Source organism: Zea mays, unplaced genomic scaffold (genome assembly GCF_902167145.1).
Source record: "Zea mays cultivar B73 unplaced genomic scaffold, Zm-B73-REFERENCE-NAM-5.0 scaffold_173, whole genome shotgun sequence".
Lineage (NCBI taxonomy): Eukaryota > Viridiplantae > Streptophyta > Magnoliopsida > Poales > Poaceae > Zea > Zea mays.
Genome location: NW_023366790.1, coordinates 25,001 through 89,242, shown reverse-complemented (window position 1 = coordinate 89,242; position 64,242 = coordinate 25,001). Strand labels below are relative to the sequence as shown.

The 64,242-nt window shown below is 43.6% G+C and overlaps 5 protein-coding genes and 1 non-coding gene across 6 annotated transcripts in view; 3 read left to right on the top strand and 3 right to left on the bottom strand.

The window, feature by feature from the left end:
- The first annotated feature begins 7 nt into the window (after positions 1-7).
- Positions 8-19,186, top strand: LOC118473883 (uncharacterized). The gene is made up of 2 exons (XM_035963652.1): positions 8-16,478; positions 17,273-19,186. Exons 1-2 carry the CDS (start codon positions 15,014-15,016, stop codon positions 17,665-17,667), a joined length of 1,860 nt encoding a protein of 619 aa, XP_035819545.1. The 5' UTR covers positions 8-15,013; the 3' UTR covers positions 17,668-19,186.
- Positions 19,187-24,657: 5,471 nt separating this feature from the next.
- Positions 24,658-46,585, top strand: LOC118473884 (ATP synthase subunit a-like). The gene has a single exon (XM_035963653.1). It carries the CDS (start codon positions 36,854-36,856, stop codon positions 38,084-38,086), a length of 1,233 nt encoding a protein of 410 aa, XP_035819546.1. The 5' UTR covers positions 24,658-36,853; the 3' UTR covers positions 38,087-46,585.
- Positions 39,103-46,595, top strand: LOC118473885 (NADH-ubiquinone oxidoreductase chain 6). Its single transcript, XM_035963654.1, has one exon. It carries the CDS (start codon positions 39,131-39,133, stop codon positions 39,791-39,793), a length of 663 nt encoding a protein of 220 aa, XP_035819547.1. The 5' UTR covers positions 39,103-39,130; the 3' UTR covers positions 39,794-46,595.
- Positions 46,596-59,531: 12,936 nt separating this feature from the next.
- TRNAC-GCA (transfer RNA cysteine (anticodon GCA)) lies at positions 59,532-59,602 on the bottom strand. Its single transcript has one exon. It is a non-coding gene; the product is annotated as a tRNA-Cys (tRNA).
- A 3,014-nt stretch (positions 59,603-62,616) lies between these two features.
- Positions 62,617-64,242, bottom strand: part of LOC118473881 (uncharacterized) — a 7,392-nt gene continuing 5,766 nt past the window's right edge. The window contains exon 1 of the mRNA XM_035963650.1: positions 62,617-64,242. This exon is cut by the window's right edge and continues 5,766 nt beyond it. The gene's annotated coding sequence lies outside the window, so the exon portion shown is untranslated.
- The window catches only part of LOC118473882 (probable cytochrome c biosynthesis protein), a 13,502-nt gene continuing 11,881 nt past the window's right edge, over positions 62,622-64,242 (bottom strand). The window contains exon 1 of the mRNA XM_035963651.1: positions 62,622-64,242. This exon is cut by the window's right edge and continues 11,881 nt beyond it. The gene's annotated coding sequence lies outside the window, so the exon portion shown is untranslated.

The window sequence follows — 64,242 nt, the reverse complement described above, 5'->3', positions numbered from 1 at the left end:
TAGGAAGACCACACTGCTATCGAGTAAAAAGGACGAGGGTAATTTTCATATCTACATGGTAAATGATAGTGAGACTGAAGTAGTACTCTCTAGTCTGAACAAGCTGCAGAGCGTACAAAATAAAATAAATGCTAAGTTTTTCAGTATTCTTAGGGATCATTGGGATGATTTAGTGAATATAGGACTGGTCATGCCTAGCATTCTGTCTTCTATTAATAGGAAGGAAGGGGAAGATAGACTCAGAAGGCTCTGGTTGAAGAACAAAAAGATTATGGATTATTTCTCTGTTCAAGACTTGATCAACATATGGGAGAAGAACATTCAAGCGGCGCATTACGAACAATATCTCTTGCAACTAGCCGATGCTTTGGTGGGATATAAGATCTACTTCCACCAATACGGGAGGGATGCGTATTTCAAATCAATCATGAGCTACAGCTTTCAATCATGAAATCCTATCTGGAGGAAGAATCGCTATTCCCAGTTTCCTCTATCCCTGCCAATCCTGCAACAACGGCTAGGCTACATCCTCAGCATCAACAGAAGCAGAAGGCTTGTCTTTCCTCGCTAATAAACTGCTTCCCGAGCTAGAAGAAGGAACAAGGGTTTTCGCCTATTCCATGCAAAAGACGGCTCTACTTCTTTGCCTATTTATTTTCTAACAACCCTGGCCGCATCCTTGACTTCGAAACAACCAACAGGAGTTCCTCCCATCAGCTCAATGGAATGAATTCTCTTGCAGTGCAGCCCTGGTGATAATACCATTAGGAGGTGATTGCGAGTCCACTATGAGATCGGGTACTTCCACTAGTCCTATTCCTTTGCCGGGCATGATTTGTCTATCAACGATTCTCAAGTCGAGTAGACTCTCTCTTACCGCGATGCTCATTATCTTCCGGTTCAGGGAATCAGGACCTACATCTCGTGTGGGCTAGAACCAGCCAATAGCTTGACTCCGTTCACCGCTGCTTCCTTCATCCGATATTGCTAGTCCAACGGAAAGCTTTGCTTAGCTTACTGGACTTAAGAGCTTTCTGACTTGTCTCGAAAAGGCCGTCTCACTGTGTACGGAAGGCTCAGTTTACTCGCGGTCCATTCCACCACGAAAGGGAGAAAGGTACTGCTATCATGGGGAACACCTATCTTTGAAATCCTATCTTTCAGCTAACGCTAGTCTAGTCTCCATTGGAATAAATAGGGCCAGCCTGGCTCAACCAGATGAATAGTTTATCTATCAGCAGGGTCGGGGCATAGCGTAGAAGTTCGGTCAGTCTCCGTTGGCACGGTACACTTTGTTCACTTTGTTTTTAATACGTTACTTTTCGGCTTAATAATAACAAGCATTATTCCTGGGCACCGGCAACCCTACTACTGACCAGGGAAGAGATCATGAATAGGGCGTGGTGCAAATCTAGTAAATGGTGCCGTCTCGTATCAGTGAACGTTGTTTGCTTGATGGATTGACGGAAGTCCGCTATTGATTCGGGAACCACAAGTCGAATAGGAATACGTAGATCAATCTCTGAAAGCTGCCAGTCCAGAGTAGCTTATTGGAAATGTCCTCTGGATTGAGTCCCTCGATATAGCAATATTATTTGCCGAGTCAAGTATAGTTCAAGTACTACTGCCAACAGGCGCAGGCTATTAGTCTGATTCCCTAGTAGCAAAAGTGGATTCCCTCATTCAGAAGTAGATTACATACAGACAGACAGGCCCGCATTGCTTCGATCCAGAGGTTCTTCTGCGAATCCCTACCATTACTGGACAAGAGTGGTGGACTCCCATCCCTGAAACCAGCAGACGGATCCAATACACATAAGACTTTTTTTCTCGGGAAATTCCGAATGTCATGCCCCACAAGTTAGTTGCCCAAGCGCTCCCTAGGAGGGCAGTCTACCACAAGATAGAGTTTGGGCCTGGAGCCAAAGCCCCAACCCCTCCATTTTTTGTTGAGCTCAGGAAAGAATTTAAGGAAGTCACATCGGCCCTCATCAAGAGGAATCTGATCTCGCTTTGATTCATCCGTTGCGCGGCGGGACCCACCACTCTCTGTAATTTCCCAGTTCCCCATCGTATCATATCAGGTTTAGGGGCTACCTGGGATAGATGAGTTTATTTGTGGTGCTACTACTTTACTTTTTCTGAGTGAATAACGTGAGTGAGTAAGCAAGAAGTGTTAGCCTTCCCCATTGCAAAGAATTCCTCGCAACAAGACGGATTTCTTCTTTCCAGAGCAGTAGTGGAAGTGTTCGTATTTCTTTCAAAGTGCCAGAATCCAAGTGGCAAGGAAAAGCTTTATTTGCATAATGAATCGTGATATAAAGAGGATTGGAAGTGCCGTGGTTCAGGTTGCGGAGCGGTGATACGACTTTTCCATATCAAAGATTCGACTCGAAAACCTTATGAACCTGTTTTCCTTACTTCAACTAGGTTTCTTCTTCCTTTTATCCATAGGAGGCAAGGATAGCAAGGGTAACAAAACAGATTAAGCAATCAAACGGATGTGCGAAGGAAAGTAGGACTTTTGACTATGGCTGGCATAAAAAGTTCACTTTGATCGTACACTCTACTAGGCAAAACTGGTGTGAGTGGTTTTTACTATGGGGGGCATAAACAGTTGAATATGGAGAGTCGGCTGAGTTTAGGACAAAAAGACAAGGCGTAGTCTTTTGAGTCTGATCAGTCTAGTGTTGCCTATGTTGGGTAGGAAATAAAAGAATCAAAGCCCTCGACGTTAGCAGTTCTTAGCGGGACTCGACGTTCCTAACAGCTGTTGAGCTCTCGAAGTATGAGATCCTGAATGCATCCTCTTTCTTTCCACTTCATCTTGGGAATCTGGAATGGTTGTTTATGGCTGGGTGTGACAGATCAGACTGAGTTTAGAATCAGACTTTCTATCTATCTATCTAGCTGTATTGCCACTCCAACGGTTCTTTTTCTTTGATTATGCCCCGTATCTCTCTGAGCCTATTTGATCTATTTGCTATATCTAAGTTCGAGTGTGAAGTTCGCTCCGGTTGAAGTGTAGGGCTTCCTAATTCCTGCTTCGTCCTCCTATGAATGCACTAGTATAGAAGGTTGGCCCGTCACCGTATACCATCGTAAGATGAACTGGAAATTCGTAGTTTCAACCAGTTACACAAAATAGGCAAGTTGAGGTTTGTTCAGCGTGTGTTGCCTCCAACTATAACGAGGCCCTTTGACTTGAGGTACGATCTTACCTCTTAACGCGCTTTCCTGCTAGAAGAAGTGAGGGTGATGTCCAATGACCTGTTGAAGAAGCTTGCTGTGTAGATAGGTTTCGTGAACCTAATGTAGAACCTGTAAACGAAAGACTAGAGTCCCGGAACCGCTGCCATTCAAAAAGCTATCAATCTGATTCGAAATACCAAGGTTCGAAGACCTCTGGCTTTGATTGTGTGCCCTTTCTTGTTCCTAAGGATTTCTAACCAGACCTTACCTTAGGCGGACGTATACTCAATTATCAATAAGACTAAATCGTGATCGACCCGCCATCATCTCTTGCCTGAACTGACTTACCAGTCACAGGGCCGAGAACACATGATCGAGGGAAATTTCTTTCATCACTACGAAAACTGGTTTTGCTGATTGACAAAACGGATCTCTTCCCTGTGAGCCGCCTTTAGGAAAACTGCACCAAAGATGTGTCTTTGTTCGGTTCAGATCAACAAAGCATTTGCTAATACCAGTCTGAAGGCAACGCTATGCAGCTCCATTTCCTCTTAAAGTGAATGGCCTTCCTATTATATCGAATATTTGGAGTTGCGGAGTTTTTCATAGAATGGGGTGTAGGCAAATACCAACGTCGGTGATTATAGGGAAATAGATGCTTTCTTACTTATGTTCTATACTAGCACATCAGCACCTACCTTTTCTCATTGCTTCGTGAGGGTAGACAATTGCCTGACTCGTACGTAACTGGGCCTGTTGTTTTCTAGTGCTTGATAGTCTGTAGTGTAGTCTATGAAAAGAAAGAAGTCACTTGTTCACAAGCCAAGAGTTCCATTGACTCCTCTCTTATCTACGTTCATGCTTACTTAACCAGTAGTGAATGGAATAAAGTAAGAAGTCTTTCCACACTCGTAACCTGTAATTAATGGGAGTCGGTACAGATTGGGTGTAGTGAAGAATGGAACCCCCTACTCTGACTTGGTCTAGTGAATGTCAGTCCGTACTCATACTCGGTCTAGTGAATGATAGGTAGGTAACAGTGAAGTAGTCGGCGCACCGAGAAGCACACGATCTAATCTACTCTTATTGTCAGTCTCTCCAGAAAGAAGAAGCACACCCTTGCCTTTATTCTCTTCTATGTTCTTGTCTCTAGTGTGGAGTTTTTCCTGTCATATCTCTGAACTGGACTACCAAAACATCTACACTGCATCAAGCCACGTTGTAAGAACCTCGACTAAGACTAAGAAAGGAAACATCCTATAAAGCTCTTGCTGGGTGATTGTTCAGGCTTCTTCCGGTGGATTGGTATTGGTAGAGTTTGTTTGCCGTATCTACACAGGTAGAGAACCTTGTTTCATAGGTTGGGCCTATAAATAGATAAGCGCGAGAGTACTTTACCGGTACCGGTTTAAAGGCATTATTCACTCAATTCTGCATTATTTCTTCTGGCAGCAGGTTATCTTTCTGCAACGCCCAAACAAAGGTGGAACACGTACCCAGAGATCCGAAAAGCTACTTCTCAAGAGTCCACTAAACCACTTGTCCCAGGCGCGGGCTAAATCACTCTGGAACTGGAATCGCCCGGCGCGAATCAAGTAGTCGTTATGTTTGGGATTCAAGGCAAGCTGGAATCAGAATCTGCAGGAAGACAGGGAGGATCTGGAGCCCATGTAGGTACGGCCTAAGCTGAGCTGCTAGCGGCATCAACTCTTTTCCCCGCAAATAAGAAAAGTAAACATTCCCTCCCTAGCCTACCCGCCCTTTATTTAAGTGGAAACAACCACTATAGGCTACTTAGACTAAAATAAAAAATAGGGGCCCTTCTCTAAGTCTAAGAAGGAAGCAGCATTACTTCATTTTTTTTACCAAGGAATGGACTCACTTTCCACTCCTTGAGCCTGCCATTGAAATGAAAACAGACTTTAGGGACTCGTTTTCGAAACGATCCGGTACCAAATTCCATGCTAAAAGCGGTAATCAGATGCCGTTACCTCTTTCTCTCTTTCTTTCTACTGGCCATAGTCATCTCGATTCTCACTCCATACCATACGACAATATCTATTTGACACAAGACATGACATGATCTGGCGGATCAGAACAGAAATGGGTTTAGCCTTCTCCCACTCCGGATTTGCGTATTCCCTCGGGAAAATGGGGTAGGCTACTTTTGAGTGAGATGCGGTTTTCTCAAAAGCAATCCATCGTTTCGAGGGTGCCGGGCTATGGTTCAGTTCGAGTCTAGTTTCCTGAAAATATTCCGTGGTTTTGGCCCAAGGAAAGGAGTAGTGACGGAGTTCATTCATTAGCAAGGATCGGACCCATTCCAGCTTAGAACTTACCACTAGACTCTTGGAATAGGAAATTGGCTTTCCCGAGAAGGGGACTAGCACTTGATTTCGTTGCCTAATAGAATCCCATTCACTCTTGACTCTTGGAATGAGTCCGGTGGAAAGTAAAGTAGGAAGGAGGGGCGAAATTCAGTTGTGTTGGACTAGATTCGAGAAATGCATAATCAAAGCATTTTCCGTTCTTCAGCCAGCCATGCCTGGAATCCATCGTTGTGCCAAGAAATAGTGCAACTTTTTCCACTAGGTGAGATGCACTTTTGGCCCATAGCGAGATAGGATAGAAGTTTTCAGATCAGCTCCCAATGAGATTAGTAGAATCTAATGAGGAGAATCAAAAGAGAGGTTGCCATAGCAGTCAGTGGTTTTGCCTGGGACAGACGTGGCGCACTTGATTGACCTTGCTTCCGGACTAGCTTCTCTTTTCATACCTGGCACGGCAGATTGAGTGAGTGAGTCCACTGTTTACGTTACAACTAGCAGTAGCGTGTCAATTCTAGTCAGAAAAAAAGCTTTCCATTGATTCATGATAGTGCCGTGCCGTGCCGTACTCAACTGGTATCAAAAGTGAGAAATAGGCGATATTCTCCTAAAGAAAGGACGGTTGGATTTTATTTAGACAGATTATAAGAAACCTTTTTGGATCCTTAGCGAAACATCCCTTATTATTAAATGCATATGGGCTTGACTTGATGGTTTTTGATGAAGTCGGTTCCCACTTTTCCAGTCAGGTTGGGAGACTTTTTTAGGGAATTGACTCGTGTTTGACTTGATCTGTCCACTTTGCATTACTCTCTTTTTTCGAGCATTACTTTCTTTGTTCAACTCATAAGTGGAGTGTGTACGACTCCGAGAACAGTGATCGAATAACCAACCTCTTTCCTTGCGTGTTCATTTTCTTTCCTTGCTCTACTTTTTGGCGAGAAAAGAAGAGCGAAGTAAAACAATGAGTACCTGCCCTATAGGCAGCAAAAGCCCTCAATCTTTTTTTCTTTTTTCTATTTGACCACCATTTTTTTCTTATTTCAACGCTTCTTCATAAAAACGACTTTCATCAGTCCGACATTAGAAGGAAAAGAACGATGAAAGATTCCAACTTACTTCACTCAAAGAGTAGAAGCTTCATCCTCCTAGCGAGCCGAGCCAGCCGAACTCAACCTTTTCTTATCTAGAACTGCCAACAGTGGAAAGCATACCACATTATCTCCATTCCATACTGAGTCCACAGCCCAGGGCTTTCTTTAATAGCGGCTATCCCCCGGAGAATCCTTGCATTTTGTTGAAAGGAAGCCTCCTCGGCATGATTTGCACGACCGAGGTCTTACTCTTTCGTTATGCTTTAACATTTCTATTTTATATGTTATTGGATATTTCAGTTAATTACTTTCATTCCCGAGGCTGGATTTCCTTACTCAATGGAGAGCGAAGCTCCCCTCAATTCTGGCCAGGATTCAAAGACCTATTCGGGCCTAGCCCTCCTTTTCTTTCTTTGTGAGGTGTCGACAGAACTCACTTCAGAGATAGAGTGGCGGGTACTTCTGGGTCGTATTCTCGCTCAGGGAAAGCTACACTATAGGAAGTCAGGAAGTCAAACAACGGAAGCAGGTCTGGCGTATCGGATCAATCTGCGACTGGCCTTTTATTCATAACATTAGTAGTTACTCATTGGGTGCCATCAGATGAACGAACTAGTTTTCCACAGAAGAGGATTTGAGGTAGGGCTGCTAGAGAAACTGACAAGGAAATCACAAGAAATAGAGATGCTTCACGCCCAGCCAATCTTGAAAGCTTGTACAGAGATCCAGAATTGCATCTTCAGAAGAATAATAAGCTAAGCGTCGCGTCGAATCTGGACTGGAAAGTCTCTAGAAGGATTTGCACTCCTACACTGCCTTATCAACGGATTCCTGAGAGAAGGGGCCGGGCTATTCATTCCTTCGAGGTGCCGCAGTAAAGGTAGACTAGCTTATTGGGCAAAAAGGTGCCGTACTTCTCAATTGTGAGACTAGAGCTTGATCCTCTCTTACGAGATTTCTAGTTCGAGATTTCGAGTTTCCTGAAAAGAAAGCGAAGAAAGAGTTCTGTATTGAAGATGTCAACTGCCAACTGCGTGCTTTCCCCAATTCTTCTCTTACGAAATGGATCGTTGATTCCTACCACTGATGGATTTATGCCGACCTTACCTTACCTTAAAAGGAGAAGGAACGGGGCTTCCAGAGTCTGAAATGCAACTTCCAATTGACATAGAATAGAATGATCCAACGAACCCATACTCGTACTCGGGAAGGCCAGCTGGAAATGCAGTGCAGTAAAGTAAGTAATTCAGTAAGTAATGCACTCAGTGCCAGTGCCGGTTAAGGGTCTATTGCCAGTGCTAGCGGAAAGAACCGGGCTATGCGCAGTGGAATAGAAAAACGAATATCAGGATTTCATAGAAACTAATGGAAAAGATGGAAATAATACCGAACTCTTCTATTGATTTATGGCTCAGGGCAGGTGTAACTTAGTGTGATAGTCTAGTTTGTTTCATTTAGGAGTGCGTATAAGTGAGCTTGGTACCATTCCATCTTCTTAGCTGTAGGCTTATTGCTAAGGATCGAGTGTGGACAGAAAGGTTTGATGATCTAGGTCATTAGTCTCCGGTTTCTCTTTATGTGTTTGTTCGTCTATTATAGTATATACGACAGATTCATAGCTTCTCAGATCTTTATGCGGGCGCATACATCTCGAATCCCTCACCTAAGAAGGAAAGCGATAGCCATCCATTTCTTATCCTTCGGCCAGGCCGGATCTAGATTAGTGACCTTGCTTCTTGACTTTCCCCTGCTTGTTCAAATCATGATATCCTTGCCCTGTAGGCATCCCTCATACGATCCGATCTACTTTGATTGTTTCATAGCATAGGTTTGTTTACAAGAAGTGGTAGCTTTCTGTGTTCCTAGCTTGATGGCTTTTCTTACATTCCTATTTCCACATTCCTATATTTCCTTTATTTTCAGGTCTGGCACTGGGCATAAGTTTTTGGTCGGCGGGAAGATACACCCAGCACATATGTTTTAGGTCAGAGTCCCATCCTACATTGACTATTTCCACACTTTATAGAAAGCATTTGGTACATTGGGCAACCCGTTTGATCACACAAGAGATGAAATGGAATTATTCTTGGCATATTTCCTATCATTTCACTACCGAGATCTGATCAATAGGAGGGCTCACCCGGGTTCTAGTTCAATCACTCCAATCCATCTTTTCTTTTCTCGGGCCAAGATGCAATAGTTTACCGGTCTAGTTCGTTTTCCCGAGAACCTACCTGCCCTAAGCGAAGAATGCCTATTCTGGACCAATTTCTAAGGGAAGAAGAGAAGGTTTGGCACCTGCTTCGGAGAAATGGTTTCTAAGTACTGGGATCCAACCAGTTTGCTTTTTCTGACAGCACCTGGGAAAGAAGTATTCATTGAACAAGAACAAGGATCTACTAGTCCAACTTTCATTCCAATCTCTATTCCTATCATCTCGCTTTTTCGGACAAGTTTTCTTCTTAACACAGGAGAACAGGAGATGCAATGTCGTTAGGGCCTTCTCGGTCTCCCCAACTAGGGGAAACCTCAAAGCAAACATCCTTCTTCGGACAAGAACTGGCCCATCTGCATCGAACTATTCGAAATCTTGAATCCCATTTCCCTAATCAAAAGGGAGGGAAGGCACTTATAGCAAAGCAGGTACGAGATATCGTTTCTACCAAAACCATGCTATCTACCAGCACCATTCTTGGCAATTGAGAGAAGAAGCAGTCTACCGGAGCGAGAGAACGAACCTAGCGTTTTGAGCCCTTGGAAAACATCATTGATATATGCTAACCCGGAGATTTCTTGGTTCATCATGCTATTGCAGAAGGTTTGCATGCAACTACATTGATTTTAGTAAAGGGTGCTTTAGATGCACTTTTTTAAAATCGATTAGCTTTCCGGAAATTTGACGTAGATTCAGAAGTGGAACAGGACTAGTTAGTGCTCAGGTTTGCCCGTCAACTAAAAGCAAGCAAGCTGTTTGGTAGATCGGCGTATTTCAAGGATCGGATCGGCGTATTGAAACAGAGATCTCTGGTGCTGGTTAGATCCCAAGCGTGCCATCGGATTCTTTAGTTTAGCCACTAGGCGAGAGGGACTTTTCGAATCAACCATCGACTCTCCTGATCTCCTGAGGGAAAATAGGGTTGCCTAATTAGTTGTGGCCCTAAGGGAAATCCACTTTTTCTTCTTGGGTATCGAGGGCAAATCCGGTTGTTGAGTGAACTCGTGAATCAAACAAAACCCTTCTTCTCGAACTGCTAGTGACCTACCGGACTTAGAACCTGGCCTGGCTTTCGAGAGGAGAGTGAAGTGGAAGCATGAGTGCTTACACGAACGGAAGGAAGTAGAAGTAAGCAAGCCATATTTCGACCCGCTTCATTGAACCTTAGAATGGCAAGTGCTCTTCCTGATGAAGCCCGGAAAAACGATCTGTAGCGACAAGCAAGAAAACAAACCTCTTTTCTGATGAAAGTGATTATGGCTGCTATGTCTCCTACCTTGCTATCGAGAATGGCATTTCCATTCCGGAAGAATGAGAGAGAGGGAGTCTTCAACCAACTTCCTTGTTTTCTTATCCGGGCTTAAACCAGAAACGAAGGATCCTTACCTGCCACTACCATAACTTTACTTAACTTAACTGCTCTTGTCAGCTAAAATATATAGGACTCTTCTAAAGCAAGGAACACTTCACCATCACCTGCATCCCATCAAGCAAGGCCTAAACGAACGCACCAGTACAACTACATTAACTGCTCTTGTACAAAAGGCAGAAAGAAACCTCTCTACTCAAGCACTAGGCTATACACTGTAAAACTAGACACACTCTTATCCTTTCAGGCAGTGATACCACTTCTCTGCAAGGCCAAAAGGAAGGTATGAAGCAGGGTTGTTATTTAGGAGTAGGAGGATGAAGAAGAAGTTGTTTTTGTTAGATTTAGGAAATAGGAAGAAAGCAGATGCTGGATCCGAAGCAGGTTGCTATTGGAGCTAGAGGAAGAAGAAGAAGAAGAAAGCAGGAAGAAGAACAATAAAGTTGTTATTTGTTTTATTTAGGAAGCTGGTTTTATTAAGGAAGTAGTAGCAACCACTCCTCTTTTCATTAGGTTATACCAATCACCCATACCAGATACGAAGGAAGCTGTACCTGTACCAATTCCCTGCAAGGCATCTTCAAAACCTAGCAACAAAAACCAATACCAGCCCCGCACCTTCACCAAAACCCATTCTTCTCAAGGAAGGTTCCTGTACCTTTCCATTACTAGTAAAAAGATAGCTATAATGATAGCACTTCCCTTCAAGGAACCAACCATTAACAATACCTGTACCAATACTTATCAAGCTTGTAAAGCTAGGATAAATGATGCCACGCTTCTTCCCTTCCCTGAACGATCCATTACAGGCTACCACTACTGGCTACCTTTACTTTAAAGCACTGTACTAGACTAGAGTAGACTTCCAAAACAGTTCCTACTGATCCGTATACCAATACCTTACTTTTAAGAAACGAAAGTGCAACGGCTTTCGAGTAATAAAGAACCTACTTTGCCAGCCTTGAGAAGGGAATGACCCTAGAGCCCAAGCAAACCATCTACGCAAGGCCGAAAACCCGCCAATCAAACCGCTAAAGCAAATGGGCAAGAAGGTTGAGCTGATGTAAATAGTAAAGGTCGGAAGCTCTAGCTTATGAAGACTCATGTTTTGTCTTGCCTGTGTCAGCTTCCATCTCCCGATGTTGCTACTCGTATCCATTCCTCCGTCTATAAACGACGTAAAAAAGAAGTACCATTCTTTCTCAATACTAGATTCCCTTATCCAGTGCAAGATGAAGGGATTTAGTGCTCGGAGGGCAGAACCTGTCTGTCAATTGGGCCCGATCTAGCTAATAAGAAGCATCAATAGAATGGAGTGGAGAACGCATAGACTCACATCCCCAGCCTTACAGTAGACAAGGTTGTCGGATCCACGGCTCTGCTATTGGAAGCACTACAACGGATATCATACTTCATGGGCGAGGGGAGGATGAGTATGACAGGCCGATACCAACTAGAATTCAAATCTGTATGCCAAGAGTTTGATCAACTTATTCAGGTGGCCAGATAGAAGTTTTTAGAGAAAATGGAGCCGGGTTTCCCTTTTTCCCAAGGGGAGACTGTGCCTATGGCCTCTCTTTCTTAACGCTTACCAGGGTCTTGACTATCTCATCGAAGAGTGGTCTAGTCATGCCTCGGATTCTTGCTTCAGCAGGAAAGAGTGGCAGAACTGACTCACAAGCAGGCGGACAAGCGTCGTTCTGAAAACACCATTCTCGAATCCATCCTTGCAATACTCAAGCCAAGCTAACAACCCTGCCGCAAGAAATTCCTAAAGAGGATCTTTGTTACTTATGGATGCAAGAGAAATGGAACCAATTTCCTCCTAGAAACCAAACTACTTACTAACCGCCAATACGGACAGCTAAGAACTATGGTGATACGTCCACAACATCTCGATAAGTGCCAGGTCATCTTCTGTGGGGAACTGCCCACAATGAAGTTCCCGCAGCAAGTGCCGGATTTGTTTAAAGGATTTTGGAACCCTCTTTTTCCTAACATAAGAAACCCAGCATAGTCCCACTAGAAAGGATTATTATTGATTCCACTTACGGGTCTTTACCAGGGCAGCACATAAGAAGCAAGATCCGTCTGTATCTTTTTCCTTGGTTGGATCGATTTCTGGAACATGGTCAACTGACATGCGCAGCCAAGAATCTCTTTTCTATCCACCCACGAGCCAATCAAAGCGAGAAACGAGGGAAAACACCTTTCCTCTGCTCATTCGAAATTGGATTCTCGATTTATCTGCCACTCCTTTCGCCCGGATGTGGCGGGAGTTTGAAATTGACCAATTTAGATCTCCTTTTTCTCTGTACTTTACAATGATTTGTGTAACAAGTCGCTGAATCCGCTCTTTAATACTGGGTTATCACCGACCTCACCACTGGGTGTGCAATAGATTTATTGGAGTGGAATCAATAGGAAGACAAGGCTTTCAAATATGGAAGAAGTGGGCTGGGCGGTAGAACACCATCTGAACTAATTGGCATACCTTGCTTCTGAAGAGCTAACCAAGGTTTATGGCATCGTGAACGATAAGCGAGGATCTAGGAAGCTTATCCAGGGGTTCCTTAGACGGAGGCAACTTAAGTCTCTGATCATTTAGGCGTAGATATTTCACAATTCGCTTTTGACAATGGATTGTGGATTACCGGGAAAACTAAGACATTTACATCATCTCCCTTAACAGAAGAAATAGAAGCTCGAGGTATCGACAGAGCTGAGCAAAAGCACCAGTGCGTATGGTCCACGTGACTGATGGATGTGCAAAGCTCCGGAATCTCCTACGGGGATGATGATCTCGTACTAGGATGATGCGCTTTGTTTGCATTCCCTTCGACAGAAAGAGATAGCAACAATTCGGGCTAACAAAGGGACTAGAACCGACTTCTTCTTCTTTGATCTTACCTATGATAAATGAGAATCCGCTGTCTTGTTTGGTTGAGGATGAAGCAGATCGGAAATAATAGTATTTCAATGGAAATCCTGTTACTACTTTACTTTCACTTCACTTTTCATGGCGAGATAGACTTGACTCTCCATCTTCAAGTGGTCTTGGCCGATAGGCGTTGTTGTGGCGAAACGGCATATATCTCCTTCGGTTAGCTAGCTACCTGACGTGATAAGGCTACTAGTTCCCTTCACTCGTGCCTACGGCGCACTTACCCATAGCTATTGCATGCAAGCTCAATCTTCTATCTCGCATTGCTACACGCTCGAAACCGCCAATTCGCTCGTATTGCTAACGCAACCTATAGAGTTTGGGGAGTGCGGCGCGGGGAGTATGATGGACGAAGGAGTGAGAACGACTGACGATAGAGCAGGGGGGCTAGCCTGAATTCCTTCTCCTTTCAGGAGAGCATACCTTTATTTTATTCTATTCCTTCGACGAACAATGTACTGAAATGCCTTTTTTCCCCATCCCGCAAAACCGCTTCTTCTGGCAAAAGCCACTTTGGGCACGTCCCACCGGAATTGCATTGCCTGGACTTAGGCTGCTTTCAGCCAGACTGGCTAAAAAGTGCCATAGCTCCAGTGATCCCTCTCCTGTGCTAAGTCTTTGTCTCAATGACTGCGAGATTGCTAAACAATGACTCAATAGAATGCTAATTGATGAGGCCTATCCTTCCCCTATTTCTATTCTGGTAACCCTTCTTTAGAGCGGAGCAAACTCCACGGAAATCCGCTTACCGAGGAAAGAGAAGTAGCGGGAAGGGTGCCCAGCAGTCACTCATATCATGGGATGCACTGGCCACTCCACCTCATTGGCAAGGATGGTTCAACCAGCCATCAAGCAATCGTTTCTATTCTCGATCCAATAAACGGCAGTAAGATGAATGAAACCTTTGTCACTCACAAACCAGAGACCTTTCCAGCTTTCCTAACAGAGGGGAGCACCGGCCCGGTGGAAAAGCAAGAGAAAAATCGACTTCTTCAAAAGGAGACCACTATCTTCGGCAAATCAAATATAGATCGAGTCATGAAGCAGGCTCACTACCTGGAAAGCGTAGATCGGCACCGGCAACTCAAATGAATATCCCCTCCCCTGTGGGATCGAGTTTCTAGGGCTTGCTTGACTTGAGGAAACCACTATCTATGACGACTCAACCGACAAGCTCACTTGCTTTCGATCGAGATGGATTTCCAGGGCAGGGCCTATTCCCTTAACTTACAAGAAAATGCGTATTACAATGATGTGATGATTTAGGTTCTCTGGCGTATTGTGCATGCCATGATTGAGGAATCAACGATCCATCGAGGCGAGGCTATCTATATAGTACTGGAATAGGGGCAAGCCCGGCACACTTAAAGCCATTCCAACAATCTTATTCGTCGTAAGCCCTTCTAGCAGGAGCTGAGTAAAGGTCCGCTCAAGGCCATGGAAAGGCAGATAGTACTTGATACAGGACGAGCCCAGTCTCTATCTAGTACGATATTCTGGTATGTTTCACTGAATTGGCATTTCTAGATACCAAACAAGTAAAAAACAGCAAGTTAGTTAGCTCAGTTGGCATAGGCGAAAAAAAGAAAAGGAATCAACGATAAATCGGGGAAAGAGCCGCAAGCGCGATATCATCTCTATATAGGAAAAATGGATTTTTCTTATTTTATAAAGTTATGGGACCCTGGCTTTAAAATCTTTCTTTTTTCTCGGCTCGAAAGAGAAAAATCAAAGTCAGGTAGCCGACGAAAACCGAAATAGCACAGATACAAAGTAAAGAAAGTATACACGCGATAATAGATAGATATATATTATATATAATGTTAGAAGGAGCTAAATCAATAGGTGCCGGAGCTGAACTCGTATTCAGAGATGGAGGAAATCAAGTCTCATGTTGCTCCTCAGAAAATGCGTATAGTATATAGTAATAGTAATAGTAATAGTAATAGTAATAGTAATCTCATTGGCCCACTAGATAAGGATGGGACAAACGCTCTAGTGTATGCGAAACGAGCATTGCGTTTTGTCCGAGAAGTTCGTGAAAGAGTGCTCGTTACATCAAAAGAGATGGCGATGATCTGTCAAATCGACATTGTGTCGGTGTTCAGTCTCCCGCTCCTGTTCTCAACTATACTATGGCTTTCGTTACTATACTATGGCTTTCGTTGGGTAGAGCACGGGAGAATAAAGTCTATAGTGTATGCGTTACTGTACTGGGAAGCTAGCATTTTTGCTTGTCATGGAATCAAGTCTATTTGTTCGAATGTTCTTTTTTTCGTTTCGTTGGAAAAACCAACGCCGACGTCAAGAATGGATCAGTCTAGTCTCCTTTCTCTTTTGGGAGCAGAGCTGAAAAAGATGGAATTGTCAAGTACGATGATATTTTTATTAACGGATAGAAAAATGCTATTATCAAGTAGTAAACCCATTATGATTGCAACTCGTGGGATGCCTGGAATCCCACTAAATCGAGAATCGGAATCGGTGGAGGATGTGCATAGGGTACTCCGAGCCCTCCCCTTATTTAGAGAAATGGAAGGTATCTTGCGTGAGAGGAACCTGAATCTCCCGTCAGTACAGGAAATAAGCGCTTTCCGTGTGAATCTATTCTCTGGTATCCGGCGTGAGAGTGCGATTGCGGACTACGACGCTTTTTGGCGCTCCTTACTCGAGGAGATTCACACACCTCAGGGACGTAGTTGTTTTGGTCAGAGAATACAAGATCTGCACGCCCGAATGTCTGCCGAGGGCAACTGGGACTACTTGATTGCCCAACAAGGCAGAGGGTATTTTGGTAACCTACCTAATCTCAACAGCCCGTTGGATCAATATCAATTTGGAATTCACCCAATTCTGGATCTGAATATTGGTGAGTACTATGTCTCATTCACAAATCTATCCTTGTCTATGCTACTCACTCTCGGTTTGGTCCTACTTCTGGTGCTGCCAATGATTCTTCGTTCATTAGAATGTCGATTCCTCACAATCGCTCTTTGTGATGCTGCGGAACCATGGCAATTAGGATCTCAAGACGCAGCAACACCTATGATGCAAGGAATCATTGACTTACATCACGATATCTTTTTCTTCCTCATTCTGATTTTGGTTTTCGTATCACGGATGTTGGTTCGCGCTTTATGGCATTTCAACGAGCAAACTAATCCAATCCCGCAAAGGATTGTTCATGGAACTACTATCGAAATTATTCGGACCATTTTTCCTAGTGTCATTCCATTGTTCATTGCTATACCATCGTTTGCTCTGTTATACTCAATGGACGGGGTATTAGTAGATCCAGCCATTACTATCAAAGCTATTGGACATCAATGGTATCGGAGTGCGCCTCTTAACGAGGGTGATTTAAGTGCAACGAAATGTACCGGTGGTTCGCGAAGCATCTGGCTTACCGGTCATCTCCCATTCCCGTCGTCGAGAGACTAAAAGAACTATAGCATGCCAGAAACGGGGAGTTGAGGTGGTTAGACCTATACCCCGAAATGCTCCCAGCATAGGAGCCTATGGTTCCATTCTTGTTATTGCTGGAGGTACACATACCTCTTCTCGGTGTGGTGGAGCGATATACGAAAAATAGATGCTAAGCCCGCAATGTCCGATAACGGGGCTTCAGTAGTGAATCTATCGGCACCACAGCAGTGGCATACAACTTTGGACCTAAGGGCCGGCCCCGTTACCTTTCGGAATGGGGGATCCCCGTTGGCAACAACCACGGTAGTAGTTGCGGAACTACTGGGCCAAGAGAGGACAACCTGTTGTTCCTGCTCCTCCTTCTTCGCTTCGGGGACGGAGGTCCTACGGTAGGTAAGAGCACGCACAAGCACTTGGCCGAAGGGGACCAGCGCTTCTACTCCTCCACCGAGGAGCCGTTCTTGCGAGAAGCAAGGGATGTCGTGAACGGTGGGAGGTCAAAGAAAGAGAATTGACCTCTGAATACAGTGATCCTATGATCTAGATAGACTCCGTCCTTTTTTTTTAGATAAGGGTGACTCAAGAGGGGGGAGAACTACCTAACTAAAGAAGAATAGCGCTCTTTAAAAATAAGAGTAGGCGTGGAGAGCTTTTTGCGGGGAAACTTGCAAGTCAAGTTTGGGGGGAGGCGGGCGTCGACCCAACCTTATGAGTATTCGGACTATAACAGTTCCGATGAACAGTCACTCACTTTTGACAGTTATACGATTCCAGAAGATGATCCAGAATTGGGTCAATCACGTTTATTAGAAGTTGACAATAGAGTGGTTGTACCAGCCAAAACTCATCTACGTATGATTGTAACACCCGCTGATGTACCTCATAGTTGGGCTGTACCTTCCTCAGGTGTCAAATGTGATGCTGTACCTGGTCGTTCAAATCTTACCTCCATCTCGGTACAACGAGAAGGAGTTTACTATGGTCAGTGCAGTGAGATTTGTGGAACTAATCATGCCTTTACGCCTATCGTCGTAGAAGCAGTGACTTTGAAAGATTATGCGGATTGGGTATCCAATCAATTAATCCTCCAAACCAACTAAACCGGGGAAGCTGAAGCGGAAATGCAATTCTCGGGTGAGGGAAGGCTTCGCTCGCTCGCTCAAAAAGCTCTAACGCTCGTTTACGAGTGGAGTGCATAAGCCCTTATTGAAGTAGGGCGAGGCCTTACTACACGAGCTCGTAAGTAAAGCACGGAACGAGCCTTGTCTACGAAGCTTCGCTTCATCATCTTGCTTGCTTCTGCCGAAGCTTAACGCACTATAACATAGGCATGCATGATGGTATGGTAGGAAGACTCCTTTTAAGGCCGACCACTACATAGGAGCGATAGGAAGCCAAGCCGTCAAAAGGAAAGGCGAGCAGCCCTTATTGCAATAGCAAACGGCCTACTTATAGCCCTATTTATACCCTTTATCGGGGACGGGCCTTACAAGCTCAATAAATTGCAATTCTTCACCTTTTCCTCAGACAGTGGGAATGAATTTTCTTACTTGATTGACATTGACAGATATGTGTACCACACCGAACAAGCAATATGTCATATGCTTGATGTACCAGCCAAGCCAGCTCTTTTTTTCTCCGTTCCCTTATCCTTAGCGCTAAAGTCAAAATAAAATGCAAGAGAGTTTGTATTTGCAAATGAAAATGAATATGGATCTAAAAAAAATTATATAATCAATCAATAAATAATAATTGGAATAATATAAAAAATATCCTTCGCGTATTCGTTTAGAATCTTGTTGACCCTACTCGCTTACTCCTATTTTCCTGCTTTCTTTTTCGACAGAATTCATTCTATTCTAACTTTCTTGAAAGAATGGGGTTCTGGGCTCACCCTCTCTTCCTTTTTGAGAAAGATGGGCTGCCCTGGGAGTCTCGCCTTGGTGATTCTTTCTCTCTTGGGGGTCTTCTTCGGTAGCGAATCCGCTCTCATAAATTGGATGAATTCTTCTGGGTCGGCTTCGGGATCCGCCTCTGAGAGTTGGCAAAAGTACCTCAACTTATCGGAGTCGGAGGAAAATGCCGCGTCCGAACCATCCACAAGCCACACCCCGCCGAACCCTGAACCTGAAGCACCATCCATTTCGTTCTTGCGAGAACGAATCAAAAATGTTATTCGCTCATGCCAGCGTATACGAAAATAAAAAATCCTAAAAAGGATTAACGAAGATCTTCACCTTGAAACGGCGAGCGCCGAGAAGCGGGTAAAAATCGCCCAGGTCCTCGATAACATGAACTGGAAAAGGGTTTTCTTTTATACCTATACGGGGGAACCTAAGATAAAGCCCATATCGACTTAACGGTCCACGATTGGGATCGCGCACGAAAAGGCTAAACACAGCCTTTTTCTTGTCCTCGGGACAGCGGGCTAGTCCCGTGCCTGTTTTTTTGAGTTGGGGTACACAATCTTCCTTGTGACTGCCAAACCAGATTTCCGTTTTTAGGGAGAAGGTGTAGTCTTTTTGAACGGTGGTATCGTCAAGAAGAACGAGGCCCGCCCCATTTCTGGGGCGGGGGGAAGGAGAAGTGGGACTGTGGGTCTCCTTTCATTTCATACAACCTGATGGATTCGATGCTTCTTTTTGGCTACCTTTTATATGACTCTGACTATTGCTGTTAATAGATACCTGCTTGCTTCTTGCTTACTGGCAACCTTTATAAGATCTCCACCTTCAAGCTTGAGTACAAGCAGCTCTTTAAAAAAGGGGAATTCCGGTCCCTCCCTATCCTTCATGTGCTCTTTCAAGATCACCCTCGACAGCGCAGTTAGGTCTTAGAGAAGGAACTGATTTACCTAAGTCTAAGTAAGTAGCCAACTTCCGATAATCATTCCTAGCTTTGCGCTAGATTCAGTATGGTGATACACATTTTAGAAATAACAAGGGATAATAGCTCTTCTTAAGAGAATGGCTGCTTTGGGGGAGTTCTCTTTCCCTCTAACCTCTAACTCGAAATTGAATAAGAGAAGACAAAGCTACGCATTCACTCGTAGCACTCGTTAGGCCCCCCATGAATATGCATGGAGCCATGCGCATGATTCCAAGAGCGAGGCGAAACTAAATAAGAATAACCAGTAATGTCACGAATGAATGAAGCAAGCACTTTTAGATGGTATCGATCAGAGCCAATCCACCCTGTTCTTTCCTGATTATCGTCACTTAAATGAAATCCCACTAGCTGAAATAGAATCCGTCAAGTAAGAGATAAGCCAGAGATCCAGATCATTAGAATACGTTACCGGTCCAAGATGGGCCTCATCGCGAAAAAGAGTATGTTATTCCTATCACTAGGAGTAGTAGCGCTAGCGGCGCAGAAGGAGAAAGTAGCTAAGCGCTAAGAAGCTATCTAGAGAGTTTCCAGCTGAGGTTTCCTATTGGTATCGGCGGAGAACGGATCTGAGAACAGCTTCTGATTTTGTTTTGCAATCAAGTGCAGGATGAAATGGAAGATAATCAATGGAATCCAAGTATCTTTGCCTTCCTTCTTCGCTTATTATCTTTGGCCAATGTCCCAAGAATAGGTTGAGAGAGAATATCCCCTAGCTTGACTTCCAACTCTTCACAGAGCAGTCGATTCGGTCATCACATGTTACTGGTTGGATGACGATCGGAAAACTCTTAGTAGGTTGGGATCAAGAAGAAGGATTGGTGCCGGACAAGAGATAAGAATAGAGAGAGAGTGTAATCAAAGCAAGGGATAACGGTCAAGTGCACATTTCATTCATGTCAAGGCTATCTGAAAAGCAAGGGAAATCATGATTCATTGGATTGGCAAATCAGACAGATTTAAGAGCTATACTTGGCTAAAGCATAAGACAATACTGCGGTGAAAGCCTTAAGCCAGGAAAATAAAAAAATGTTAATGAATTATTGACCCTAGTCTAAAGGTACCAGTATCTTTCCCAAGCACCAACTCGCTTTCGATTTTTTATGTGGGCTCCCTTTTCCTTGTGTTAAAAGTGCCAACTTCTTAGTTTTCGTACTTGAATTCGGAATTGGCAAAACTTGATCCTATTTGACCTACTGTATAGATAGCCCTATTTAATAAGTTGCTCCTATTTTGGTATTTCGTGCATCCGTTTCCACCATCCATTTCTGCCTCCTGGCAGAAATGCAGGGAATGTGTATCGTTCTAGTCTCTTCGAATCAATCAATATGACTATCGGAAGAAGAATAACTACCTTCTCGAATCGAAATCAAGACTCTTCTCTTGCGGGAAGCGTAAGTAGTGGAATGAGGCTGGAACCCATCAATATCGCTAAACCTGGAGAGTTGCTTGTGTTGGGTTCAAAGTTTCGCTCTACCAAGGCAAGGCAAGATATAATATAATACGCATCCAGCTTTAGCTGAATATAGTGAGTGTTAAGCAAAGTACAGTACGCCTTTAGTTAAGATTTATCCCAGTTTAGTTCCTTTTTAGTTTAGTTAAGCCATTTAGTTTAGTTACGTGAAGTCGGCCCTCGAGTCTTAGTAGAGTAGCCTAAAGCAGTGGAAACTTGCCATGCATTCTACTCAATAGGGAAGTTAAGTTATAGAAGTCTTTCTTCCTCTTCTGGTGAAGCTAGCTACTGTCGTTTCTATTGGTTTCTCAAGAGGCTCAAGGTCTTGCTCTACCTAATCCGATCTAGTTCCGGTCTGTAATGATGGATAGGAAGGGTTGAGAGAACTACGTATCTCGCCTAGCATTTGTGTGTGCGCACCTGCTTTTGGGCGGTTAGCGAAACGAAAGTAAAGACAGCTATGTGTGATGAAGTAAGCCCTACGATGCTCGGTTAAGTAAAGACTGCTGTTATCTCATACAAAACAAGGACTCGGGAGAAGAACTAGTTATCCCCAGAGGGGGAACTATGATTCTCTCAGATGTGTCTATCGATATAGATCAAGTTGAGTGTTCAGCGAAGTATGCTAGCCATTGGCCTTACGTTCAGGATACTCCTTCCTGTCCTTGCGATGTTTGGTTAAGTGTTATCAATCAGCTTTCCTCTTCTTCCAGCATTCTTCTAATCATTGGTTTGCCTCTAACGATGGTTGAATAGCTCCTGTTGTTTGTCTCCACCTTCCTTCTCCCTGTAAGTTGTCCTCATACTCCCAGTTCTTTCTCTTCTTTCTTTTCTTCCTCTACGACTTTACTATACTATATTATTCTTGAATAAGCTAGTGATTATCTGAGGCTTACAGTATGGTATACCGAGGGCTAACTCCACTACTTCAGATTGTTGAATCGAATATACCTTCTATATACCTAGCTTAGAGTATTTGAACCTGTTACGTCGATTGCTGAACCACTTTGACGCGTTGGCTTTGGCTCTGGCTTTTCCTATATCTGAATGTTTCGGAAGAGTCCGTGGCTATCCTGCGCGAAAGAGGAAGAACTCAACTCTTTGCAAAAAAAGGAGCATCGCTCTAATCACTTATGGTTGTTCCTTTCCAGGATGGATGGCTACTGCATATTATCATATAGAAATCAAATGAAAACCCTACTGAATTAGGCAAGCGATTATTCGCATCGTTGCTTAGGTGCTCTAACAAGCCGCAATTGGTTAGAGATTGGATCAAGTTCCAGGCTTTTTAAAAAGTGCCTTCCAGCTTACTTAATTGACTCGCATGGGCTTTCTCGCTATAAACGAACTAAACGAAGCGCCTAAAGAGAGAGATCCGCGGGACACCAGTCAATAAAGTAAAAAGAGAGTATTCTCTTATGTAGTCTTATTCCTTCCCACCCCCTTGTGGGTGCTGCTCAAGCAGCTCAGGAGGCGCCAACCCCACAACCACAGGTAGAAGGAGTTCCAGGTGCGGCGTCCAGATCAGGGACTAGTGGCCCGTCCTGTTCGGATGTAAAGGAAAGATGAAAAACTTTTCTCAAACAGTGGGGAAAGGGCCCCATACGTCAAAGCCAGATAAAGAATCTCCAACAAGATTCGAAATTGGATCGTTCAAGTCCAAAGGATAGAGAAGAAATCCTCATGGTCACCAGAAGATTTTTCATCGAGACAAAACGCTGCTAACGCTGTAGTATTGGAATATTGGGACTACTATACTACTGCGAGCGGGAAAAAAAGAAAAACCTTCTGTCGACTAGAGTTTGATGTCGATTTATCCACACTTCCATGACTTCTAGAGGAAAGCTAACTGCTTGCTGGCTGGGAGCTGTATGAGCGGTAACGTCCACGTACGGCTCCGTGAGAAGGTGGACGGAAATTTGTTGTACCTCACTCCCGTCTTCAATGGGGTCTGCTCTTTTTTTTTTGGGAGAGTATGCCAATATGATCTTAATGAGGTGCGGGGCTTTGCATCTGACATTCGTTGGGCTTTCCTCTGCGTCCCGGCCTTTTTGTGCAATAAACCCCTCCGGCCGAAGACTAGTGATAGGTGGTCCCGCGGAGCTTTCGGAGAAGGGTAGCCTAGTGTGTAAGCACAGCAATGAACCGCGGCGAACCCTCAGACGACCCTTCTAAGATAAGGGGGGAGACCCTCAGTAGTGGTGACCCTTTGACTCTTCCACTGACTTATATATGTACCGAATGCTCATACGGGAAAGTGAACTCCTGGGTCTGGGGGTTGCTCCGAGAAAAAATCCTTTCTTTCTCGTCCACTCCAGGGGGTGCGGACACACCTGCGCGGATTACAGGTGACGGTTACAAGAATGGCGGGGAAGTGAAGAGTACCCGACGACATTCAGGGATGAATGTAGACCCATCGGGCAGGGATAATCATTCCGGTCCTGGGAGAGGTGGCGACACCAGTCTGAGCTGAGGGAAGCCAGCCAATTGAGTCACTGAAACGACCGCAGGAGGCGCACCCTAAGCCCAGCTTCTCGGAGCTGCTATTGCGAAATACGGCTTCCTTAATATACAAATTTCCACAAGGGGGCTGGGCTGCTCGCCTTCATAGAAAGGCGACCGGGCCTAGATTAGATGTTCGCCTTTTTATAGAATAGAAAGAGAAGGTAAAGGGGGGCTTTATTGGTAATGGCTGAGGTCCATGAAAGAATCGCTGGAGCACATCAAGCGGGCAGAAGAATGAGATGGCTGATACACAGATATGGGTTTTATTGGCCAAACATGGAAAAAGATTGCAATAAATACGCCCGAGGATGTCCAAAGATACAGACCGATTAAAAACCTGTAAGCGGAAGAATTACATGAAATCATTAAACCTTGGCCATTCCGAGGTTGGGCAATTGAAACAATTGGAAAAATATATCCTCCTTCCAGCACCTTTTAACAATCTTCTTCTGTGTTGAAGCGTAATAGGAAGAAGCCAAAACATTCTTTCAAGAATCTCCAAATCCCCCATCCACATAACCCCTTATTTTCTCTCCAATGGTAGATTCGAAGAAATTCGCATGCTCATATCGTGCTCTCATCCCAACCCCAAGAAAATAGAACTCAAAGAGGAGCCATATGCTTCATATATTGATGGTTTCTTGGAGGGATGGATCCTAATGCAAGCAAGCCGGAACTCTTCCACATAATTTTCAAGGCGACGCTTGGGGCCTTCCATGTTATAGTCAGCCAACTCTATTTTCTCAGGTACCTGAGAAAGAGTAAGAACACCTGCGTTCCAGTATACCATCCTTCCATGCAGTAGTAATCCCCCCCTCTAAAAAAGTAAGTTGAGATTCAAAGCATTCCCGTAAGCTAGTAAGTCAATCAAAGCTATAACTCTATTTGTTAGTTTCAGGAAACTGGTACATATTTATAATAATAATATATATTATATCTTTATATTATTATTATTTGGTATTTACCAATTTTAGACTAAGCATAAATTCATTTTGAAAGAAAAGGCAAATCCCCAGAAATAAAGGATTTTTACTACGTTACCCTCAACTCAAAAAGTACTCCGGCAGCGTGAGTGAGTACAGGCTCATATTCCTATTTATTTTCTGACAAGGGAGGGATGCGTAGGATTTCTTACAAGAGAGATCGAAGATAGGGAGGTACTCAATATAATGTGTACTCTTTCAACTGAAGATGACGATTGAACTTTGGTACCGCAGCAAATGATCAAATGGACCGTGGGTACTAAACTAAACTAAGAGTAGTAACAACTATTCCTTCGCAACTTCGCCCTTCGCACTTACCTTTCGTCCGGTACGTTGTTCAAATGTTTTTCTGGGATTATGTTGGTGATCTTGAAGGGTTGTGGGAGTATGCATGGGGGCAGTCTGTTGGTGACAACCTGTTGAACTCAGTTTATGCTATGGGTAAGTGTGTGCAAGACTTTATGGCGGATGAGAAGATTCACAAGCCTACGCTGCTTGGGCCGCATTTTGCTTTGCTGGTAAGAAAATGCAGTAAGTTTGTTTTTTTCCGTCCTGTATTGTTGGTGGGTGATTACAGTATGGCTTTAACTACTAATGTTTGCAATCAAAAGGTTTGGCTGTATGAGCATACTCAAGTGGTAAGTCTACGACTTGGTTGGTATCTGTTTCCTCGATTTAGAAACAGGAAGCTTGAGAACCAGGAGTGAGTTCGTCCCAAGGGTGGGTTCGTGAGATGGATAATGATAGGTTTATCATGCAGCCTTTGTATACGCTGCTGACAGACAGACGAAGAAGCTTTTTTGATGTATAGCAACGTGCGTGAGCCGTGCTAAGCAATCATATTAATATCCTTCGCTACTTATTTTGGATGCTGGTGGCTTGGCTTATTAACTGCTCTAAACCTTGCAATGATCATGGAGGGCGCGTTTGCACTCGTATATTTTATCGGGTCTGGCACTCGTATATTTGCATATTCCCGTTCTCGTCCTATAGCCTATAGCGGATCACCTTACCTCAAATAAGAAAGAACTAACTGGCTAACCCTCGCACTCCAATAGCCTGCCTCCAAAGCAAGAAACCCATCTATAAGTCTATAAGAGAGCCCTGGCACTATAGACCCGCAAAAGGGTTGATCGATCAACATGCCAAGAAACTAGATCTGCTGTTCCACACTTTGTCTTTTATTTGACGTATTCGACCTGGCGCCCCAAACAGAAGGCAGATACTGGCAGATCTACTCCTTTCCTATACTATACTATACCGCCCCGATACCCAGTTTCCTTGGGTAAGAACAGAGATGAAGTCCGTCCCTTAGCCTAGTCTATATCCACTAATGTTGTTGTTTTATAGAGGAAGACTGTCTTCTCGGGGAAGACAGGCTTTCGAGGACAAAAGGAAAGATACATGAAAAAATCCCAACTTAAAGTAGTGGAATTGCCAAGCCTATCGGGTAAGCGAACTGTCTAAGACTGGCGAAGGGAAAGGACTGGTAGGAAACCCAAACTCGGATAGTTGGGGAAAGGAATGCAAGTATGCCAATGATAAAGAGTAACCATCACGCACTTTTCCAGTAGGAATACAGGCATTTCGACCTATCTTTTTTTACTTTGTTAGGGACTCATTCTTTCTAGCGTACAGTGGCACTTGTCACCAGCTCTGCAACTCGTACAGCTATTTCTTCCTCCTTTTAACCTACAACAGCGCTATACCTACTATTCTCTGGCCTTATCTTTCAAGAATGTGCTTGCGCCAGTTGATCTTTCGGGTATGAAGCCTAGACAAGTAGAAGGGGAGAGAGTAGCGAGTTGACGAGCGAGTGCTCTGCTCTATCATTTATTACAAGAAAAGTCAAGCTTGAAAACTGCTTCTTCTCAACCAGGATACGAGCCAATCCCTAGCCTAGAAGCGAGGAGAGAGGGTATTTCAAATTCACAAAGCCAAACTGACAAGCGAGAGCCGGTGAGTAAGGTGGAGGCAGAAAGGAAGTTGTATGAATCTCTTTTTCCCGGAAAAGTATACTTGTGAGGAAATCAAAACCAAGAGGGCGGCATCGCTTCGCGCCTTGTTTTTCTGGTAAGGAAAGTCCTATCCTAGCAATAAGTGATGAAAGTAGTACCCAAGCCATTCGTTGGTCTTTGACCCCTGTAATAATGGTTGTCCCGAGCTGTATGAAAAAAATCGCTATCCTTCCGCCAACCTAAATGAATGGAAAACTTACTATCTCTATCTATATCTCTTTATTCAAGTACCGATCTTATTTCCCGGCTCCAAAGAGCATATTTTAATATTCAAAATAGAAGAGAGAGAAAACAAAAAAAAACAGGAATTGCGCTATCGAGTTCACTGCTTTAGAGAGGGTGCGCAGGGTATCGTCCCTATCTCCTCGTGCCCTAGGCTTATGTATGTGAAAAAGCAAACAATGCAATTTTGTGGAAATTGGATTCTCATCCGTGAGGCCCCAAGTGCTACTTCTCAGGGTAAAGGCAAGACAGCTTGAAAGGTGGAAGCTCTCTATAGTGTCAGTGCGAGTGGAATAGGTTCGATCGATATTACTTCGGCGTCGGCGGGTACGGTAGTATTGTTTGATCCGTTGAGGAGGATTTTCTTTTCGCTAACTCAAAAGTCTTTTTCTTCTATCAAGCAATGTCTCAGTTCCTTTGATTGAACACGTGGATGGAGTAGTTCACTCTGGTTTGAGAAATAGTGTTAGGGCATTTAATTTAGTACCAGAACTTCAGAACTGGGGGAAGACCTTATATTAATATTAGTAGTAAGGACTATCAACGCGAGTACATGCACATTAATAACATAGGTTAACATTCAATTCAAGAAAGTGAGATGAGTTACTTTATGTTGGAAAGGAGTAAAAGTAAGAGAAACATGCATACATTAGTAAGAAAAAAAGGACATCGATATATGGGTAACATAGGCCTCCTCCCGTTCATTAGTCTTGGGTGGGATGCTAGTGGGGGCTGAGCATAAAGCCAGGCTCTTTGTCTTCACTTCCTATCCGTTTTATACTGTACGAGCCGAGCTTTACGTCCTACTAATTTAGTCTTTTCCGATCAGATGCTATTCCGACTTCCCATTTTTCTACTTTTCTGTTGCTATATGCGTAATTCAGGCTCTCTTTATGCCCATGCATGCATACACAAAGCAAAGATGACTTGAAGATGCCTTACCAAGAAACTGGAATCTCTAATCCCTCTTTGGAATACTCATACTTCCTTCTACAAGGAAGAAACTGAGCAGCAGAGATTTTGGCAATAGCAAATCAAATGTCATTTATCCTGCTAAGGTACTTTACTTTCCCTTGACTTTGATTGACTTTCCTTTCCAAAGCTATGATCAAGGAAGCAGGCCAGGAATGCTCTTATGAGAAATGGAGAAGCAGGAATGGTATTCCCAAGCAAAGATAGAAAGAAGCCTTGCCTTCCCTTAGACCTGGAGACATATCCACCAAGAAACCAGAGAAAGCTATGAATGAAACTTCACTTAACTTATAGTGCTTCGTACGCGTTCATTACATGAGATCTGTTTGCCTGTAGTGTAGTACATCCCTCCAGTATTCGAATGAGCTTGATTTCTCGAATTGGTACAATGCTCTTCTTGTCTCTTCTTCTAAAGAGTGAGAGTGCTGGAGTGGCGTGTCTCTCTAGTAAGGTACAACTATACCGGAGCTGATATCTCTTCCGCGGGTGATTCTCCGGTAGAGAAGGCAGTGCTTAATACCGGTAGTTCGACCTTTCCCAACGGATGCGATCCAGACCCTTTCTTGGAAAACCACGGCCTGTTGCTAAGAAGGAAAACGAGTCCTCTCCTGTTGCTCAAGCCCAAGAAGTATCTGACCCTTGGGAGGCAAAGCACTAGAGAACAGAGATCATAGGGGAGGAGCTATCCCCGAGCTCCGGACCAGAACCAGTTTCTCCAACCTGGCCTGCTTCCTTTCCTTTAGCCTTGCTTTTCTTCTGATTCAGTCCAAAGATAGAGACAAAAGAAAGGTAATTATTGAATCGGACTTGGCTTCTTTTTCGGCATGGGCAAAGGTTTGGCAATTCCACCATTAGCAAAGGTTTAATCGGTTGACGGTATCCTTGGGGAAAGGCACCTGCTTTTAGCAATGGTTGTTATTGGCAAAAGGAACACTTTACTCGGCTTGTAGAAAACTCTGGACTAGGCTGAAGCAATTAGTCTCCCGTGTCAACTACTCATTTCTGTTTATCGATTTTCTATGCTTTCGTTCCTCTCTTCCCCGAAGAAAGTATTCCTCGCCTCGCATAGAAGTCAGTGAATTGATGCTCCAATACGGATAGAAGTTAGTTCTTCCTCAGGTAAGAGATCTGAATCATGCCAAAATGATGGTGCAGTTCATTCCAATCCCAATGCGTCTGTTCGCCTAGCCTACTACCCCTAGCCTTTATCCTACTATCCTCGTAACTAACTGTAGTTCATCCATCGATATCCATTCCTCGGCATCCGTTAAAGGGTACCTTTATCCCGTTAAAAGGTTTCGGCTCGGCTTTAGGGTGGGTTTCTCTTTTAAACCAGCCTAATCGAATCCAGGAGTAAGGAATATACAATTGGATGCTTTCCCCCTCCATACCGGGTAATGATTGGTATGGCAAGGCTATCCCCATGATCAGTTATCCCAACCGAATCATCCCCTAGCGCGATTCCTATCCTAAGCATTCGTTCCTACGAGCCAGAGCAGCATCCTTTCCTTGAATTGACGTATATGAGCGTTGTTATCAGGTACGCCAATATGAGATTTTCCGGACTGACTCTTTCCTTTGTTCATAGATCGATCTAATTACGTATATACAGGCTCCGCACCTAGAGGCTCACCTTCTTTCGCCAATAATAACGCTAGAGAACGTAGTGAGCGCTAGAGTAGAGATATTCCTTTTCATCTGAGGTTTATTCCTTCCTATTCCTTTTACGAGCGCAATACTAATCGAATCCAGTCCCATGTCTCCGGTTCTGCTCCTATCCCTCTAACAAAGGCAAAGGGGCACGGTACCAATGCTAGGCTCTCCTTTTAACAAAGTTAGGATCATTCTCATATATGGGCAAAAGTAGTAAACCCGATTTCCCTTCGGAAAGTAGATGATGGATTTTAAAAAGTTGATCTCATATAGCGGGGAAATCAATGAATAGCATTTTCACTAAGCTTTGGAAAAGGAAGTGGGTCACCCATTGCAAAAAAGTTAGGAACACATATAGGCGAAAGTACTACTTTTTAATTCAACTATAACTGAGCGGAACCTTCCTTTTGGGGCAAGGCACGGCAACAACGGAAAGGTTAACCAGGATAAAACAAACCTAGTACTACGCCCTCCAAACAGATCGTATCCTCGGCTATTTCATTAGAAATATAAAAAGCATATTTCCCTGGCGTCAACCCCGGAGGGTGTAGAAACCATTTCTTTTCCTTTGCTACTAGATACGATGCTTTTCGTGTAGGCTACGCTTTTCGCAAGTATTGTTTATTTGTTCCGAATAGAGTATGCCTTGGTTTAAGAGAGGAGGCATCTGGATAGCTAGGGATATTGACACGGATAAGCTCTTAGGCAAAGCAAGGCATCTGCCAACTTGTATGCATCACCCTGTGCTTTTGCACATCAATGGAAAAGATAGGAACAGCGAATCCTTGTAGGAGACGGGTTGGTTTACCGGTGCAGTTCATATGCTTCCTTGCGCTAGAAACCAATACGCACGTACGAGGCCTACGATTCTCTAGTTGTATTGGCAAGGGAAAGAAGATGCTATGGGAATGTTTGGAATGAAATAGCTTAGGAAAGGCAGGATCTGCTGATGAAAGTGGGCCGGAGCCAGAACTAGGATAGGGATCAGATTGGGAGCAGGTTAGATGCAACCGCCGGGAGGACAATCCGACTTCGAAGTACGAGCAGGGATATTCGATAAAAGGAATTCCAATCGGAATAAAGGGTGAATTCGATTAGTTGAACAGGCAGCAGATGAAGTGATGGGAGCTAGCTCACTTCCTTCAATGAACGGATTTGCCTTGATTTGAGATTTCTAATTGAATCAAACTCTCGCCCTTTTGAGATTGAGTTACTTCCTTGCCTGGGCTAGTCGTAATCCCTTCTTCTGTACAAGATGGTTAGAGCTAACCCCAGTACTACTCCTTTGGCTGCAGAGTACCACCTCTTCCTCAACTGGATCTGGTATTCTTCCTCGAACCAGTGCTTCCTCGGAGGATGGTTCTACTTACTGTCCCCTCTACTTTAGGTTTGGAGTTCAGCTACACCTTTTGGCTTTGCATGAATGCCATTTTCCTCTGTGTCTCTTTCCTGCGGGTGCTTGGTCTTTTGCTAAACTTGTTATTTGGCTCTCTTCTTTGTCCCTAGTTCCTGTTTCATGCCGAGTTTCTATAACAGTACCTGCATCCTGCCTTTTAGCTTATCCGTGGACCAGTGCTCTTTCTTTCCGCTTTGAACGGACGCCTACAACTAGATAATTTGTCGGATGACAATACAATACTACAAGCAGGAGGGGACACAAATCCTTTAGATTTCGCTAGTGCAACGCTCGTATTGACCTTTAGCTCGTGGGAATCAATCGTAGTTTTGATTTCATATCCTACGTAGTATTTGCGTGGGCCTCGCTCGTATGCAAGGAATAGGTTTAGGAACAGGGCTAGCGAAGGAAGGGACCAAGGAAGGAATTCGTAGCCCAGAACCTTAAGCAGGAGCTCATAACTACTACGAATGGAAAGATTCCAGCTATTGAAGCTTAAAATAAAAGAACAGAAGAAAAAGATAGAGAGGTTCAAGTTGATGGAATCCAAATCTTATGCTGATTCCAGTGATGATGACATATTTGCACATATATCATATTCCACTTGATCGATATACCAATTCCTGAAAAAAGAAGAAGATAGTGTTGTGTTAACCAGTTGGAATGTCATGAAAGCACTTACTTCCGAGACAGCCTGTCCTCGGCTATTTCATTATCAAAAGGAAGTATTGGCAAGGCTGTAACATTACATGCAGGTCCTAGCCTACGTTCGTTGGTTCAGATCTACTCCTAGCAGTGAGAGCCGGATATGAATACTAATTTGTAGGCTACTTCGCAATGAACACCAGAGCTATATGTTTGTTTATTCACCTAGTTCCTATGTCCGCCTTTTCCGCGCCCGCTCTATCTCTAGATATATCTCTTTATAATCCATCTCAGATAAGTAATGGTAGTCTTGATCATCCCTATCATCTTCCTCTTCCCAGCCGTCTACGCGAAAACCAAAGAGAATCAGAGAGCCGAAGGACCTCAAACAAATAGCTGGTTGCGTTAAAGAGGCGTGGATACTTGCAGGAGATTGGAACACGTATGCCGATCCGACCGAGGCAGTCCAGGCAAATGCATGAAGTTGAAAAACAGGATCGACGAATGTAAGCTTCTCGACACACCACCCAGCCTATGAAATCCCTACCTACCATTCCAAGACCCAAGTCTGTAATTCCTACTGCCGTGCTCCATTCGGAAAACAGGCCTTAGAACGCTAGTTACTCGACTGTGCCTTCAAGGAAGGTCTGGAACCTGAGAGGTGAGTTCTGAGAAGCCAACCGCATTCATTGGTTTTGAAAAAGAAGAAAGAAAGTAAAAAAGGCTTAATTACTAAATATGGCTATCTTTAACTACACCACTTTTTCCAACGTTGCTTTCCCTAGGACTTCGTTATTCGCAATTAGGAAGGGTGTAGATGTACGCAGCTTCTCCTCATGTTGTTGGCCGGAGTAAGGAAGAAAGCGTAGTAGTACAATGCTGAACATTCCGGAGCAATGGAAGTTTATCTTGCCGCTGTGTAAAGTGTCGCATTCCCCTATTCTTCGTCCGATGCCGAAGCATCTCCCTCTTATTAGGGTAGGACCCCTGAAGAAATTTCCAGAGATATACGAGAAGGCGCGAAGCGTGGATGGAGTTTGCTTAGGGGAAAAGCAGTCCAACTATGGGCTCATACTAGTTTGGCATTAACATGCTTGGTATTGGCATCCCCCTGAAAGAAGGCTAGGCTTATTCACCTACCTCTTCTTGCTGGAACGTGAGCTATTGCTTTGGTCAACAACCAACGCTTGGAAAGTAATAGTTCTAAGAAAGAGCAAACTGCTAAGCCTGAGAAGAAGAATCATAAAAAATCATAGAATGCTAACAACCAGCTTCTTCCAGCTTTGTACATCATTTATTGTATCGTTTATGGGTGCTTGTACATCATAATATCCTCTTCATATCTTTCCTTTCTCGAGTGAGTGGTGGGATGGATGTCCTACCACGAACGGAAGCTGACAGAGCAATATCTATTCATATGCTTCGTAATCCTTGATTTCCCAAAGATAAGATTCCTTGCCAAGCCAAGACTCTTGAGTGGGATATTTCAACTACTTTAAAGCGAGGAGGTGAATGAGCAAGCAAAAGGTAGGCTAGGCGGTCTCGCCCATCCCATGATTGGTGGACTTCCTGCTATTTCAGAGTAAGCATCAGCATCTCTTCCATCTTGTTCTGGGCCAAGCAAACCAACTATTTAGTCCAGGCACTCGTATTGAAATGGAAAACATGCTTCTTTCTGCTATCGACCAATCCGGATCCGAGAATGATCTGCCCCATCGTTATTAGTAAATGTGGGGTGTAGTGCTGGAACCTTTAGTTCTGTGGGCGTACAAAGCATGTGGCTTGTTTGACTTGACCTATGGGATGGGGGTACCAATCTTCGTTGCATTCAGGATTGACCTGAGGAATGGGCCGGAGTATCAGAATAGATGTGCTTCGTGCGACTCGTTTCGACTAGCATGAAATCCGGAATAACAAGAAACCCTTGTGCAAGTCGATGATTGATTGCTTGAGAAACAGAAGTATGACATCTCTTTTTTCTCGTATTACAACAACTAGGCTATTCGGATTGCTTTGCATGCTATTCTTCGAGTCGAAGCTTGTCCCACCTAAGTGCCGTGCTTCATTCTCTGCGGCAAACCTCAAATCACTCAAATAAAAATCATAATAACCGAGGCCCGAGGCTAGTCTTCATTCTCGTATCCCGAGGCGGCTTTCTCTATCTTTAACCCGAGGCTAGTCTTCCTGGGGAGGAGTTTCTTGCCCGGTTCCTAGCTTTGGCTGGCAGGTTGAAAGTTGCGTATTCATTCAATAGAAGCAGATCCCTAATCTCGATTAGTAACCTTTGTAGGTCATTGTTCTGTCAGGGTTTCGAGGGATAGGGGCTGGCCGACCACCGGATCAAGAGAAGCATTAAGGAGAAGCAACTTAGATTGAAGCTTTTCAGGTCGATGACTTTATATCAAAATTTAATATAACTTTTTATGTTCGTCACATTAGTAGTGACTCACTCCCTTACCCAAGTAAAGTCATGAAATACTTCTCTTTACTAGATCCTGGATCCTGGCTACTCTACTTACTAGAGCTAGAGCTCTACTCACTTCAGTAAGAACCTTCCTTCCGGTTGTCACATTTCTAGCTAGTGATAAAGATCTCTTTCGAGTTCGGAGCAGGGAGGATAGCGAAGCGATTCATACATAGCCTTTCAAGGTAGTGGAACTGGCAAGTGTCTGGATTGGATGGACTTCCATGCTTTGGCGGAACACTTCACTTAATGAGTGATGCCCATTATACTACAAACCTTTTTGAGAGAGGACTTTGCCAACTAGGAAGTCTGCTATCCCAACCAATCGACCAGGATCGAGTGCACGAATCGCTTGACCTAGTATGATATAAAGTGCCTCCTTCGAGTGCATCTATAGAGCATCCTTTCTGCATCCTGCATCTGCTTCAGGAATGGATCAAACTAGGTTGTCGGCGGAAGTAGTGGTAGTGGCAAGGTATCCATGGTTTTCGGTGGAAGTAGAGTATCCACTTAATCGTCTCCTGTATCATTCCTTTAGCTTGCGGAGGCCAGGTTGTAAAAACCAATTAATTGCTTTAGCAAAGAGTCTGGCTCGACTTCTTACCTTGAAATCTGGAAACTTCCATCTAGATCGTCGTGGCAACTCCACTTCCCCACTCTTTCCGCTTTGAAGCGTTTCTCTTAAAGACAAATGGGTTCTCTTTCTGTCTTCGTATCCAGAAGCTAGAGATAGGTTCGGTAGTAGGGCATGGTTAAGTCCGTGTCAGAATGAAGTCAGGGTTTCCGGGTGCCTTGTTGGAATCTTACTCGTAAAAACGAGTGCCTTGTTGGAATCTTGCTCGTCAAACTAGTAATATATCGTATTTAAACGTATGCGAGGATTGCTTTCTTCTTTCGTTCTCAAACTGATCGAATCAATGGCCAGGATAGGAATGTTCCCTGAGAAGAGGGCAGGGCAGAGAAGAAGGCCGAGTAGAAATACCTCCGATCTCGATTCCTTTCATGTTTTGGTGCCGCTAGCCATCATTCCTCGTTTCTCGAGAATCTCCGTTGATGTCGTTTCCAGAGAATGGCTTAAGTGTTGAACTTCTAAAAACCATGGCCTTATCCAAATAAACTGGTGAAAGCACCATCCTTATCTAGAGAAAATAAGTGACTTGATTGACCCGTTTCCTTTCTGGGTCTGGTGATGGTTTAGCTTCCGGTGTCCCAGGATGTGGTAGTATTTATTGGTCCCCAACCAACCATGCCTTGCGCCTAACTTGACTCTGCAGCCCTTGCTTCAAAGTAGCCAGCCGACGAAACCAATGTTAGAGCCTGTAACTTAGGACAGAACAGCCTTGCCTTTCTTAAACAAAAGAGGGAACTGCCTTTCCTTTCTCAAACAAACCTGTACTGGGTGAATGAAAAAAAGGAAATAGCTGGTTACTTTTGAGAGTACAGCTGCCGAAACAGCTTCTTCCTGTAGGCGTTAGCCGATTTAGTATCAGAGGAGTACCTGTGAAGTAAAACTTTTGTCTGTAGCTCAACAAGTTCCGTTTTCTTGTAATAATAGAAGTTCAGTGCGGAACAAGATAAGTTTTTCCTTTACAATGTTTTTTATTACCATACTACAGTACAACAGTAAGTTCTTTCTTCTGACCAGAGCCAGCGCTTTAACTAGTTCTACTCTCCCAGCCAGCTATCCTTCTTCAAACTAGAGAGAGAGCTATCCATATTCCTATTCCTGTGACCTATCCTTATATCTCGAGCACTACTTCTATCACCGATTTCTTACTTCTCTCCCAACTTTGCCTAACAACCCGAATCTCTTTCCTGTAGCTAGTCGCTGATAGTCAGTCTATCTCCTTTCCTTGCAAACTCTCTAAGCTTTAGGTAGTTCGCCGTGCGATGGGCCTGAGGATCTATTCCAAAGGGTGATGGGTCGTGGGTACGACTCTTCAGAAGGCGCTTTTGCCAACCACCGAGCACCAACAAATGAAGAGAGTTACCACAAGTATGAGACCACTGAAACTACTTCGCCTGCTTTGAATCAGAGCAAACTGCTTTTAAGTATAAGACCACCAATCTAGTACGCAACCATTGCCTATTATGCCATCCATATTGTTGACTTTCACAGACCCACTATGACTGCCTACGCCCATATAGATAGAGAAAAGTTCACCTAAGGATAATAAAACGTTTGAGGAAGGTTACCGCTTACGATATACCTATATATAGATAGTGTAGTGTTGTAGTGTGTTAAGTAGATCGGTCCCATATAAAGTTGCAATGTATCTGCAATGAGTTCATCTACTCCGGGGTGTTCTCCGCACTTCTCAAGAAAGAAATAGTTGGAAATTCCCCGGATCGTCTGCGCTTGGCTTGGTATTCTTATACTGAATCGCTGTTGGATAAAAGAAAGCATAAAGTTTTTAAGCCTGCGTTCTCGTTGGCGAAACCACTAGGAGGCAACCATGAAAGCGGTTTCTATGTTTCGATCGAACCAACACAGCTTTACGCTTCTTTCCAACTCTACCCACGCTTCGGGTTCGCACTTACTTTACGCCTTACCGAACTTGGGCTTAGTTCAGCCAGCTTCGTAACATGCCTGCTCAAAGTGAGTAGTTGGAAGTTCCTGTAAGCATCTTCCCATGAATTGACGTATATAAGCGTAGTTATCAGGTACGCCGTGAGCTGGATTCTATCCCCGAGGATAGAGATTGATGGGTAATAGTTTTGATAGAAAACTCGTATGTTAAGTTCTCTAGTTGATGTGATGCGGCTCGATTCATCATTGCTCTCACATCAATGTTTTCGGTTCCCTTTTTACTCTCCCATTTTCATAGAGAAAGATGTTCTGATTCAGTTCTCTCTGAAAAGGAGGGGCCCTTAGGGACACAGTAGTACCATTTCCATTGTGCGAAAGGTCGTGTCCTGGTAGCCTCTCTGCTGTAGACGGTCTCATTGGTAAATTCTTCCATTTCTGAAATTGTCAAATCGAGATTGTGTGGGTGTTCAGTCTACTCTACCGCTCATGAAAAGATTTCGTTGGGTAGAACCAAGTCTCTTTTGGGAGCAGATTGTATTTGATTTTATATAGTTACTCCATGATGATGATGACTAGATGGAGTTCCACTGATATGAAGAGAAGAAATAGAATATTGGCTAATATGGTGCCAATTCGTAATTTAAGTTTACCTGATTATTATGAATATGAAGAAGAATACCCTCCAGTTTCAAGAGAGGCAACCAGAGGGGTCTGTATACTCCTACGAATAGACAGATATTTATCTTCAATTGGAAGGAGCATTCAAGACCGTGAGGTTCTACGCGATTTCCGCCAACGGTTACTCTTTCCCCAACGCGAGGCTGGGCACAGCTTTTCCGAAATATATGATGATATACGAGCGCATGGGGTAGAAGCAAGTCGATTGGGTCAGCCTCTAAGAGATCTGTACGATGAGATGGAAAGGAACGGCGAGATAGTAAATAACGGCTCAATCATTATCCCTGGAGGCGGCGGACCAGTAACAGAAAGCCCATTGGATCAATTTGGAATTCACCCAATTCTGGATCTGAATATTGGCAAGTACTATGTCTCATTCACAAATCTATCCTTGTCTATGCTACTCACTCTCGGTTTGGTCCTACTTCTGGTTTTTGTTGTTACGAAAAAAGGAGGGGGAAAGTCAGTGCCAAATGCATTTCAATCCTTGGTGGAGCTTATTTATGATTTCGTGCCGAACCTGGTAAACGAACAAATAGGTGGTCTTTCCGGAAATGTGAAACACAAGTTTTTCCCTTGCATCTCGGTCACTTTTACTTTTTCGTTATTTCGTAATCCCCAGGGTATGATACCCTTTAGCTTCACAGTGACAAGTCATTTTCTCATTACTTTGGCTCTTTCATTTTCCATTTTTATAGGCATTACGATCGTTGGATTTCAAAGACATGGGCTTCATTTTTTTAGCTTCTTATTACCAGCGGGAGTCCCACTGCCATTAGCACCTTTTTTAGTACTCCTTGAGCTAATCTCTCATTGTTTTCGTGCATTAAGCTCAGGAATACGTTTATTTGCTAATATGATGGCCGGTCATAGTTCAGTAAAGATTTTAAGTGGGTTTGCTTGGACTATGCTATTTCTGAATAATATTTTCTATTTCTTAGGAGATCTTGGTCCCTTATTTATAGTTCTAGCATTAACCGGTCTGGAATTAGGTGTAGCTATATCACAAGCTCATGTTTCTACGATCTCAATTTGTATTTACTTGAATGATGCTACAAATCTCCATCAAAATGAGTCATTTCATAATTGCATAAAAACGAGGAGCCAATCATAGAACTACATATGGTCTGATACTACTAACTTCCTTGAAAAGTGGAAGAGTAGTTATGTAGGCAGTTGCCGTTCCAGAAATGTAGCGGTTGCTCGACCAAAGCCGGTCATCAAAGAGTCAGTAAGTAGTAATTCTATCAATTACCAATTCGTGGAATTCTCATGTTCCAATCAATAAGTGTGTCTACTTAAAAGTAAGTTCAACTTGCTTGTGTTAAGCTTTGCTCGAACTTGATTACTTCCTCGCTCTCCTTCACTCGGTCAAGGGATTCACCTTTACCTCGTTCTGGTCTTCCAGCTTGAAAGACAAGGTCCTTATTCAAAACTGGCTCCTTCGAGTTAGTCTTTATTGTTTCATAGAAAGGCTTCCTTCTACGACTGGAGTGAAATCCTCTATGCTGACATAAGCGGAGAGGCAAGCAACAACCATTATATTGAACCTGCCCTGAAGGCTTTGTTTGCCTAAGTGCATAAGTCAAAGAAGGGTTTTCTTGCCGAAAGCAGTGTTCAGACCTCAATCTGTAGCGGCGCACTTCCCTCTTATGATTGCTTTTCAAGGACATCCGGATAAGGGGACTGAGAGAGTAGATATGGGACTTTTCCTCATAAAAGCCTATATAGGTGGGTGGTATGATAGTAAGTCTTTTCCTACTGATGTGTTCAGTCGATGGCTTGATTCTCCTCCGGGCGTGAATTGGAAGGGCCAAGGGTTTACAATGAAACAAATTGCGTATAATTTGCACGGCGATACGAACAGTATAGAATTTCTGCACTCCTTATATGCAGACTTAGTTAGTCAAGGGAAGGGGTGCATAGCCAATACTTCCTTCTCAGAAGTGGCTACGAACCACGGTGTCGGGGGTTCGAATCCACTTCTGAGCGGGCTGGCGGCTCCACCGGGAGCGAGCCTACTGAAGGAAAGTTTTATTGTTGAACTTCTATTTTTATCCAATATTTATCTTTTGTTTGGAAAAACCAAACCCACATATTGATCTTTAAGTCTCCCTTTCTCTTTTGGGAGCAGATCTTTCAAAGATGGGAAATTCCAATGATTCTTTCCGTTTTGTCGAGCCCTGCTTTGGTCTCTGGTTTGATGGTTGTACGTGCTAAAAATCCGGTACATTCCGTTTTGTTTCCCATCCTAGTCTTTTGCGACACTTCTGGTTTACTTATTTTGTTAGGTCTCGACTTCTCCGCTATGATCTTCCCAGTAGTTCATATAGGAGCTATTGCCGTTTCATTCCTATTCGTGGTTATGATGTTCAATATTCAAATAGCGGAGATTCACGAAGAAGTATTGCGCTATTTACCAGTGAGTGGTATTATTGGACTGATCTTTTGGTGGGAAATGTTCTTCATTTTAGATAATGAAACCATTCCATTACTACCAACCCACAGAAATACGACCTCTCTGAAATATACGGTTTATGCCGGAAAGGTACGAAGTTGGACTAATTTGGAAACATTGGGCAATTTACTTTATACCTACTATTCCGTCTGGTTTTTGGTTTCTAGTCTGATTTTATTAGTAGCTATGATTGGGGCTATAGTACTTACTATGCATAGGACTACAAAGGTGAAAAGACAGGATGTATTCCGACGAAATGCCTTGGATTCTAGGAGGACTACTATTCATATTCAGAACAGAAGGTTCTTCTCCCACAAAGGGGATGACGCACCTGTCCCCCCCGCTGATCCGGAATCCATTTAATCTGATTTGGCAGAGAGAATAGAAAGGATTTATAGGCGGGCCGGGGAGGAGCAATCTTTAGTAGAAGCCGGGACTACGCCAAGGGAACTTGTAGATAACGTCCTGCCAGAGGGGGCGGAGCTACCGCTTCTACAAGAAACCTGGGTTCAGTTTGTACGGGACGAGTCACACAGCGAGTTTTGGGTAGAGATCGATTCGATAATCTGCTAAGGAAATATGGGCACGCGGCGCGCGGTGAGCCCGACACCCCCGATCCCGATGCTCGAGCCTGATGCCCCTCAATCAGGAGGAGGCGACTCAGCGGGGAGCACGGGGGAAGAAAATTGTCCGGGGGCGGGGAAGGAAAGTAGGAACCTCCGAAGGCCCGCCCGAGTCAAGGAAGCGCAAAAGTTATTCTGATTCTGATTCCGGGGGGGATGATGGGAGTGACCCTGCTCCGGATCCTTCTCCTTTCTTTTGATTTTGACTAAAATGAGAGGTGGAGAAATTGAGTTCTTTTGAGCAGCGTTGTCTGTAGTAGAGTAGCTTTTTTTTTTTTCTTTTACAGAAAGAAGGCGAGGCCCACCTGCCTTCTCTAGGTACTTTACTTGGAAAGGTGTCACCGCCTTCCTTCTTCTCTAGGTACTTTACTTGGAAAGGTAGGTGCGGGAAAGAAGAGCGGGTATGTGGGCTTCTTTCAATCGAAACTTTTTTGAAGCCGTCAAACTTTATCGTTTCATTATAGATGGATCTAAAACATTGCGTTGCAGAGTGGAGGCGTGAAGAAGGTTAAGAGAAGCAAGCCAAAGGAAAGAAAAAGCAACTTGATACAATATTGAAGATAAACACTCAGGAAAGCACTGGGTCAACTGACTCCACTAGCCAGCTTCTGCTTCAGAACTTACTTCAAAGAGGCTGACTTAGCACTTAGCATAATGCTTTTGTTCCGGTGCATAAAAGTAAGTGAGCAGGTGGGTGAGTCCAAAGGTTTTTCCGAAGCGCGAAGGACTTGCAGTTCTAAAATAGGAAGGGCTCTGTACTCAAATCAAAGCAAAGTAGTAGTTTCATAGGTCGTTGTGCTAGAGCTAAGATTTATATGAAAGTGTGAGGGGAAGCCATTTCCAGCTTCTACTTTCTGCGAACCGGGCTCATTACCGGCCTACAGTAGCATTCTACTGTGAGCTTTCTCACTGCGGATCGCCTTGATTCACTGATCGTTGACAGCTACTCAGGAGAGGTTATCCTTTGCCAGACTTTGTGTTGAGATGAGTTCTCCGCTTCCCGAAAAGATGATTTTTGTCAATCAGCGTAGAGTGGTGGATTATAAAGTGGTACAGTCCGAATGGGTTGGTTCAAGCTAGCTGTTCTTACTGAACAGGTGTTTTAGCATTCTTTTCGAATTCGAAGTTGCGGGGTGCTTTGGCTTTTCAAAGTTCTCAAAGAGAATAAAGTAAAGGCGCTACGCGTGGATCGAATTAAAGTAACGTAAGGTTTCGTAAGAAACAATTGAATAAGCGTATCAAAGAGAATGAGGTCTAGCACTCCGAAATACCATTGAGAAAGAGCAATAGAACAAGGTTAGAATAAGATCTCCAAAATGGTTGATGACTCCCACAACTTGTCAGGCTGCATTCCCGTGAAATTGTTTTGGGACAATTCCAGTTTTACTATCTATGCGGTAGCTCAGCCAAGTAATCTGGTATCTCACCATTAAGACGGTTACCTAGCAAGTTCAGCTCTGTGAGGTTCTTGCATCCTTTAAATGAATGTCTCTAGAATACTCCCAGTCAGATTGTTATTGTGCAATATGAGTGACTGCAGAGAGTTGGCTTGACATATCTCGGCTGGGATAGAATAGAACCTGAGAGCTGGTTGGTTTCTGCAGAGAAACTAACAAGATGCTGCAATGGCAGCGCTGGCAGAGGCCCACGGAACATGTTTTCTGCAAGAGATATGGATCGAACACTCGCCCTGTTCCGTATCCAATCTGGAATATGACCCGTAAGTTTGTTCCCTTCAACGAAAATTGTGGCAATAGCTTCTAAATCTGCAAGTTCTTCAGGGATAGAGCCTGTGAAGGCATTGAAGGGACGGACAGATTTTTGAGCGTAAGCTTCTTGCAGTTACTAAGCTCTTTTGGTATGCTCCCACTGAGCCCAGCACCTTTGCAAACAGCCGAGTTAGATTGCCCAGCTCACCGACAGATGTTGGCAGTTCAGCATTGAAGTAGTTCTCTGATATATAAAGTTCCTTCTTTTGAGACCACCAATTGACCAAGGGATGGTGCCTGTGAACTTGCATCCGGGGAGTTGAAGAACTTTTAGCAGCTTCAGGTTACCAATCTCTTCTGGAATGCTTCCACTAAGACCATTCTGTCTCTAAATTAGCAATTCCTTATTTTCCAGTTGACCAATCTCCCTAGGTATTGGCCCCACCAAACTGTTTGATGAGAGATCAAGTGTCAACTGGTTCACCAACGCAGTTATTCCCGGGAATATTTATCCCGTGAGGTTATTCTGGCTTGCATCAAGGTGCTAGAGCCGAGACTGGTTACCAAAAGCAGCTGGTATCGACCCGTTGAATGTGTTCATGTGAAGGTCCAGGATATCCTCGAGGATGAAGGCCAGATCACGCCCAATTCGATCCTTGAAAGACCCATTGCACTACAGCGGCAGCTCGGGCTCGAGCAACGGCGGGAGATAAGTCTTCTCTTCATTCAGCATTCAGTCTATCTTCGGAAAGCAGCAATAATTGATGCACGCAGACGATGGTTAAATGCTTTCTTGATTTACTACTAATAGGTGGTGTCTAGACGCTAGGAAAAAGTGAGGATTATAGCTTCTGCCCCATAGACCATTCGGAAAGGAGTCTGTCCCTTCGGTCTTATATGTTAGTATAGGTTGGTTCTTCCGAATGCACATAAGACCACTGGTCACCCTCAATCCTTAGCATTGAACTTGACTGATTTGGCTAAGATCTGGGGAACTAGAGCAGTCCCCAGAGGGCACTACACAAGGCAGGAGAGGCAATAGCGAAGCGAAGCCCTAGTTCAATCGAGGATGGATTCATTGAGTGGGCGAGGAAGATGATTGGTATGGGAAGATCGGTCTTTCACTAATGGAGCATCTCCACCCTAGCCTTGAAGTTGAACATCCGGGGATATCTAAATATTGAACCAGTGATTAAAAAGAATGGCAAGACTGCGGTTGAAGTCCCAGCTGGAAATCCAAATTGCTCGAACACAAAAAATCTAGACAAAGGAAAGAAACCTGGTTTGCATATTTTCGTATATGCCCAACTAATCTATCGCATAGGAAGATCGCCCCTGTAAGTTTATTTCACACATTATGTTACTTTGTTTATGGTGTGGAAATAAATATCAATATTCTAACTTGCCGCTTTCTATGGATGCATCCTCTACTCTAGTGCTTACCTGTCCTACTTTCTTTAATTCATTCCTATTTCCTCTCCTGTACTTATATTTATCTTGCCTGCGGCAGTTTTGTAATCAATTTCTACTAGGGATAGGGAGCGTGAACTTTCTCTCATCCAGTGAATGAGTTACCTGAAGATCGATGGCATATAAAACGCCCTAATTCAATATAAAATCTGTTATTTCACTTTCAAAATGCCCCGTTCGCACTTGCTTGAGTGAGGCGCAAGCCGTTTTCTTGCTAGGCAAGATAGGTCAACGGATAGCTTGTTGGTTGATACGGGACCCCTTCTCAACTTCATGTGTTTTGTAACTGCCATAAAGCAAGGCCATAGTCCAACATTCCATCCTTTTCCACCGCTGTATTGGCTTCTGCTTCTCTTCCTTTTGCCGAGGAAGATCTGCTTCTCTTGCATCCTCCAGTCTTAAATTCCTATCCGTACTAGACTAGACCTTCCCTTAGCCATCAACCTACCGAACCCAGGAATGAGATCCACAAGGAAAGAGATTGGCAGAAATCCAGAAAGAATGATGCACAAGAAATGGTTAGAACCTCGAGAATAGATGCGAATAGCAGCTCAGATCAGATCCGAGATGGAGCAGCAATAAAGCAAAGAGGAGCAGAAAGGTTCGAATCGAATCGCAAGCAGCTGACTAGAGAGAGATGAGTTGAGAAATAAAGACTATCCAAATATTGGATAAGTTGTTTCGTAATTCATCTTTGTCATTGACTTCGGCCTCTCATTTATCCTTATTTGGTAGCTGAGAAGTGAAGCACAACAAAGTTTTAATAGATCTCTTCCTGTCATTCAATAACCATCCTTTATTTTTGCAGTATAGAGAAGTGATTAGCCGGTGCCCAGGATAAGGTAGTGGAACTGGTGCGTATCAGGTTTGGCATTAGCTCTTTTGAATAATAGAGCTGAGCAGCTAAGAACAGATAGCAATCTGGAACAGCTCTGAAATGCAAATAAAATGATGATTGGTCCTAGCTTATGGGTTGCGATAAGACAGTTTCGAAGGTTCTAGCCATCTCAAGGAAGTATATAAGTAGCTATCGGCACCTTTTGAAGAAGGAGGCTCGGTAGCAGAGATGTTGAGTAAAGTCTAGATGACACGAACCCTAGCAGATCTGCTATAGCAAAGTGGTAAGTTACCAGCGGTGTCGATAGAATAGAAGAGAAGCATCAGAGCGAGCGTTATAGATCAGTCAGCATTAGCGACATCAATTCTGCTACAGTTTTGTTAAAGAAAGGTGAATACATTCTAAAAAGTCTAAAACTCATCTTATTTCTTAAAGAGCATATAACAACAAACGATTTCACTTACAAGGGGGTGCAGCTGCAGGAACTGGGTGCTGTGCCGCCCGCTGCCTACTTAATGTTTCGCTTGCCTTCTACACTTCTGCAATGGGAGTCACCACATGAGATGCTATTTTTCACCTTTCGCTATTATTCGCTCTTGCGTGTCTTTGGAGCCCGATCTTTCCCTTGCTTACGCCCCTAGAAACTCCGTGAAAAAACCACCTCGTTTTTCCATAAATAAAGGATTCCTAATAAAGTTTTTACATATCATATCCCAGCGGTATTTTTTTAATAATTTTTGCATAAATAAAGTATAATTTCCACAAAATAACACTTTTAGGCGCCCACTTGAAATTCAACTTAACGTTGGACGTTGACCAGGCCCTCTCTATTGCCAGAATTGGGGACTGGCTCTTCTCCACAACTAGAAAACACAGAACTGCCAGAGGTTTGGTCATAACCAGCACGCACCCTCGCCAATTTCGTTCTAAGCTCAATCCAAGATTGTGATCGGGTTGCCTTTCGATATAACTTGGTTCAAGCTTGGATCCAGTGGATAGATACTTTAAACGATGGTAGGAACGGGAGCTACCCTGGATCACTTGAGGAAGTAAGAACGCAAGTCTCTCAGTTGAAATTAGATCGTTCCAGGATAATAGCTGAAGCGGCTGAGAACTCCCAAAGAGAAGAGAACCAGCTTAAGGAGCAGGTATCCGGAGTATCAGCAAGCTATAAATAGCTTTAGGATTGTATGAATAGAGTTGAGGATCAAGTATCCCTCATATTTAGATCCCCCGTTGGGAAAAGCCCCTTTTTTAAATCCTTTCACGCTTTCCCTTTGCCGAAGGCCGGCCTCTTTAGTTCCTACGTTTTCGGAAAAGAAGGTGAGACGCTAGCTAGCAACGGGAAAAAACGAGTAGTTAAAGATGTGAATGTAAGACTACTCGAAAGTACTTCCATTTTTATTATATTATATAGTTTCTAATAGAGAGTACAGTTGTATCTATGTGCGAAACGACGAAAGAAAGATGGAAGGCCCAAAGAGCTCTACAGTAGTGCCCCGGAATGGGGTCGTAGAGCCGGTAACCCACTCTGTTTAGTATTTTGATTTCGTTCAAGGTGTTGCTCTGTCAAATAGAGATTGTGTGGGTGTTCAGTCTACCACTCATGTTCACGTTCTACAAATCTAAGGGAGTGCTCCTAGACTGGACGACTTCCCGTAAATAACCTAGTTCATGTTCCTTTGAAAGAAATAAAATGAAAGCTTTTGAAGCGAAGATGTCAACGCGGTGCTAGGTTTGCGCCGGCCACGATTATTTATAAGTATATTGGAAAGAAGAGTGACTAGGCTACGGTCTAACTTTTTCTTCCTAGCGGAGTTCAATACGAAAATAAAGGCGCTCCGCGTTGGGAATGGCGTACGTAGTACGGGTGGTATTTCCGGTATAACTGATCAGGGTTGTTCTGAAAGCAAGTCAATTGGTGCTTTGGAAAGTGAGTGCCAGAGGCTAGTCACTGCTTGGTTTACAGAAGGGAAGGAAGAAAGAGATACCGAAGCAGATTCAGTATAGAAAAGAAGAAATTGATACCATTCATTCCAGCTTATTTGATACCCACTTAAAGTTTCTATCAAACCATGTCTTTTTCTTCGAACGTCAATCTCGTAGGAATTTAGATTGGAAGTGTGGTATTGAAGGGCGAAGCCTTTACTCTTTTACTTGTTTCTTTGAATATAATATAACATAGTATTGACTACGCACTTCGAAAGATAATGGTGTATTCCGAGGATCAGTCCGTTTTTTATTGAATTCGCAAATTGATAGATCTGGATGATTAAAAGAATGATTCTTCCCTGGGTATTTCCCCGCTACCATTATGGAAATTGGAGCTTTTCAATTCCATTTTGGAGATGCTCGTAACGATTTTTTTCTTTTGGGTGGGCAAGAAAAGGATTTGACTCTTGAAGATATCAACTCATACGCCTGCTCCATACATTAAAAAACATTTTGGGTACTTTCTATTAGAATGGATAAATAGAAATGGGTACATTCCTCTTTCTCTTTCCTGGCCAAACTACCAAAAAAAAAGAAGAGAGAGAGCTGTAAGAGCGGTAAAAGCAAGCTCGGTGGCCCGGTTCACTACAGGTTGATGTATCCTTTTGAAAGAAAAGTCAATCTCTCTAAAAAATAAGCACTTCAACAAGTCAGGGCCCTTTTTTATACAACTCCTATGCGTAATTGATAGCTTTTTGGTATTCTCCATATATACTACTAGGTACGAAATAACAGGAAAGATAGAAATAGTGACTTTGGCTTCAAATAGAGAGCAGCTTAAAGGGAAGGAGGACAGCTCTGAAAAAATAACTGAACACTGGCTAGGAACTGGGCTGCACTAAGCCCGGCACTTTTTGGGCTTCTTCATGAATCTCGTTTTCAGGTAAGGTCAGACTTATTGAATATATATCTGAAAGAAAGCAAAGGAATGAATCGTTTTTCCAATTACCTTCTCTCGAAAACCATAGATCTTCTGGTTACCATTGACTATCCGGCACTTTCGTCTGTAGAGCGAAGCAAGAAATTGCATGGAAGGGCTTGCCCTGCTAATATCAGCCTTGTTTGGAACAATAGATGCAATCCATTTCAGTGTATGTCACTGAGTTCACCATTGCAGTTGAGACGTCAGGCAATTGAGCGTTCCCTAGAGTTTGGTTCAAAGGCTAAGGACTCCCCGCCGCCTTCATAAGGGCACTAAGGCGGAGCACGGAAAAGAAAATGGGGCACCCATGTTTTACCAGTCCCGGATCTCAGGGCCGTTTTGCACATGAACGAAATCGAATTTCATTGCGGGAAATTTGGATTTCATGAGGGAGGAAAAGGCAAGGCGGAGGGTGGAGAGTCGTACAATGCATTGGTGGGATGAAGGTGCTAGCTTGGCTGAGATAGGAAGTTTCGATGTGTATGTAGATTTGGTTCTAGTGCCCCCACCCTTTTCGAGATCTGTCAGGATTTAAAAGATGTTATAGTGTAAACTATAGAGAAATGGAATGAATGAAATGTATCTAAGAAGAAAGGAAGCCATGCTCCATCCTGTTTATAAAAAGAACATCACCTCCCTTCCCTTTTTGGTTAGATACCGCTCCGTTAGGTACTAATGCTTCTACCTATCACCCTCCGGGTGAGTTTGAGAGCTGTGTTTTTTCCAACGTTAATAGCATTCCGCGAGAAAAGAGAAAAGTCATCTACTGATGTTGTCAGCGGAGTCCCTCGTCCATCCATGTATGAATAGCGGTATCCCCCATTTTGGACAGTGATGAGGTAGTCGACGCAATTTGCATGTGTATTTGCGTTCGGCTTTGCTACTTTCCTTCTAGACTATAAAAGAATGTCCGCGGAAGGGAATAGTCTACGTGGCCCGGGCCCGGGGTAGTCTTTCAATTCCTTTATCGGGTGGGAGAGTTTAGAACCTGTTAAGCCAATAGCTGCAGCTTTAGTCACACTAGCTACATCAGTGGATCATGGATTTAGCATACCACCTCAGAATAGTCTACGTGGCCCCTACTTTTATTTTACTACTTTTTTTTCCAGTAATGCAGACAGCCCTTTTTAAAGCGCTAGGCCGGGCAGTTGGTACGAAAACAGAACCATTAGTGGAGTAAGATCCCGATCAAAGCAGAGCGGTCTAATCGAAATAATCATATCTAAGAGCAGGCAGGCACACGACTGGATATCAAAGGTGGGGCTCCCCTCCTCTACTCTACTCTACTCTACTAAATGAAATGAAATAGTATTTGTATTTGGGTCGTCTTTGTGTTCGATTCGAATAGAAGCGCCATTGTCATCCGCTGCAGTTCTTCATAGTCCGTCCTAGTAAGCTGGTAGGTTGGTGGATGTGAACATAAACTCCTCATATTTCCTACTGTTGCTTCCTGTATAAAGGAAGAGTTGTCAGACAATGATACTCTTTCCAAATCTGCAATCTTCGTCGTTGTAATGCCTCAGTCATCAATAGTAGATAGTTGCTCAACTATGCAATAAGGATTTTCCTCTCCTCACAGATTGGAGGACTTTCACTTGACTCACTAGTGGGTTTTGCCTCGGGAAACAAGAATATGGATTTGAGCAAGTCTGTTTTCCCATGGGCCTACTACCTGCTATTTTCAAAGCGTAGAGGACCCGCCTTTCTGATCAAAGTATGCTTCCCTTATGGGCGAAACCACTGAATCGGACGGATCCTTTTTTCTTGGATTGACCAGGCCAGCTTCTCCACCCAATTCTTTTCTTACGAGACGAGATAGGCACAGTGTCAGGGTCATGTGATGTGAATGGTTTGTTTGATCTGTTTCTTGTCCCTATGGGTTCGATTGGCAATCAGGATATCGGTCGCTTGGCACTAGTCGAATAGGCGATTCAGTCGTGATAGTGCCATCCCTTGCCCCTTGGAGTGAGTTGAAAGCACTCTTCCAGCTCTTGATTCGCGGAATTCATTACGAAGCAAGATTTCATTTCATTTCCATTTACGTCATTAGCAAAACAAGCAAGATTCACCTCAGGATACGACGAATTCTGGAACACTTCCTTGATTGATATATGCATTTTCTAGAGCAGGCACCATTGACTGCTTCTTCAACGTCTATACTATACGAGACGAGACGAGTTATTGTACGAGTCAAGCTTGCTCCAGACCAAGCTCACTTTACACGGGCTTAGAACTCAACCTGACCCAACAAGAAAACGGATAGACGCAGCGCAACGGCTTGATAGCCTGACTCAGCAAGAGGCGAGGATGCACGTGACTAACTAAAACAGCTTTCGCGCTATCAACTTCTTTGATCGAACCTGGCCTGGCGATTGAAGCATTCGAGATATAGAAGAAACTGCCCAAGTCAACCGGATATTCCAAAGCAAGGGTTATGAATCAAAAGAGAAGTGCCAGCTGGATCTCTGGTTCAAAGTTCAGGGCATGGAATTGATTCGTATGCTCGTTCTCTCGCTGAGCAGAACCATCTCTGTCTGAGAAGACCCAGTCTCCCAGTGTTTCTAGAAAAGGAAATCCCATTCGTCAACCTAAATGGAAGGGCAGGTAAGGGAAGGCCAGCAGGAAATTCAGTAAGTAAGGTATCTCAGTGCCAGTGCTCTCCGGTTTCAAGTTGATGCGGGCAGTCGTGGGGACAGGCAAAGCTGGGATGCCTTACTAGCAGGAATGAAAAGGTATGTATGAACCAACAAAGGTCAAGTAGACGAACACATATCCACTCCACTAGAGAAAGCGTCGAACCAGGGAAGAATGAATGGTTAGAACCAGTCAAGGGTGCCGTACTCATGCCTACGGGGAAAGAGACTGATCCGTATCTGATACGCCTTCACTTCTTTCGAGCTTCTTATTCGATTTCTTAAATGACTTCTTCGGGCCTTACCCTAGACTACCTTCACTTAACTTAATGCAGAAGCCAGAGTTCGAGGAAAGCGGTAGTTGGTTATTTCGGGATGAATTTCTATTTCTAAAATGTGGATGAACATAAATGGACGGAAACGAGAAAAATGCATAATTCATATAAGTTCATTCGAAAGAATGAGGATTCATGATGTCTCTTCCCAACCATTCTTCCTGAGGAAGGCACCTCCGATCGAGTCCTTAGCGCCATGGATATTCTTCGCAGTGCCTTTGGATGCTTCTCAGAAACCGCCTCTTTCCACTGGCTATATGAAATTCCAAATGAGACTTCCCTGCGTCGCCAAAGGAATGGGAAACTTCTTGGTTCGAAACCTTTGATCCTATGCCGCCTGTCTGAAAATAAATATAAGCAAGGCACCTATGACTACGAATCCGAAGGCCAAGCATGCGGATTTGACATGGTTTCCCACTTTTCTCAGAGTCACTGGGCAATAGAAAAGTATACAAGCACATTTCCAATCTACATAAAGATACCAACCAGGTATCTACTTCAAAGACAGGGCGTCGGCGATCCTCTACTATTAAGAGACAGATAACAATGGTGCCGACAGAGATGGACAGAACTGCAGAGAATACCTCTCCGGAGAAGTCCTTACATGTCTCAAACTAAATAAATCCAACCTGCAAGAAGACACACAAAAAAGAAAAATATGAACTATCCTCCACTGACAGCAAAAAAATTGGCCGAAGTGAAAAGACTCTTGAAAAAGAGTCAGATTCCTGAATTGGAATATAGAGAATACGAGTATGAGGTTAGATATGAGAAAGAAATGCGTGAATTAGAATTGCAGAAAGATAAAATTAAGAGCGATTTCTTTAACTGTAATTATAACCCGATCAGGGAGTCAGTTAGGGTATCAACGGATAGAGACCCTGATTTAGAGGATGAAAAAAGAGAGCAGCTAGGAGAGTCTATGCAGGCTGAATGGGAGAGACTAAGGCGGGGTGTAGAAGTCGGTACTTCAGAAGATATCAATGTTGACACAGTCAAACGTTGGGGTTTGCAAAATAATAAGTACAACGCTGAACACTGGATCCCTCCAGGGGGTCAGCGCACAGCTGAGGATATGGGAAAACTCTACCAATTCTGGGATGAATTCATTGAAACATATGAAAATGAGGTTATGATGAATTCGGGGTACAGGGAACCCTTAAATAAAGATAAAGTGTTTAATACACTACTAGATCATTCTAATAATAAGACCAATCAGACGGCTGAGGAATTAAAAGGCATTCAAACTAAAATAGAACGTATGACTATGTATTTTTATGAGGCCAATGTCTATGAATCATTAGGTCAGTTGAAGAATAAGTTCATCAATATAGATGAGCAAACAGCAAAGGATTACCTTCTTGATAAGTTAGAGAAACCAGACGATCTAGATATCGTTAGAGCTATGGGCACCTATACACTGGAATGTATAGTTGTATTTGTCTTAAGCAAGCAGTTTAATGTGTTTGCTTTGGAGAAGGCTAGTGTTCAAGTTGCTACATTGGTGAGTGAACTAGATTCCGCAGCTAAGATTGAGTATAATCGTATAATCGCTGAGGGTAGAAAGCGCAAAAAAGCTAAGCGGGGTGATAAGCAGATAAATGAAGATGAAAACATCTTATTGCAAGATAAAGGTGTGGATACCTTTAATGGTGATGTACATTCCGAGCTGGATAGAAAGAAAAAGAGCATATCAAAACAAACGAATCGAAAAAGAGTTCGAATCAGTAAACATAAGGAGCCCGGTATAGGGGAAGCCCTGTTTGGCTGGCTGGCTAGCAGGAAATTGATAGAAGTCAAAAAACCTGTTTTTCTCTTTGATAAGAAGAATAAGAAGCCAAAAAATGTAATATACCCGGGCTATGTAGATTGTCTATTTGACATTAAAGATCTACCCTTCTGTTCAACCTTACCTATGGTATACCCTCCAGCCGATTGGGAATTACGGCCCACCGCAACCGCGGAAGTCTCGGATCCATATATAACGAATCTGACCCCTCTATCGAGTTATAGAGGTGGTTACCTCACAACCCTACAAAGGGAGAGTGGAGATAGTCCGACTCTCTTAAGTGAAAAAGATTATGGTGTATTTGACATACATATCGATCGCGAGAGATCTCAACCAGTGTTGAGTGCTGTGAAGAAGCTTCAGCGGCAGCCCTATCGAATTAATAAATTAGTCTATGATTTTATACAAAAACATTGGAGTGTATTAGTGTCCGTGGGGCTTCTCAGGCCGAAGAATCTAGCTTTATTTAAACGAAAGGAGGCGCTCAGGCTACTATCTAGCCTTTTGTTTAAACACGAGGAGCTTTCAACGATTTATCGATATAGTGAGTTGAAATCTGTATTGTTAAAAAATATACACGCGTCAACCTTCGAACTATATACTATGAAAATAGCTGAGGCTTATCTAGATTATAAAATCTATTTTCCAATCTTTCTGGACTTCAGGGGGCGAAATTACCGCCATGGACCCTTCCATTTCCACGAACGTGATTTAGTGAGATCACTCATCATATTTGATGAAAGTGATGACTCAGCAGCACATACTATAAATAGTGATGATGAGGATAGAATCCTCCATAATTTCCTTATATCAGCGGCATACCATAAATCTAAATTTGGTGTATACCAAGACGCTATGGAGTTTATCTCTAAAATAATACCAGATATGGTAAGTAAACCTACATTCTTTGAAAAAGATATCTTTATGGATACACTGTGCTGCAGGCACCCATTTCAGTATATATCATCATGTATAAGTTTGAAGACGTACGCGGATACAGGAGACTTGTCTGTGCTGCGATACACACCAGTATCCCAAGATGCCTCAGCAAGTGCTTATCAGATGATGAGTTACTTTTTGTTGGATATTGATTATGGGATACATACAAATCTTTTAAAAACCCCAAATACGGATGGCAGATATATCAGGGATATATATGAATTCATGCGGGATTGTTTAATAAACTATCTCATCGCTGAAGAAAAGATAGAACTAGTAATTAAACTACTTACACGTAATGAAAAAGATCAAGAAAGTGTATTAGCTAAGATTGTTAGTATATTTGATCGCAATGTGGTAAAGAAAATGTTTATGCCCATGATGTATGGGAAAACCGATTATACCTTAAAAAAGGATGTTGAAGATCTATTAAAGGGTAAGTCGGATTCCGAGGGAATAAACCTAATTTCAAAACATATTTCTACATATTGGAAAGAGAATTTTGGAAAAATGAAAGATCTTATGGATCTTATCAATTATGTTAGCTGGTTTGGAGCAGGACAGGATAAACCGGTGGTATATAGTACGCCGTACTGGGTAACGCTGCAAACATATAAGCGGCGTAAACGCGTAAAAATGAAAATACAGTATGAAACAACCAAAAATAACGAAAAGGAGGTTAAAACAACATCGGCTAAAATGCTTGTACCGTTAAACGATAACGATATTAGAAAGAGCTCAACCTCAACCTTTGCCAACTTCATCCATCAAAAGGATGCATTTACTGCTATCCAGCTTGTTGAGTTTATCAATAAACTCGAGAATGCTTCCTCAATTCCTATATACGCAGTACATGATAATTTTATAACTATGCCTGAATATGCTTGGATTTTGCCGACCCTTTATAGGGAATCAATCTTTCGTATGGGGCACCCACTCATCATAATAAACAAATTTTTATTTGATCATATACTTCTACCTGCAATACAAAACGAACATCCTAAAGATAAACACTTCTTCTCCGTGGAAGAGCGCTCTATGTTATATCGTATGATGATTGATTTACAGAATCCATTGATTCCCGATTTTGGAAGTGTTGATATTACTAAGGATAGAATCAAATCTATAGTGATTCCGAAAGATCTTCTTCTTAAGTGCTTTTCATGTTTATGGATGAGTAAAACTAAAAAAATATCTTTAGTTAGATGGGAATCTTGTCGTGATAAAATCATCAAGGTATACATGAGGTATACTGATGATATCTCTTCAGATGAAGGGGTTAGTAGATGGTTGGAATACAAGAAGAATCTTGACTTAGCTAGTGATCCTGTATGGAGTTGTGATAATACTAATGGTACTCAGGCGGATTCGCTTGATAAAGGCGAGGATGACTACTGCATCCATTATTAAATGTTGTTTTACTCAACTGATTCCCTGCAGCTTTCTCAGCATAAAACATATTTTATATCCCGGTTTAGTAGGTATATACAAATACCGAGGCCACCACTACCAACTACTTGGTAGCCGTGTGGGAAAGAAGTGTGGGAAAGTGGGCTTCTTTCGCTGTGAATACAGATGTTTCTCCCCCCTTGAGACAGGGAAAACATTCAAGAGCTTATTTCATTATTTCCATTTCTATTTAGTGATGTATAAAGCGTATAGCGTAGATTTAGCGTTTGATTATTTCAAGTTGAAATGATATTTGTCATGATCAATACATATCACTAAAGATTGAGTTTTTATTAACCTTTCGTTATAACCCTATATTTCCGGGTGTAAGTTCAGGAAGAGAAGAGCTAATCTACTAGCTGGAGATGAGTAGCGAGTTGAAAAAAGATCGATCAGTCCTCTAAGAGCCGAGTAGCATCATGGTAGATATCTTCTGCGAGGTAGGCTTTCCTATCTGCCGAGTAGACCTATCTAGCTTTACCTTCGCGGGTATTCTTACAATAGGGATACCATGATCAAATGTCTTCTGAATTCCACACCTCAAGGCAGCCATCCTCATGAAGGATAAGAGCTTTGTCATTGTTGTCGGCCAGTAATAACCCATCGGACGACCACTTAATATCTACACTATATAGATCTAGTACTTCTAATATGTTATCTATGTCACAATCGTCGATTGTGAATTCGTCAGTTTGTTTACAAAGAATAAATAGTTCATGACCGTATCGACTATAGGTGATCCCCGGATACCGAGACTCGAGCAAGGAATCTACAGTATTCTGATAGAAATTATGCAATATAACGTGTGTTATTTCACCTATAGGTGTTAACCCCGTGGAGGGGAAAAAGCAGTGATTATGAAAGTCATAGATAGGGAGATCTATAATCCGTTCAACCAGATTGAAATATACTCCATATTGGTTTGTAAATTTCTGGGATGTTAATATACGCGAAGTAGGTATATAATTCATACAATCACTCAAATCAATACTAACGACTTTAACGACATTTTCTTGTCGATTCAAGAATGCGTAATGCATGGCTTTCAGATCTTTGAATTTAGAAATGTTAGGCTGAGCTTTAATAACTGTTGTTAAAATAACATTAGATAACCCCTTCAATACAAGTAGGTCCATAGGAACTCTACACTTATACACTCCTATAAGACTATGAGTATCCAGATTCCTTTCATCCAACCATAAATAGCCCTTCGATGCTTCCATACGAATCACATCATAGATTAAAGGCGGAATCTCCTTAATATTTATTTGATAATAAACAACGGGACCAAAACGGTATTTACCTGTTAAGTTCAATTGATTTATGAAATCATTAATCATGAAAGGCAGCACACCTCGAACCCTCCAAGAATCGTTATAGATAGATCGTACTTCCTGTATTGGAAGGGTTATTGGATTGAACAATGAGGAAAACCCGGAATATGCTTTCGGCTGGGTAGGATTGGAAAGTGCAGTAACGGGTTGGAAAGTCAAGGCAAGTCAAGGTAGTTGTTCCATCCTTGAGGGGTCTGTCTTCCGGCACTTTTGGGCTTATGGCGCAGGGCCAACCAGGGCAACTAGAACAAGTCTTTATTCCTCGCTTAGGTTGCAACACAAGTACAGGTACAAGTGAAAGAGAGGTCTAGTACGGGTTGCCCATTGCAGTATTGGAACCATCCTCGAAGGGAAGTGGAGTAATTATTCGTATCTTTTAAAGATTAGTATAGCTTTCTCACGTATTCCCCCGAGTGCCTGCATTTCGACAAAGTAATAAGTAAAAAGTAGTTGGCAGGTGAGGTTCCATCGTATCTTGTTTATGCTCGATGCCTTGAAGTGCTCTCCGAATTCCGGCACTTTTCTAGCGGACAAGACTGGTTGAGGTAGCTTGTAGAAGTCTAGTAAATCAGGAAGTTTCCTGTAGCGGTATAGGTTCATAGGCAGGCCTTGAATGGAAAAAGTCTCATTAATCAGCTCTTTGGTTTCCAGTAGTGGATATCGTTCGTTTAGGCCATGAATTTACTCGGGTAAGCGCGAGGTTGCTCGGTTTCCTCAAACAACTCTAACCACAGCCCAACAAAAAAAACCACTGTTTTTCCTTTGAAAGCAACTTACCGAATAACTCCTTTTCTCAATATCCGCTTAAGGGTCTACCCCCCATGCAGAGAAGTAAAGTGAAGTAAATGCGGTTGTAATGTGGCACTTTTGGTTGGAGGAGAGCGAAAGACAAGATCTCTATTCGTTGAGGTATCGGTATCGGTAGTAGTAGGCTTATGGGAAGACTGTTTAATCCTATAACGTAGCCATCCCTACCCTGCTGTAGATACGGTAACGGGTCCTCGTCATCGATATCCATCCCAAGAACGGAAAACGGATCCTTTCTATCGGAAGGGACGAGCAAATACGCAATATACTCGGCATCCGATGGAGGCTCTACAAGAGTTGAACTTACACACCTTTATGATACTAGCCTTTAGGCCACAGCAAGCTTCCACTCCTCAACCTCCCTAAACTCTACTTACTACTTACTCTAATAGGAGTTGACTTGCTTTTGGAGTTCTTACTGGATATGAATAGAAGTTAGGGCATGGCATTGACAGTGGTACTAGGGAATTGGTATAGATAGCTACAGTAGCAGTTGTAAAGACTAGGGCTTGCTTTTGTAGGTAGTAGTCTTGGGACACGCCGGCAATGGGTATTTTGAGCTGCAGCAATTGGATGTCAAGACGACCATAGAGATTTGAGCTGTAAACACAAGAAGTAACCGACACATTTTGAGTTGGGTTGAGTAAGCTCTAGCTCGCAGTTCCTCAATAATAGACTTGCACCTGGGAGAAAGGGATAAAATGGATCAGGTTGAATGCATGGAATTGGCACTCAACAGGAAAGCGAAACTAACCTTTCACTCCCCACTCTTTCCTATCCTCGTAGAAAGTCCTTTACACGCCGGGCAACCGGACCAAAAGGGCCGCTTTCCCGTTGCTGTTTGCGCTAAACTTGGTTTTGATCCTTGGTTTTTGTTAGCTCCCGAGCCTTTACTTGTCAAAGCCTTCGCTCTTTGTTCAAAAGCGCGGATGGATCTATGAGGCTATGTGTGGACTATCGCTCTCTCAATGAAGTGACAATCAAGAATAAGTAGCCATTGCCCAGGATCGATGATTTGTTTGACCAATATCAGGGTGCGTATCAGCTATTCCATGGACTTCAGGTCTGGGTATTCTCAAATGAAGATTCGGCCGTGTGATATTCATCAGATATCTTTCGTGACGAGATGCGGGCTCTACTTAAGTTAAGTGAAGTTCGGGTCATTCCAATACCAGTTTTAGGGCTGGCCTTCCCCGCAACAAGGATGTGAACTCAGACAAGCAAGAAATCTCAGAGGATGCGCTAACGCTATACGGCTTTCATGCTAGAAATCTATCTATATAATGATAATGCGAGCCGAGCATTTCACCCTATCTACTCACGGCAGTGCAACCTATCAACCGGGAAAGGTCACCGTAGACTAAGCTGGCGCACCTTACAAGAATGACAAGACAAACTCTTTACCAGCATTCCTGATACCGGCACTGCCCACTAATCTCGATCTTGAGAATCACTACCCTCTCTCTCTAGCTAGCTATCCCTCTCTCTCTAAGTCTCGGCTTTTATAGCCATAGCCCGATTACAGCAGCTGCAATTCTGTAAACGAAATGTAAAGCAAGAGAGGAAGCGTAAACTGAAAACGTAAACTGGTGGTAAAGTAAATGGAATCATGGCCGTTGGATGCTCTTCATCGACGGTCCTCGATTCTTCTCATGACAGGCCAGGCCTCCCCTCTTGAAGCAATCCTTGTCCTCATCCTCAACTCAAGGATATCGTTCTGGGAACCAAGCCTTCAGCGTTGCATAGCATAGTCGAACTGTGGAAAAGAGCTTTGAATGAAACTGCAATCTTCCCAAGTTGAGTCTTCTGCCGCCAGATTAATTTGATCCTCCATTGAGATTTCACCACCATACCGTCAGAAACAGAACGAGTGCTCAACACTGCAAATGGTTCCGTTTTGATCATCTGAGGTGACCATAGGAAGTGGGAACAGCTTTAGGCCCAAGATGCTTCTGAAATTGGCTCACATGGAAGACTGGGTGAATCTGTGCAGTGTGAGGCGCAAGGCTGCTGGACCAATTTTCTGAAGAATAAGAAAGATAGAACTTTCTAGCTAGCTTCGTTCCTGACCCCAGAATTTTCCTGTATGGCTGTAGCTTAAGGTAGACCATATCACCGCAAAGATCTCTCACTTCTGTGTTGATCTGCAAATTTCCCGGGCTTGAGCTCAATTTTCCTTCCGCGCCGCAATCATTTGCTGTTTCTCAGCCAAGAATTCAGCAGCAGGAGATTCTGGCCCTGGGACCATCACTTCACTGATTAAGGGTTCCGCCATACATTGAAAGGGGGTACATTTCTGTGAGGTATGATAGTCTTATACCACCGCTCTGCCAGAGGCAACCATGCATTCCATTTCCTCGGTTCATAGGAAAGAAAGCCCTTCTCGTTAGTCTTCTCGTTAGTACAGCAGAAGAGAAGAGAGCCGTATCACAACAACATTCGCTTCATCCAAGCCAACCTTATTAGAAAGCCGTCTAGCGCATCTGGCACTTGTAAGTATCTGCATCCGAGTCACTCTCCTCATTGGCGGATCTGAATCTGATCAAAGTATGATTCTCTAGGGTCAACGTATAGGGTCAAAAGTCCTACCTGCTCTCAATCCGGATGTTCTTCCTCTGCTTCTCCCTTTCTTTCCCTTCGCTGTTGTCCGAGAAATCAATCCTCTCTTCCCCGAAGAGAGTCTTCCTCTACAGGAAAGCAGTGCTTTTCTTTTCTATCCGTGACTTATCTTTGACCTACCTTGCTTCTGCTTCTACTTGACCGGTGCTTGCTTATTAGATCCTATCCACGCTAAAGAAACAGGAATCAGGAAGTTGTTTCTTTCATTTATACCTATGATATCCACGCTAAAGATGAGTGCCTTCTTTTCTTTGACAGTTCATATCAGCTATCCCATCTCTTTCTTGCTCGGTGAAAGGAATATCACTATCCCATATATATATCTATTTCAAGAAATATCACTATCCCATCTCTTCTATTAGTTCTAGTTACTGACCCTCGAATACTGTGCTTTCTTACCTAGCTATTATGCATAAACCAGTGCTGCTAAAACACCTAGTCCTTACTTCTATTGAGACTCTACCCTTGCATGAAAAACACTGTCTTGAAAAAACGACTTGCTTTTTGAAACTATACATCAGACTTTAAGGCATTCAGAAAAATCCAGTATCGACAGGCCTAGTTCTTTTCCTTTGCTTATGCAGGGCAAGAATTTGTAGAGTTCAATCAGTACAATAAGAAATAAAAAGTATTTTGTGGGTCAGGCGACACCCAGATTTGAACTGGGGATAAAGGATTTGCAGTCCCCTGCCTTACCGCTTGGCCATGCCGCCAAAAGAAAGAAGAGAAAGAACTGGGAGTTGGCGCCTACATAACAGGTAGCTTGCTTACCAAGCCGTCCTGGCAAGCTCCTACAGTTCTCTTATTATTCTTGACTTGACTTATTAATAATAAAACTACTCACTAACAAAATGAAAGACGATCTAGAATCTACCCAAGAAGATAGAGAGTCCCACATACGAGAAAAGGTCACAAATGGAGTTGAACCAAGTAACATTGCAAAGGCATAATGATAGTAGGGTCGGGATATCCCCGCCCTCCGAACCGGACGTGAGGGTCTCCCCTCATCCGGCTCTCCGCAGGGGAATCTCCACTCACTGCTTCCCCTAATATCCTCCCTCCCTTTACCACATCATGGGGGTTTACAGGAGATCCCAGAGACTCGCTCGGAAAGGCTGCTATACCAAACATTATTACTTAACTACAAAGAAAGAAAAGACTATAGTAGTCACTAGACTGACTATAGTAGTCCGTCCGGCTGCTCTTGCTTAAATCATTACTCTTCATTCTCCCGTGCTCTAGCAATTGCGCTCCCTAGACCACTACCATTTAGTTAGGTAGGGACAATCAATCAATCCAATCCAATCCAATCCATAGTTACGGGAATAACGGAATGCATGGGGATCCAAAAAAAGAGAAAAATGAATATTTTCTATGAAATCCTTTCTTTCCATAGATGTATCTGGTCTGAGACGGTACAGTACTCTATGAGAGGAATGCAATGGGATGGATGGTAGAGGGCTGCCTGCGCCCAAAAGCGATGATTCACTTGTCCCCTTGTCTATAGGGACCTTGTGGCATACAACCGCCACGACTCCTGCGTTATAGCCGCCCCTTTCTCTCTTTCTTTTGACTGCCTCGTGGACGGACGAAAGAAGGGAAGTTACAGAAGGGGGCAGTGAAGGCTCGCCAAGTAGACAGCAAGCCCCCACCCCGTCAGTCCTGTGTTGCCGTAGCGTGCCCTACTTCAATAAGGTATTACCTCGCCGATTTGAAAGGGGATTGGATTCATTCACTTGCATTCCTGCTAGCACTACAAAAAGCTCCGGTCTTAACGACCCTACGGAAGCTGTGCAGCCTTTCCTCGGGTTCGTAGAGTCGGGTTTCCCGTTTACCCACAACGGAGGAGCCGCCCCCACCAACCAAAGCAGGTAGGCGGCCACGGTTCATAACGCACTCTTCGCACAACAGATCCACTTTGAAGTTGACTTATTCGCTCGGCCAATCGTCGGAATGTGTACGAGATACCATAAGGGCCCAATATCTCAATAGCACCCTTGTCTAAAGCTTCGAATGAGACTGAATATCCGAAACGCAGGAACGATCTGACTAGAAAGTCATTCAAAACTTGATCGAAGAACCAGCGTTTATTGAAGAAGCTATAGAGTCGATTACAAAAAGTACTAGTTTGAAAGGCTCGTTGGAATTGATCCGCTACGAGATTTACATTATACGCTAGAGAAGCACCTGAAGTACTAAACAGAATAGGTATTAGTTTTGTAATGGTTGGAGCAGCAAACTCGGATTCGGCAAGAATCTCATTTTTTGGTAGTACGAAGGGGGAATTGGCCCAAAAATTGGATAGGGGTAAAGACGCAGCCGGGTGCCGGCGGCTTATTCAAGTGCCCCCCGAACCGCGCGAAATGGTCGCCTATTACACGGCTCACAAACTCTGCCTGGGGTGGGGCTACCTATTATTCGTAGGCGGTACGTACGGCGCACGCAGGGCCTCGGTTTGCTGCGTGGACTGTCTATGCATTTCCTACAGAGTGTAATGGAACCCAGCTCAGCTCCGCCGAGCCAAAAGGAAAGAACAGCCGGAGGCGAAGAGTAGAGTATAGCCAAGGGGCTGGCTTTCGTCGTCCGTAAAGGACCTAACGGAAGACCGTGCTCCGAAGTGCACTGAGAGTTTTGTTTTAAGAACACTTGGCCTTACCCCTTCGTTTTGAGCCATGTCTAGGTGGCAGAGTGTTGATCCTCACCCGCCCGTAAGCGGACTCTTTCGACAGAAGGTTGCAGATGGAAAATTCCCGCTCTGTAGGTCGTCAAGCATTTGATGCAACCTAGCCAAGTGTTCTTCACCAGTGGCCGTACGGGGGTTGTCCAGGGCCCGCGCCCCCCGTCCCATCCAATCGCCACTTGGATGCAGGCCCGCCATCTTCCGGATTATGTCAACCTTGACCTCAAATAGGTCTTCGGCTTGAATCCGGGCCATTCTTATGTCATGGGCTGAAGGATTCCAATTAGTCCCCAACAGCCGCCTCTGAATGGATTCTACGCTATCCCCTCCTATTATTTCATTTAGTTGATGGGGGTAGGGGACGTAGGGCGGAGCCCGATTAGCTGCTTCCTGCATAACAGGAAGAGCGGGAGGCGTAGCTTGTTCCCCCTGAAGCGGTTGATTGACCGACGAGGTGGTACTTCTACTACGCCCGGAACTGGCCGAATCCTCTACCAAATAGGAATCGGAAGTATAAGTAAATAAGGCCGAATTGGAGGATTCGGCTGCTCCGTGCATCATGTAATTTGCCATGGATAGCCCCCCTCCGGTAGCGAGGAAGAAGGCCCGTAGAGCGAATCCAACGGCCATGATGAGAGTCACGGAGGAGCAGCCATTCCGAAGTAAGAGCCTGACTAAGGCTTCCTTGCTCAGTGAGTAAGCAAGTCGTAAGACCAGTGCGTCCCCCCCAGTAAGACAAAAATAGAAGAGATGATAAAAAAGATAAAGAAGGAAAAGAGCATTTTTCTTTTCTTCATATCCATTCCACTAAATCTCATCTCATAGTTACTCTAAACTTTGAAGCTCAGCTCTGCTCCCAAAAGAGAAAGGAGACTGAGATAGGGGTTGTCCTTGGTTTTTCCAAGGAAAGGAAATTCTTTTGAGAACCTGATCATAGAGGAGCCATATGAAGCTAAGGTTTTTGGAATAGCGGTGGGCTGGTAACGTAATAAGGGAAAGGAAGCTAGCTGCTTCCATATCGCCCCCCCAAAATAACCAATAAGTTCCAGAGGCATCTTCCATTCATTTAGATTTTGGTCTTTCTGCGCCATATTTAGATCTTCCCTTTCTACGATCCGGAATTCCCAGCAAATCCTTTACTCCTCGAATACGATGGGATTTCACACCTGGCGAATCTTTCACTCTACCCCCTCTGACTAAGACTATAGAATGTTCCTGCGAATTATGACCTTCGCCTGGAATGTGAGCAAATATATCATGTCGATTGCTCAACCGTACTTTTGCTATCTTACGTAGAGCTGAATTAGGTTTTTTCGGTGTTCTCGTCGAAACACGCAGGCATACTCCTTGCTTCTGGGGACATTGATCCGAAGCTCGAGTACGGTCCGTGCGCCGTTTTTCTTCTCTACCATGACGAATCAATTGATTTTTTGTAGGCATCCCTCTTTCCTATGTCCTTCCCCCCTTAGCCCTTTCACTAGTGGTTACTCCCGATCCGAAGCACCCCTTTTCCATTCATAGAGAGATCCAATCGTCAAAATCAATAAAAAGGCCATCATGGACCAAGATCCAAACAGATCAATCTTGTTAGGAGGTACTGCCCAAGGAAAAGAAAAGGTGACTTCCGGGTCAGGGATAATAAATAAAATAGGAACCGGATAAAATCGTATATCGAAACGACTTCTGGCATCACCGGAGGGATCGGAACCACATTCGTAGGCCGACAATTTTTCTGGATAGGTCGAACTATTGGAAGCAAATGGAAAAGGAACACCGAGTGGAATCAAAGAAACTAGCGGACTGATCACTAAATAGATACAAATAGGTGCAAATTCCGACATCACCAAAGCCCACTTCGTTCTCTCGCTCTCCTCGCGGCGCTCCTTGCTCGCGGAGCGGCATACCGAAAAAAAAAGACGCTCAGATGTGGATTCGAACCACTGAAGGATTTCAAGGGCAATGCCCCTTGCTCTTCCCACTGAAACAAGCAAAAAAGGATTTTAAGTCCTTTGCTCTAACCAGCTGAGCTACCAGAACCACTTGCCTAAAGTCTCTTTTCTTCATCTATGAGCATCCTACCCGCAGTGGAGGAGCTTGCTCAAGAACCGAGAGCCGCCCAGGGACTGGACGGCCCTCGTTCGGGAAGGTCTTCTTCGCTATAGACGCCACCAAGAACAAGAAAGGGGCGCTCCGCTCCTAGTCACTAAGTAGTGCTATTCTGTCCGACGGCGGACTCCATCAATCTGAGGTTCTTTCTCTCACGTAATTTCGCCCGCCCGTTCAACCGGAGGAAATGGGATTCGAACCCATGATACAATCTTCTTGTATGTCGATTTAGCAAACCAATGCCTTAAGCCACTCAGCCATACCTCCATCCAAGTTGTTGATCGGAATTGGATGTGCCGGTTGCCCGAAGATCCACTGCGTAAGCCGTAGCGCGCGTACTCTTCTTTACTGAGCGAGAAAGACTCTATCCAGATCTCCCCAGCGTCCAAGCGAGACGAGACCCCATCCAAACCAAATCCGCCACTCGTTGCGTTGGGCGAGGCCTTGCTTTCTATGAACACCTCACCACTGAATGATAAACTTAGCCTCCGACCCAGAGAAGACAGGGTCAAGCCGACGCCGCCCTTCCTCACCTGCCTGAATGGAATGAATATCTCCTTCGTCTAG

What these genes read in the sequence shown, in the direction of transcription:
- LOC118473883 (XM_035963652.1), top strand. Translation starts at nt 15,014, where the DNA reads ATGGAGGAAATCAAGTCTCATGTTGCTCCTCAGAAAATGCGTATAGTA. An exon ending in TGGACATCAATGGTATCGGA is followed by an intron (nt 16,479 to 17,272) that starts GTGCGCCTCTTA and finishes CGTCGACCCAAC; the next exon opens with CTTATGAGTATTCGGACTAT.
- LOC118473885 (XM_035963654.1), top strand. Translation starts at nt 39,131, where the DNA reads ATGATTCTTTCCGTTTTGTCGAGCCCTGCTTTGGTCTCTGGTTTGATG.
- LOC118473884 (XM_035963653.1), top strand. Translation starts at nt 36,854, where the DNA reads ATGATGATGATGACTAGATGGAGTTCCACTGATATGAAGAGAAGAAAT.